A 72,089-nucleotide genomic window follows, 5' to 3' on the forward strand; every position below is an offset into this window, starting at 1 on the left:
ACTATGGTTCTGGTTAGAAGAATTCCACTCCATCTGCCTAATTCAGATAAATGAGGATATCTGTCAACAATCTGCCTCATCCCACTTTGAAGAGTATCTTCTCTAATTTGCAAAGGCAGCTCACACTACCACATTGCAGTGTCCATTTAGGCAGTTTATAAGGTCACTAAAGCATATGTCGCTGAAGCCTTCTCTAGGGAGATCTGCCCGTCTAGCGAGCCCAGGATATTTCTGGTCAAAGCTGCTTTCTTAGTATCAAGGCTTATGTTTTATGTAGAAGAATTCTTTAGCTATATCAACATATGTTTCAGAAAGAAGACTGCCATTATGAGTGGTAATTGAATTCAAGATATTTCAGCAAGTATACCGTGGTTGGACATAGTTTTACTTTGCTTTTATTAGTATGTTTTGTAAATTGTTTATCATTTTTATAATTGACCAGTATATAAATATTGCAACATAAACAAATATTTTTATTTGTGATTATGTAGACAATCCTGAAATTAGAGAGTTGCTTCTAAAAGGTAAATTATAATTTTTTGTAAGCAAGTCTTTTGATTGGAATTGTGGTGCATTGAATGAAACTCTGGTGATTCACATTCTTGACAGGTGCTGCATCATTAATTAGATTAAATCATCAGAAGAAAAACAGTTAGCTGTCAGTAATTGCAGAGCATCATATTATTCTCAAATTCATTGCTATACCCAACTCCCAAACAACAGATTCAAGTATACCACAACTGAGCTGGCATTAAATTAAGCCATATCTCCAACAGTATTTAATCATGGGTTTGGATCTCCTTTCCAATTGGAATATAATCATTGTGTGGAATGATTACAAGTAGTCCTCAACTGAGCCCAAAATTTCTGTTGCTAAATGAGACATAGGTTGGGTGGATTTTTCCCCATTTTATGACTTTTCTTGCCATCGTTGTTAAGCGAATCATTGCAATTGTTAAGTTAGTAACACAGTTGTTAAGTGAATCTGGCTTTCCCACTGACTGCTTGTCAGAAGATCACAAAAAATGATCACACAACTCCGGGATACTGCGACTATTATAAATATGAGTCAGTTGCCAAGCACTCACATTTTGATCACAGGACCATGGGGATGCTCTGAAGGTTGTAAGTGTGAAAAATGGTCATAAGTCACTTTTTCCAATGCCATTGTAACTTTGAATGGTCACTAAATGAACTGTTGTAACTTGATAACGAACCCCTCTGAACTAAAAGGTACTTACTTAAAATGTGAAAATTGGATTATTTCGCTTTCTGACAAGATAAATTTGCCAAAACCAAGCTACACCTTAGAAATGGCAAATGTTACAATGAGGTGCAGCATGGTTCTTTGCTGTCTGAAGGACAAAGCAATATGTTTAAATCCATTGATACTGAAACTCCATCAAGAGCCGCAGAGTTTCAAGGGGATTCAGGGAACGCAGGGTAGGGATCTTTAGACCAGATAAGAAAGCTCAAAGCCACATGCAATTTTTATGATCTCCACATCACCTTCCTGCTTCAATTTAAGGCTGCAATTGTCTGAAGATAGTAATGTAATCTCTTTCCATTTTGAGAAACACCCTCAACCAAAAGGCTTAATGAACAGGCTTGAGTATCTTACAGTTTAACAATTGGATAGTTGGAATGGACAGTTTTGACATCATAAATATGTGTGACATGACTTTGCCTCACTTTGTGGATCATTACTTTCTAAAAAGTAAGTAAGACACCAATAGTAGCCTATTATTTACCTGTGGGAAATGTTTATTGGTAATAAAAAAGCTCAGATATGGGCTTCTGGTCCAGTCTCAATGCTGTGTCATATTCTTCATCTCCATCTCTCTTCACCAATCATCAACCTGTTATGAAAACAACTTCAGGGATCTCTCTCTCTCTCTCTCTCTCTCTCTCTCTCTCTCTCTCTCTCTCTCTCTCTCTCTCTCTCTCTCTCTCTCTCTCTCTCTCTCCCTCTGCTCTTCTTCGAAAGTTTGTTTTTCCATGTTATTGCCTTGAGTTTTTCTTATGCATTTGAAACAGTGTGCTTCATTTTGCTGCAAGCTAACCTCTATTAAGGCAAACTTCAGAAATCCCTATTAGAGCAGGACACATGTGTAATTGTAACCTCCTCTCCGTCTAAGTAAGGAAACCCTGAACAGGTAAATCCAACTCAATTCCACTCTTTGATATTAAATGACTGGAGAGAAGCTTGCCAGGGCCTTTTGTCTTGAAGTCTTTCCAGGGAAAGATAAAAATGGCTTCTTCCATGTTACGTTCAAATGAGAAATTGCCAGAACTGAGGAAAGAACCACTTACTTTACTGTAAATAATCACATAGACTGTGTTATGTACTGGGCTTTTGGAATATCACCACGTGCGTTGCTGGAGAACTAATGGTTCTCCTGCAACCCAGACAGGACGTCTCCGGTCCTGCAATTGGTCAACTTTGGGCGGCAGACATGGGTACAATCTGATTGGTTGCTTCCAGAAGGCCTGGCTATATATTGTGGCAGGGTGACTCCAAATCATCAGTACAGTTTCTGCTTAAATAAAGTATGAGTTTGTCTGTACTCATCTGCGTGTTCTCATTCCTGCTCGTAAGAGCCCACGACATAATAGACTGTACTCAGATTTTTTTTATCTGGATATGCTCAAAACCTTGCCCACATTCTTTTCACAAATATTTTTCTATGAAGCTCAGTCTCCCTTGTGATGAGCTTACTTGTTTATATATACTCTTTGAATTCATTAATATTTTCCCTAATTCCAATAAAATGCTTCAGAGTTTCTCTTTTCTCTTGCTTGTTTACTAATAAATTTAAGGCACCAGGCTAGAAACCGGGAGACAGTAAGTTCTAATCCCACTTAAGCCATGAAAACCAGCTAGGTGAGTTTGGATCAGTCAGTCTCTCAGTCCAACCCACCTCACAGGGTTGTTGTGGGGAAAACAGGAGGAGGAAGGTTTGTTAAATATGTTCACCACCTTGAGTTATTTGTAAAAATAATAAAGGTGGGAAATAAATAAATGTGAAAAATGTTACACACATATCCGACAATCTTTAAAAAAAGGTGGGGGGATAAAAAGCTTTAATGTATAAATGTTATAAGCAAGCCCAAATGAATATTATAAATAGATCAGAATTTGAAACAATCTTCTGATAAAGATTACAAATAACAAAAGCTTTAGTCTAATACAGAAAAAGAGGAAAGTTGTTCAGACCATTGTATAATTTACGGTGTGTATCCTTCCATCCTTGTAACACCAACCTTGTGCAATATTGATGTTACAGTACATGGAGGATAATTTGATATACTGTATATTCCCTGTTGTTCATATTTATTGTTGCAAAATGGATTTAATACATTTAAAGCATTATTGATGTTTCCTATCTATACTCACATGACACTTGCACCCAGGAAAATTTTGGGGGCATAAAGAAGTGAGAAGCTGTAGCAATCAGCAATCTCAAGGTGATGTTTCCTTGTTGTTCATCAGATCCCAAATATTCCTCATTTCTCTCTCCTTTGTATATGCTTTAATACTGGGAAAGAAGGCTTGGTCTTTTCTATTAGCTGCATGTCTAGGATGCTATCATGCTTTCTCCTCATGAGTTAGTGTGGACACTGACCCAGAACATGCATGTTCCAGGCAAAGATATTCTGCTGGCAACTAAGCAGGAGAAAGTGAAAGGAGAAGACTGGAAAAGAGAGGTAGGTGAGCTTGTTGGGTATGCTTTGCTTATTTCTGAAAACAGTGGAAGTACAAGGGGAAGCATAACACTGGGAAAATGAGGGAGATGTGGGCAATCCAGTTAGGCATGAATTTGCCAGGAAAAGAATGAGATAGTTGGAAAGAACAGCATGTAGGTAGGTTGGATAGGTCAGTGTTGATTGTGGACAATGGGAGGAAAAGAAAGGCAGACATTCTGGTGAACAGATCCTGCATCAGCCTCACTCTGGATATCAATTATACCCCTCTCCATTATTCTCAGGTTAAACCAGGAATAACCAAAACGCTCTGGATTTTAGTTCAGAACTTGCTCAGAATGATCTGCACAAACATCTAAGCTACATCCATGAAATTAAACCCAATTCATGCACACCACAATTTGCCACTTTTTGTTTCACTGCTGTCTTTTTAAAACAAATCCTTTGTTTAACTTTCCCTGCCTGTGTTGGAATCATGCCAATCTTAAACAATAGATGAGTGTCTATTGACAAGGACATTTTGCAGCATCTCTGCAGATCTTCTTGACTTAATTGCTTTCGTGCTGAATCCAATTGGCTCCTTTTTCCTGTTCACAATTTTGTTCAAGAACAGGGTGTTTAGCGCAAGCTTTACGTGTGTTCCAGCCTCAGACATTTCTGTCCATATCTCAGGTATATGTATTACAATATCTTCTAATTCAATTCCTTTCTCAACTATTTTTTCAACTAAAGACTGGGATTTTTTTTCCACTGCCTTTGCTATTAAAAATTATTGTGGTTAAAATGTTTGCAGTTTATTAATGACACAATTGGAACATAGTTCAGATGTAGAATTTTATATAAGAATTCTAACACTTCTAACCAATCCTGAACAAGTCATTACAGACTCCAGTCACAGCATAAACATTAAAAGTGTATGATTTTGAATTTGTATTTGCAGTATTAGTCTTTTGAAGAGCAATTTGTCTTTCTTAGGCTTTGTAGAGGCAAATTTCATTCACAGATAGACTTGAGGTGGCTACCACATAGATCCAAAGTTACACTGGTAGCTAAAGCAGTTTATGTCAAAACTAGCTTGTTTATTCTGGCAAATGTTTTGGAATTTGAAACATGTTGACCCATGCTAGCAAGTTAGATGCTGTCTTTTACATCTTATAATCAGGAACATGCTGCTTTAAGGGTTTCATTTTGAAAAATAATTGTGAAATATTACTTAGCAGCAGTAGTTCAAAAGGTGTTGCTTTTTTTTTAAAAAAAGGCCAATGTAGCAATACATGTCATCCCCAAAGCCTCAAAAGCACCTTGCCATCAAATGAAATTAAGATGGCTAAAAAAAAATTGCAGAATTTTTTTCAATACCATTTATTTTTTCAGGACAAAAAGTTCACATTTTGCAATAGCAGCATTGTTCTCTAAACTTAATTGTGTGGATTTAATTCATAGGCAGAGATTTGTCCCACTTTCTGTACAGCTTAGTATTAGGTATAACCATTAATAGCAGTCTCACTGATCCAGAAATAATATCAAATAAAACTCATCATTGTATGTATTTATAGATTATTTCCAAGACCCTGTATTTATTGGACTCAATTATATCACTGTCAACCTTGATAAAAAAATACTTGATTAAACATTAGTCTTTTAATTTTCTGATTAAATAGCAGATTATATTTAAATTAATTTCCACTGAGCACATCTCCAGAAAGGTTTTTTTTAAAACTGTGAAGAATGATATTGAGTTTAATAAACAAAACTATCCATTGTTAAAAATAGTAATTTCAAAAATTGGCATAATTGATTATTCAACTAAAGCATTCATCCTCCACATGGCAGTTTCATGCATCTATTCTCTGTTATGCACAATCAGAAAGTTCTGCCTCTGTCCTGGTTTACATGTAACATTATACACACTTTTCTTGTTAATCTGATTTTTATTCTGATTCCACAATATTATGGCCATCATTGAAAATTGATCCTGTGTTATCTGGAGCTCTGAATTGTTTATACCAGGGGTCTTCAACCTTGGTCCTTTTATGACTTGTGGATTTCAACTCCCAGAATTCTTCAGCCAGGCATGCTGGCTGGGGCTGGGAGTTGAAGTCCACAAGTCATAAAGCCAAATTTGAAGACCCCTGGTCTATACAATATATAGTGTTTTTTGTAGTGTGTGTGAGTCCTGAGCAAGTAGTTAAATTAACTAGCTGCTTCACAGAGCAAGCATCATGTGAAAGTAGTGGATTTTTTTTTACTCCATTTGGAGTAAAAAAAATGGAATTATATATCGCAAATTTTCTTTTTTTCAGTAATTGACTCAGCCGCACACGGATGAAATTGCATTCGCTATTGGGAACATCCCAATACTTAATCCCATTTTTGTAGAGGCATGACACAACAGACAAAAAATCAATTCAAAACAAAAAATAAATCTGAGAATTGTTTGAAACAAGCTTTTCTCTGATTCTGCCACCATACCAGGCCTGCCAGGGGGAATGATTGCATTTCTGGCACAGTCCTCCCATGCTTTGCATCTTCATTGGAAGCTGACTATTACCATGTCCTTTACCTCCTAGCTCCATCAGTCAACTAGCAGATCTAGTGAACTAAAAATTGTTTGGTGTAAAAGGGACTGGTATATGGTGCCTTACAAACATCCTGCAACTCACGCAGGGGATAGTATTGTACAGCAGATTGTCACTACATTTAGATATGAGTTTACTTTCAAAAGACTTGAAGACAGGCACTTGTATGGTAATGATGAAAACATGATTAAACAAATGTAGTGATATGATGATGCATACCCCAGCCCTTGTGTCCCAGTGTCAGACACAAGGACCAAAGTCATGGGGTTTACACCCTAATATTTTAGCACACGTTTAGTTACTTCTTCCTTTGTATTCACAGCAGAGCTACAACTTACCACAGCAAGCACTGCTACTTTGTAAAGGTTACTTAAAGGAAAATCTCTTTTGCACTGAGCGTATTCAAAAGTAATCCTCATATTTTAAATGTAGAACTCTTCATTATTCAAGGATAACAGATGACTCTTGTGGCAGTGGCGTAGCGTGGGGGGTGCAGGGGGGCCCGGCCGCAACGGGCGCAACATCTGGGGGGGCGCACTCGCAGCTCTCTGCCCGTGCCTGGCTCACTCACTCTCACTGCAGTGCTGGCTGTGTGAATCCGAGCCGAGCCGCCGGGTCGCCGCCCACTGTGGGGGGGGGTGCCAGGCGTGCGGTGCGGTGCGGAGAGAGAGCGAGGGACTATCTGGGAGAGGGACAGTGCAGCGGCCGGGTGCTTGCCCCGGGTGCTGACAACCCACGCTACGTCACTGTCTTGTGGAATTGAAGAACTTCAGTTTAATGGGCAGTCAGTGAGATAACTGCATAAAGTAGCTCACTCTACAGAAGAGGAGCAATGCATGCAGCAAGTACCATGACTAGAATGAACATCTAACATTTTCAAAATCTTTCCCTTACAGATTCAGAATGCTGCTACTTTTTTGTATGTATTTCAACTCCTACTCTGAAATCTTGTTTGGCTTCTAAACTTTGTTTCTTTAACAAGAAAAAGCATCTCTCCTCTGGGATCAGAGCCTTAATCTTCTCTTTTAAGCCACCCTATGAAACCTTATACCAAGTCTTTCCAAAGTACTGCAGGTGTGAATTGAAGAGCTGGAAAAGTATTAATAAATCGTGCACAGTTTATAACAAAAGTGGATATGTATCCTATTTAGCTTAATAATGTTAGACAGAGATGAGGCAGCCTGAAACTTCCATTTTGACTATGGGTAATTCCAGAAGGTGGTTTGAAGTCAAAACATATTATAGAGCTCTTCTCTTTCTCTTAACAGACTAGTGTGGTATGAGAAAAAGTGTAAAAATGAATGGGGAAAAGCATTCCTTTCTATAACATTTGGTGAGTGAGGCAGAATGATAATATACCTAATTTACTTTGGAAGAAATACTTTTAGCTAATACTACATCAACATTTCCTTCACAAAATATTTTTCTCCAAAATTGATTTCAAAATATTGAGCAGCATTGAGCTATAGGTTTTATGATCGTGGTCTACCAACAGATTTCCACACATTTTGCTACCAAAAGTGACTGGCCCCTTCAGAGGCAAGGGGCTTTACTACACAGACCACGTTCAACTGAGCAGTGACTTGCTGGGCTCCTGTCTTTGTAGCCAGGTGATCTGACTTCCAAGTGGTCCTTAGCTGAGCTGGTTTCTGATTGGTGCAGATTGGCCAGGGCTGGTTTCTGATTGGTGCTATATTCTGCAACCTACTACCTTTCAGTTACATTTGATTACAATTCCCATCATTCTCAGCCAACAGGACTAAAAAAATAGCTCAAAAATATACAAAATGCAATTTGCTTTATTAAAAGGAAAAAAAAAACATTGAGAAGATTGCATTCAGATACAGAGTTTTCCCCCAGAAAAATATCCAAGTGACACTATATCCAGGTTATCACTAACGAAATGCCAGAGTCCATAATGGAGGGCCATGTGGGAATCAGGCTATTGTGGCATTACAACACAAGTCCCATCCCTTTCCCACAGGTATCAGGATGTCAAATGCACATTGCAAAGAGGCAGTGTTTGTGGTGCAATAGTGTAACACTGCATTTTTCAGCCTGAAGTTACCACACCACCCTTGTAGAAACCACTACAATGAAGTTAAGAATGCAATAGTATCCACCCCTTTATTTAAATAAGTGAGAAACAATGACTTCCTTAGTACTTCAGGTTACTACTAATCTCTGTCAACCCAACCTACCTTGCAGGTAAAAGCAAAAAAGGAGGAAATTCTATGTATGCTGTTTTGAGTCCCTAAAGGAAAAAATAATAATAATTTTATTATAATTATAATAGTTTGTAATATTATAATATTTACAAATAATACATGATTTAGGAAGGAAATATTCATTGACTAACATACTTCTGCCTTCCAAATGCAGTACTGCTTGAAATTTAAATAGCTGTTGTGGTATAACTCATGGTCATTGTAGTCATCCAAGATTAAATTCTTTATCAGTCTAGTTTCCTTGGAAGGAAGATACAGATGTGAGGAAAAAAATAACTGAAACACTTAGTAAAAACTGGGTCTTTTAAGAATAATGAGGGCAAAATTTAAGTAACACCAGCTGCCTGCAATTAGTGCAGGTTCGCATCCCACCAGGCTCAAGGTTGACTCAGCCTTCCATCCTTCCGAGGTAGGTAAAATGAGGACCCAGATTGTTGGGGGCAATTAAGCTGACTTTGTAATAATGCCGCTTGGGGTGTGTGTGAAAGCCCTAATAAGCAGGCATATACATAGAATGAAGGCTACTGCTAAGCTTGTAAGCCGCCCTGAGTCTTCGGAGAAGGGCGGGATATAAATGGAATTAATTTTTTTTTAAAAAAAATAATAAATTCCAGTCAGAATGACTTTTTACAAATATTTATGAAAACAATGTATCAGAATTTTAAAAACCGATGATGAGTGATAAAAAGGCAGATTCTCAATTCTCACTTTCTTTTTCTGATGTTACATGCATCCCCAATGAATTGCTATGTTCCTTCATTACCCATATTATGCTTTTGTTTCTTCTTTGAGCCTCTCCATGAATCTATGAAAGCATGCATTTCCTCTCCTTCAAATATAAAGAGAAAGGGATCCTGTATCATAAGCTTTAGGGATGAACCTGTGGAATAGATATAGCCATTCTGCCTGGTGATTAAACAAAGAATTCTCTAAAGGTGTGTTTCTCAATATCAGCAACTTTATGATGGCTGGAACATCTATTCCCAGAATTTCCAAGCTAGCATGGGAATTCTGGGAGCTGAAGTTCTATGCGTCTTCAAGTTGCTAGGGTTAAAAAGCGTTGCTATGGACACTTCTGATCAAGTCTCTTTTTAGATGTACTTTTTGTTTTTCAGGACAACACTCTACCTTATTAGGCTGTGTAATGACAACCAAATATGACCAGCAGAATTACTCTTCTGACACACCTGCAAAACTATTCAGGAAATGACGTTGTTGGTTGTCCATATGCTTTATGAAAATGGAATATGAAATGGTGTGCCTACATAAGGAAATCAAGAATATATCTTCTTGCATTGTCCCAAGAATTACATTTGATCCAAGGGGTGGTGGTGGAAATTGTTTCTAAAATAATTCTTAGCCATGTGCATTACAGTCATTACAAAGCCTCATGCATGACAATTATGACATTTTTAAGGAAATATTTAAAGTAAACACTGACCCCCAAGATTCAGCTCAGATTATAATTTTGTGATTAATTCAGAGACCATCTAATTTGATTTGTGGCTAAATCCACAATAAAAGTTAGATATCAAAAGTTTCAAAACTCCTTTTGTCAACACAACAGTTGTTGAAGTTTAAACAGACTTTGACATTTTTCAGAACAGAAGAGTTTTCTAAGGAAGCATATCTTGCCAACTTTCTGAGGAATTTTGATCTTATTCTTTTCTGTACACTGAAAAGGATGTTTGTATGGAGGAAATGAATCTTCAAAAATGCATTTGGAGTAGAAAGCAGCTACTGAAAGCAATCAGCTACCTCTGAGTCTATTCCTTCTAGCAAATAACTTTTGTTTGTAACAAGATCTCCCTTCTTTTAGGACACAATTGCCTCTTTCCCTTGTTACCTTCTGTACATTAAAATAATAATAATAATAGAGCAGCAAAATGAGAAGCAAAACATCCCAATTCCTTTAGTTTATTTTTCTGCTGACATACTTGATGGCCACAGAGAGAAAATCTGGCTCTGTCAATGCTAGAATTGTTCTGTGGATGTGGTACTTTACTAAAGGCTCTTTTATTTATCCATGTAAGCAAAGAAAGCACAGCAGCTTAGCAAGAATTCATAGAGATCTACTTTCAGTTTAGAATAGGGCAACTTTGTAGAAACAAGTAATTAAAGTGTACAATGTCTGTAATCAATTCCACACAGGTTATCTTTGATTGCTCTTGCAGAGGACAAATTTCAGGCATGCCTTGTGAGTCAAGAGGGAACAACAAGAGAAGTTCCATTATTTTCCTTTGGAAACAACTTTGCTGTGAAAACAAGGCCATTCTTACTGAAAATATCTCCAGTATTATTAAAAGGATTCAGACTTCAGATTCTATGATATGTTATCAAATGTGGCCTTGAAAATGCAAAGAATGAGTTACTTGAAAGGATAACGTATCTTTCAATAGAAATTCCACACCTTTCATCCTGGCTGCGTGCTTGCTTATGTGCTGGTATACCTTTTGTCTTGAAAACTGACCAGCCTTTATCTGAATGACTGAAATCCCATGGCTTCTAAGAGAGTAAAGTAGCAACGTGCATTAGAATACTGTTTGTGTGATGAAACAGTACTTCATGATTTAGCCACAGCTTTTTAAACTGATTGCCAACATGGCCAATTAATATAATTTTATTTTATTCATTCAATTTAGGCACTGCCCAACTCCAAATGACTGGATGGTTCACAATATGATAGTAATAAAGACAAAATACAACAAGAGTTCAAAACAAAACCAACAATACAAATGAGTGAAAACCAGATGAAGAAGAAGATTGTGGATCTGGCCAACAACAAAACTCACAGGATATTCTGATCTCCTCAGCCCAACCATGGGAGAAGAAACAGGTCTTCAAGACTGGTTTTTCAATGATTGATGAAAATTTGGTAAAGCAAATTAGAGATCAAGGTCAAGCACATATAAAAAGGATATATCTTGCATTGATAGAAATTGATTCAGAGATGGAACTTGTTAAAGATTGTATGATGAAGTGAGCTCAGAATTTTCAAGAAGTTATTACAATGGATACTTGGGAAAAGATCTGGGTGAGAAATGTAAAATTTACACAGGCCCAAAATTTAAGAGAGAACTTTTATAAAATGTTTTATAGGTGGCACTTAGATCCTAAAAAATTAGCAAGTATGTATCCGAACTGCCAGCCCAAATGTTGGAGGTGTGGTTGTGAGGATGCAACGTATTTTCATATATGGTGGACTTGTAAAAGGGTTAAAGTTTTTTGGATTAAAATTTGGTGGAATATGCAAAAAATATTCAAGAAAAGGATAAAGTTTTGTCCGCAACTGTTTTTATTGGGTATTATCACAGATACTACTGTTGTGGACACTAAGTTGATGTTGAATTTAATTACGGCAGCGAGACTTTTAGTAGTGCAATATTGGAAGAAGGAAGAACTGCCGACTATAGAAGAATGGACTTTAAAAGTTTCCAATTTGGCGGAAATGGCAAAGATTTCAGCATATTTGAAAGACCAATCGCAACAGAGATATATTGTGGAGTGGAGAAGATGGATTGATTATATCCAGAATAAATATGGGACTAAAAAGTTTCACTTAGCATTTGAATAAGTAGTGGATTTATATGATGTATAACTAGCTTGTAGTTATTTTATTAAGAGTTAAAGTGCGATAGAATTTAATATTTTATTGTTGTTTGCATATTTTTAGATTATGTTTGTTTGTATTTTTATACCCTGTATTTAGCTCTGGGAAGTCAGGGAGGGGGGAGGGGAGGGGAGAGTTGGGGAGGTTTGGGGAGAGGGGAGGGGGATGGGAGGGGTTTTGTATTTAAAAATGTACTGTAAAACTTTTCAATTAAAAAAAAAGAAACAGGTCTTCAAGGTCCTCTGGAATGCTGTCATGACGGGGGTTCTCAGATCGGGGATTGCATTCCAGAGGGCAGGTGCAGCATCAGAGAAAGCAGTACGTCCTGGATCCCAAGATAAGGCATTATATAATCAAAGGGTTCCAACCTGGTTCATATCAGCCAGGCAGACAACATAGGAGACAAACTATGAAAGTAATAACATGAAAATAATGCAATAAAATGAATTCCTACATTTGGGGCAGTGATCTCTGAACAGCCACTTAGTTTATTTCTGCTTGGTAGGACTGATCCTACCGAAATCCATATTTTCTTTCAGATTTAGTGATTAATATCAGCACAAATCTTTACAAAGAATAGACACCTTTTCTTTCAAGATCCTCAGGTGTTTTTACTTCAAAGTTAATCTTATTGTGCACAAATTTGCTGCTTAATAAAAAATAACAAGGTAAGTTGAGAATCAATATAATATGGTCTATTGCTCACAATTGCTATTCAATAGGCAGATGGGAAAATTAAGGTATAATTTATTTAAATTTAAATTGATTTATATGGCCACCTATCTCACTAATGCATAATTGGGTAGCTGATAAAAAAATGAACATGCAATGTAAATACAATAGATTTCAAAATCAACTGAAGCACAAAGTAACTGTGGAATACCTGGTATACGTAAAGTGCCAGTAAAATTCCAATTCCCATGCTGGGGCCAACAGCCAAGATTTCAAGGATTTTTGAAAGGTGAGAGAGTCCATGGCATGCCAGAAATTGGGTCACACAAAAAAAAATGAAGCTCAATCCACGGGACAAAGGCAGCACACAAAATCATGCCCCCTCTGGTCTGCAGAAAAACCCTCATTTCACAGAGCTGGTCACTGGTGCCCAAAAGGTTGGGGGCCCCTACAGTGGAGTATGAGATGGAGTAGAGGTGCGGCATTATCACACCTGCAAAATTCTGTTATCACAAACTCAATAAAATATGGTTCTGATTTTCTTGTGGGGTTGATTTTCTAGTTTGGTCTATCTAGTGGGGTTTGACAACATTCTTGTGGCTGTACTACCTGCAATATCAACCAAAATCTGAGGTGCATAAAGCATATGGCTTTATACCTACAAAACAAATTGATCTGTTACTTCATTGAAGTAGTTCCTTCCCCCTCCCCCCCGAACCTCAACTACAATGAAGCTCTGGCCATCAACAGATTGAATGGCAGCAGAATTTAATTTGAAATTGGAGGAGCGGTAAGTTTAATGCTGAAAGTCATATGACACAACAATGCTCATTTTCTTGTATTCTGCATAAATTCTAAATGTCTTTAGATAATGCAGTTAAATAAGGAAGAAAAGTAGAGCCTATTATTAACTGACTGACCTCCACTTAATATCTAACATCTGAAAAAACACATTTTTTTGAATTCCCAGATATGCATTAGTAGTCAGTACTAGAAAAAAGGACATTAGTTTTTTTGTGTTTTTTTTAAAGTACAGGTGGTAGACTAAGATCTCAGGTTGAGCTTGGAGTTGACGCTTGAGTGGCTGAATAGTGAACAGTTGGGGTGGTAAGAAATTTGTTTGCCTTGCATTTGGATAAGAACAGAATAGAATAGAATAGAATAGAATAGAATAGAATAGAATAGAATAGAATAGAACAGAACAGTACAGAACAGAACAGAATAGAACCTTAGAGGTCTTCTTGTCCAGCCCCCTGCTCAAGCAGGAGAACCTATACCATTTCAGATTTCAAGGAGTTTTGAAAGGTGAGAGTGTCAGCGGCAGCCTAACTTCAGACAGTATGGTGTCCCAGAGGACAGGCACAGCCACAGAAAAGGCACACTTCCTGTATCCTGCTAGATAGCAATCCCTAATCAGTGGTACTCAGAGCATATTTCTACTGCTGACCTAATAGGATGGGTAGAAACAATGGGAGTTGGTTCTCAAATACTCCGACTCCATACCAGTAGAGTTTTATAGATAATAACCAGCAACCCAATTTGTACCTGGAAGCAAATTGCAAGCAGTGCAGCTTCTAGAGCAAAAGCATAAAATGAAATACCCATAATTACTCACACAGCTGCATTCTGGATCAATTGAAGCTACCAGATATTCTTTTAAGGGCAGTTCTATTAGAGCTCATTGTGATAATCTATCTGGGAGATAACCAAAGATGGGGAGAAAATTGAAGGACCTTGGGCAGACCTCTTCAAGTCATAATATGTTTCCTTTCACCTTTAACCAATGTATCACTTAGCTATATAACATACCAAAGAATGATAAATTAAATTAGTTATCAAAGACATGAAAAAAATAAAACCACGTAGTCCCCTTTTCACTTCAGCAACTATCTAAACAGACATTTAACTGAGAAAAGGAAATAGTGATAAAAGAATGAGGAATTCCACCTCTCACTTTATATCTTTTAGAATTTATGGGTTCTATCATCCCCACACCACCCAAGACATAATAATTTCTAGTTTTGAATGGGTAACTAGACTTCCACCCTTTTTTTTAAAAAAAAGATGAATTTGGCATACTTGAGTCTTATGATACACACCAATATCTCCCCAACTATTCATTATTTTTAGACCACTATATCATCATCCAAAGCTTTTCTAGATTATTGCATAATTTAGGAATCAATGGAATAGTGCCTGTGAATATGTGTTCCTATCCTGCAGTGGCATGCAGGGAACCCCCCAATTTTTTTTTAAATGTAAACAGTTGAATATGCTTAAATGACCAAAATCTATCTGTAAGATAAATCTATTGTAGATACTGTTTTGTTCCCTTTCCAGTGGTATTCTGATCTACCTGCCATTTGTTAATATGATTATATTAGGAATGCATTTAGGGTTATCCTGTTGTATAGTAGAGCTTGAGTTTTTGAGGACAGACTACTTCAGTCATGTGTATTGATGAGCTACACTTTGTTCTCCAGAAAGCATTGGTGGAAGTGAGAAGTGCCAATTTATATTTTTAAAAAGAAAGATGATTGAAGGGCAACAAAATGTTGGTTTTCCAAAGATGACAACATCTCATGAGAATTCAAGTGTGCACATAAAGGTGTTGTGTGGTATTCTGTTATTTTTGGTCATTTAAATTTATTTATTTGTTTTTCTAATTTATATTATTTACCTGAATGTTTCTCAAGGTCTTGTAATTTTGTAAACTGAAGCTCCCAAATACCTTCATCCTAACTTCCGTTAAATGTCTATATTAGAGTTTAGGATAGCTTATTAATTTTGTTTTTTCATATGGAAAATAGAAAGTGTCAACACTCTTTCAAAACCAATTCCCCAGTATAACGTTTTCCCATATGTCAAGCCTTCTGACTAAATTTCTGAAGTAACTTGAAGGGGCTTGTTTGGATGAAACATGGTCTGGTGTTTTGTTTGAATGGATAGAAAACATATTTTCTGACATTTCTCTAATCTGTACCAAAAAATAATAATAATCTACAGCCCCACAGCCACTAGCTGGTGATGCACCTCAGTGAAATGTCAGACCTGTCAATCAAAATGATTTATTACATTCTCAATTCCCAAGTCATTTGCTGGAACAGAAGCTGAGGTATCTAGAAGCCATTAAGAGTCTTTTAGCCTAAAATAGAATATATACAAAGAAGCTAAGCAAGATAAATTATATATTCTGAGCAGCAATAATAACATGGTGTGGGCCCTATTGTGATATTGTGAGCTTTGCAAATCTTTTGAGATCAGGCTATAAATAAACATTATTGTTGAGTTCAACTAATGAATATTTTAATGCCAGCACCTAGGATGGTTATCTATATTGCATTCACATCTATACAATCACATGTTAGATAATATTTAAGCATACAGGGCTTCTAAAATACATTTTGGCAGTAAAAATGCAAATCAGTAGAAGTACTTGAGCCCAAATCATGTTTTTGCTAACTGAATTGGTATAACATAGTGGGAGTTTACATCACCTACAAGAAGAATTAAACCCCTGTTTAACTAACTTCAAATGCATTGAATGAACCATAACAGGATTTAATATTGGCACAGCATATTATTAGGATTTACCAGAAGAAAAGTTTAGAGGGAACAATGTGCAAATAAAATAATCAGCCTAAAAGGAAAAGAAGTTAGAAGAAGGAAGGAATGGGAGGGAGACAATACAGTTGCTGCAATATGTTCTGCTAGCACAGGTTAAGTAATTTTGCCATGCTGCTTTTTAGTTCAATATGGGTGAAGAACCAGGTCATGAAACTCAACTTTAAGAATATTATTGCAGCATTTCTCTAACTTCAAAATGTCCTAAGCCTGTCCTCCTGAATTCTGTACTCACTAATCACTCAGGTCAGTGAAAACCTGGGCATCTCTTCACAGAACTATCACAAGTCTGGTTATCCATATAAATCTATTTTATTTGAATGTTTAAGAAGATCTTTACAACAAAATTCATGTCATATTTTCAACTGATAATTTCTGGCTGGTAGCTCCCCAGATATATACTTAAGTAACCTTCATATTTGTAGAGAGCAGCACATTACATTAAAGAGCGTTCTTAATCAAGATTCTCCTAAAACTTTGAAGAAATAATTTCTGATTTTATTCATGAAATATGTTTTATAAAATTCTTACAAAAACTCAACATTCTTTTCTTCTTTCATCCTGATTTTATGAATCTGTACCTTGGGGTCATTTTATACTATTATTCCTTTTTTCATGTGACAGTGATCCTTTTCTCTCTCTCATGAAAATGGCTTTTGTTGTGCATAAGCATTTATCTTACTTTTTAATTTATTCATACTTTTCTGTATATGCTTCATTGACAAATGTGTGAATTGTATTTGGACAGCAGAGAAGTACAATACGAGACAAAAATATTTTCATGTAGCTGTACAGATAATATATTAATGATCCTTATTTTTCAAGGCATAAATACCTTCCAAAAGAAAAGTTATTTATTCTCAGATTGCATCCTTTCTTTTGTTCAGGAGTTCAAGACATAATATTCTCATCTTCCATGTTTTTCCGCAACAACAACCTGTGTGATAGGTTGGGTTGAGAGAAATGACTAGCTCAAAATCACCTCATGAGCTTCTGGTGTTTGGGGGAAGGTAGTTATACAGTGAAGAAAAAAATCAACTAACACCTGCATACATAAAACCTTAAATATAAAGAAAGAGGCACACATAATAAGTATAAATATCTGTTGAATTAATTTACTAGTTTATCTTTAAATCTAAGCTAGAGAGCAATGTACTGGGCCTTTTGTTCATTTTTATAATCTCAAAAAATAGACAAAAAACTCATATTTTGAGTCCATATTTAAAATCAGGAGGGGGATTTTCTGTCCTTGTCCCGTTTGGTCTAGCCCAGACTCAACAGAGCAGTTATACATAAGATGATAAAGTAATAGCATAATATATGTTTTAGGGATATAATTCAGTATCAGATTGTGATCCTTAAATATAATATTTCTTATATACATATAACTTTACATATGTTGCATATTGCTGTCAAATCAAAACAAAGTTATAGCAAAACTGGAATAAATCATGTCCATTTTTTTTAAAAACACATTTCTTACATTGTTGAAATAAAAAATCTAATGTCAATTTCTTTTTTAGGCATTAACATGGACATAAAAATGAATTCTAATGAATTGATTTCACGTTTAAATCACAGGAAGTGTATTTTATGCTTTTTTAATATTCATTTTCCAAACTAAATATTCTACTTCATCCTTCCACAGATCAAAGGTATTCAATTCAAGCTCAGCATCTTTTAAAGAGGTTCAAATTGGAGATGCCATGGAACTGCTAAATCATTTGGGCCATTGTGTTTCATTAGTACATATTTTAGTTGTTATATATTGCCCAGTATATATTAAAGGTAAGTCAAACCTAAGTGTTTCTCAGCTTCAGCAACTTGAAGATGTGTGAATTTCAACTCCCAGAATTCCCTAGCCCTATTTCCCAGATTTTAAAGGATTCAATATTAGTCCCTTATTTAGCCCAAACATTCCAACAGAACTTCTTTCCTGCTGCATTTCAACTGGAGTTATTCCAAAGCATCAACTTCTCAAATGATTTGGGATCAAAATATAATCAAAATATAACTGCTTAACCACTAATAACCAAACATCTTTTTCTGCTTTCAATACAGAAAATGAAGATCTGGTTTAGTACATCCAGGCCTAAAACTTGGCCAGATTTCAAAAGTGTTATACATTTGTTCTCCAAATGGACCCAAATATAAATAAATAAATTGCAATAAGCCTCATTCCAAAATGTGTACATGTTAAAAAATGATATGATGTAGTTGAAAATCTGATTTGTTAAAGAAACTACAGATTACCTTCTTCATAAAGTAATCACAATCTGGCCAAAAATATCCAAGGCTCTTTAACCTAAAATGATTTTTATCCTGACAAATCATTTACTTATCTATCTGTGTGAAATATTTCATAGGAATTAATAGCAATAGCGATAGCACTTAGATTTATATACCACTTTACAGTGCTTTACAGCCTTTTCTAAGCCCTTTCTATAAATACATAGTTTCCTCATTATTATTTTTTCCTGAAGAATATTAGATCTAAGCATACTTGCCTTTTCATGTATAGAAGTGCTCTTAAGATGATTGGGTATTCAACTGCTTATCACAATATTTTTGTGCAGAGATTTATTCATTGTACAAAATGACTTTATTGTGCAAAATGTATTTATTATTCACTGTGGTGACTAGTAACACTTTGCATAAGAAGAATCTTATTATATAGCTTCCAATGTCCTTTTTAAAATGTTTTATTCAATAGGATGTATTGCAGCAACACTGAGGAGGGAAAAAGAGAAAAAAGATTCAAGGAAAAAAATGCAGCAGCAAAATGATACAGTTGTAGAATTAATTTTAGAAATTTTATTCAAGTTAAAAGGAATAGAAAAGCAAAAAGATTCTATCAAAGAAATAGTTTGTCTGAATAGTTAATTCATAGTCAGAACAGACAAATTCCCATTATTTTCATTCTATAGGCTTTGGAAAGATTACTGAAATATTGTATGGAAGTCATGAAAAATTTGGTCCTGGAGAACCAGAGTTAGCTTTATTCAGCCAAGAATCTCTGGAGTTTCAAAACAGTAATGGAAGAACATCTGGAAATAATTGCAGTGAAATAATGAAAGATAGATGACTAGGGAATGGATATATAAATGATATGTGAAACTATTTTAAATGGAGAGTTAACAAAAGAATAAAGATGAATAGTTCAAAGGAATAACAGAGTTGAGATTCAGTGAAAATTTAGTAGGAAACTTTGATCTGTTCAAAAGCTTGAACTCTACTATCCAGTACAGCCCCATACTAACATTTCTTCTGAATCTGAATTCACTAACACATTTGAAAAAGTGTTAAACAATGAAGATAACTATAATAATGCAAACATATTGGTGGTGTTCACAGAATGCAGTTGAAAAATAATAAATGCAATCACTGCATTGGCATAGCATACCAAACTTAGCTTTAACATTGATTAGAGGTGTATGTCTATGTGATGGGCTTAATCTGTTATTTAGATCAATATTCAGTGTATTGAGCAAATCCAGTTATGAGGATATGGGGAAGAGTTTGATTTCAATAGCACTGGATAACAATGTCCAGAAACTAGAAGGAAAGGGAAGCCAATAGAGTAGAGGTCCCCAACCTTTTGGGAACCAGGGACCGGTTATGTAGAGAGATTTTGTTTTTGTGGACCAGAGGGGATGTGGTTTTGTGTGCTGCCTGCATCCCGTGGATGGGACTTTGCTTGTTTGTGCAGCCCGGTTGCTGGCATGTTGTGGCCTGGTACCAGCCCATGGACTGGGGGTTGGGGACCTCTGCAGTAGAGGTCAAGCTGATCCCAATTTCTAGTGATCACCTTTCTATGACCAATAGAGTGGTCAGTGAAATGTGTTAGATTGTATTCATGGCAAAACCTTGTGGGATAAGAAGTAAATATTACTTTAACATTCATACAGCTAAGCTAAGGAAAACCTTTAAGTTGGGGACAGAGGAACATGATGTCTTGAGGACCCAGTAAGATATAGAAATGTGAGAAAAGGTCTGTACATGGCATAATCTTACATAACATCTATTTCTGTTTGGATGACCTCTAAAGATTTCAGCAGTGGTCAACACATCAGCACAACATCAACCCAACAAAAAGTTGACCAATCTACAGATTGCCCTCAACCTATGACTGTAATTGAGCCTGGTGTTAATTGTAAATTGTGATAGTTGAAAAGGAGATCATCATGTGACTGGAACAGATTTTATGATCTTTTTTTCAAACACAGTAATCATAAAGCAAATGCTGAAGTAACACTTGTTTCCAGAAAAAAATGTCATAATTCAGGGACAGATGACCACAAGGTACATCAAATGACCATAAATGCAGGTCAATTGCTGAACATCCAAAATCCATTCATTTGACTTCAGGGACGGACAGCATCTTAACTTCAGAACCAGCTCATAGTATTTTTGGGGTGCTGTCACAACTCCAGTCACTATGCAATTATTTATAAATTGGGGACTACTTGTATGAGATATATTCATGCTGCTTTATAAGCTAGTATATATTTTAGAGGGGTGTGTGCAAGATGCACAGGTCCCATAAAATATTTTATGTAAGATGTAATGCTGTTAAACCAAATCATTCAGCTGAAACTGACAGAGGAGTGTAGGTCTGCAGCTTGAAAGGTTTATTCATACTTTAATTTGAGAACAGAGTACTGGTAACTACTTCAGAAATAATATGAAAACAATGCTTTATTGCCCTCTAAAATAAATGCTACCTTATAATGTAGTATGAATGATTGCAAAGAGATCATAATCAACTGAAGCAGATTTAGACTGCAGTAGCTGTTCAAACATCACCATCTTTTGGTCTCATCCATTCACAGATATGAATATTGTGCCAGGCTAGACATATCTATTTAGTAGGAGATTATATTTTCCCCTTAATTGTACATTATCATTTGAATGCAGTGGTACCACCTTTTGAAGCTTCCAAAACGTCAGCTAAGTGCCTGAGAACATTTAGAAATGATAAACTGATCCTAATTGGTGCCTTTTGCTTCACAGAGAATGTTTTGGTTAAAATGTTCTGAAAGCTGCTTACAGTTTTTTTAAAATTGTCACAGGATTACAACTCATGTACAGAGAGAGTGGTTAGCAAATGTCAGTTGCCAGAAGAATCAAGGCGCTATAAAATGCACAAGTAAGGCATGAAGAAGTCCACGCATTAAGAACTAAGAACTGTATTCAGTGTAGAACACTAGCTACAGCCCTGTGATGATTGTCATATTTCTATCTTGGGTAGAAAGGTGGAGATATATGCTGGATTTCTCCTTTTTTTTAAAAAAAAAAAAAGTATTTATAAATCTCTCTGTCTCTGTGTCTCTCATCTCTCCTATATGTCTATATCTATCTATTCTCTTTCTCTTTCTCTCTATTCAGTCCTTGCCACTTAACAGAACAAGGACTAAAACTGAGCCAGTGAGGCCTTTAGATCAAAAGGATAAAGGTTGCAGGGCTGACTCGTGAGTCCTACTCTGCACAGTTCAAATGGTCTAGTAGAGCATACTTCAACTTCGTTTTGTTATGTTGATTTATTTAGGCTCCTCCACTTTTTTTCCTGGTTTTTTCCCCCATTTTGTCTTTTGTTGCTAATTTTGTTTTGTTGTTTTTTAGAAGCATCTCAATGATTGCAAAAGGCAATTATATATATACAAAAGGCCAGGATAGGAGCCCTGAAGCATGAGACTGAAAGTACATGCTTTGAATTTTGGGGAAAAAAGGGAGCATAACCAATGGTTCTAAAATACAGCAAATAACTGAAATATTGGCTCCTAGTGTGAAGTGTAGGATACTAAGTTCCCCTTTATTTAAAGATACGGTTGCTAAAAGCTAATAGAAATAGCAAACAGTATAGTTACCATGTGACAACATGTGACTTGAATGATAACCAAGATGCTTGTTTTAGCATGTGTGGATGAAAGAAATGCATTTATTTGAATTACCACTGTGGCTTGAAGGGCTACGTCACACAAAGACAATGTCCTATTTTCTTTCTCCGTTGAGAGTTTGGGGAACAGAAGAGACTTGATATGTCATAAACAGCATTTTTTTTAAAAAAAGAAAAGAACACAGTAAAGAACACGAGGCATAAATTTCCTGTTATATTTCCCTGTGACTACTTTTGCCATTACATTAAAGGGTAGCTGATGAAGGTTCATATTTAGTATTCTGATCTATGAATAACAAAGGTTATTTACATAGTCATAGTTAAACTTTTTATTTAACAAGTAAAAACAATCTTCAAATAAAATGTGAAATGCTTCTTTTACATGGGCTGGTTCTCAGTTCCTTCTTTATTTCTAATCCATTAAGCAATATAAGAAATGTTTGCTTAACTAAAGTCACTTAAGATAATAATATCTTAATGTATTTGTTGGTGGTATCATGCCATTTTTCTAGTCAACAAATATCCCAGAGCAGCTCCTGAATCCATTAAAGGGTATCAAATGAAAGTGAATAGAGGACATTTAAGTCAAAACACATACTATAGCCAAGATTTGTTCAAGTCAAACACAACCTCTGAAGACTTCAACACTCAGTGGGTTAGGACACTGAGCTTGTCGATCAGAAGGTTGGCAGTTTGGCGGGTCAAATCCCGAGTGCTGCGTAACTGAGTGAGTGCCTGTTACTCATCCCAGCTTCTGCCAACCTAGCAGTTTGAAAGCACGTAAAAATGCAAGTAGAAAAATAGGGACCACTACGGTGGGAAGGTAACAGCATTTCGTGCACCTTTGGTGTCTAGTCATGCCGGCCACATGACCACGGAGACATCCTCGGACAAGCGCTGGCTCTTCGGCTTTGAAACAGAGATGAGCACCGGCCCCTAGAGTCGGAAACGACTAGCACGCATGTGCGGGGGAACCTTTACCTTTTTAACCACTACAGGATGAAGGCCTCTACTGCATGTTTCCAACTAATACAGTACTAAGCTTTCTTTTCCCAACTGGGCCTGCAATATTTGCTGATGTTGTCAATCCATTTTGTTTTAGGTCTCTTCTGTGGATGTTTTTTTATCAAGTGGGTTCCATTATATTACTGCCTTGGTCCACCTACCTTCAGTTCTTCTTGCTATGTGACCAACATGTTTCTATTTCAATTCTTTTACTCTCTTGATGATGTTGTATACATTTGTTTGTTCTCTAATCCATGTGCAGGTCTTTCTATCTTGCCTTGTAATGCCAAGCCTGTATCTTTCCATGGCTCTTTGCACCTCTCTTAGTTTTTGTATAGATTGTGAGGTTAATGTCCATGTTTCACTGGCATATGTTAGAGTAGAAGCACACATTTTGTCTTGAGGCATAAGGGGAGATTGTTCTTGAAAATTATGATTAATTTGTCGAATGCCTGCCAACTACATTTAACATGCCATTCAATTTCCTTTATTGTATCATCTTCCACTAAGATCTGTTGTCCAAAGTATATATAGTGGTCTACAGCATCTATTTCTTCTCAGATACAAACAAATTTCTTTCTTTGGTGAATTTATGAAACATAACCTGGCTCTTTTTCAGGCTTATTTTTAAGCTGAATGATTTTTCTGCTTTGTGCAGGTCTAGAATGTGTCTTTGTAGCACTTCTGGGTTTTCTGAGAAGAGATATGCAAATCAAGTGATTTAAACAAGCACCATTGATTTTGTATTCCATCTTTTGTCCAATCTAGTTTGTGAAATACTTCTTCAAGGCAGGCTAAGAAAAGGATAGGTGATATTGCATTGCCTTGACTTACACAGAGCCATCTCTGCTGTTTTCTTAGCTACAATGTAGAACAATGGCATTTGGGTTCCTAGTCTAGTTTACTGACCTAGATTTCCCAGATAATCCTCTGAGAAAATATTAACCAGGGTTGATCTTTCTTGTTAGATTTTTCATAGAAGAAAAATCCAACACAACCAATTTTCCCATAGAAGTAAAAAGTCAACAAAGCTAACAAGCCAACTGAAGCCAGTAAGGAAAATGGTAAGTTAAAATCATCCAAGATGGCATGCTTGAAAGCTTGATTAAATAAAATTATCCTTACCATATAGCACAAAGAAGCATCTCATTCAAAGCATATTCATCCCCACCCTACTCCTACCCTATGTTACCAGTGCCAAACATGGACACTTACAATCAAAATAGAAACAAAAGTTAGTCACCATGGAAATAAGATGTTTGAGAAAAGCTGCTGGACTGACCAAAAGAGATAAAATCAGAAATGAGACCATAAGAAAAGAATTGGCATAGAACCAATCCTAAACTACATACAAAAACAGGAAATAAAGTGATTTGTTCACCTGGAGAGGATGTCTTGGGATTCCATACTGTACAAGGCATATACAAAAAGAGAATATGGAAATACAACATCAAAGATACATCACAACAGCAACAACATCAATTAACATCAATTAACAATAGTTGAGGTTACCAGAAGAGCAAGAACCAGAATTTTGTTAAACACCAGAAGTGGTAAAAGAGGAAGTAAAGAAGAAAATCCTTGCCAGAAAAATATAAGGTCAGATATATCTTCCTAGGAACAACATCTGCAGACTGGTGATCTAAGTGGCAAAGTCCGGTTTCATGAAGGCATACCAAAAAACTTTGTTCAATTTGTACCTTTAAGTGACTGTATATAATACGCGCTTCTGGACTAATACATGGATTGAAATGCAATCATTCCTTGCTTTCTGGATTTCTCTTAATTTGTGATAGAATTTGCAGGAAAAATAACATAACTGAAATGCTATAAAATGAGGTAATTTGCATCAAACTATTAAAAACAAGTTTTTGGTAAAAGATGTCAGAAGTGAAAAATTTAAAGGAAATTGTACACAAAGTACACTTTTCAGAGTAAAATGTGTACAACATTAATAAAAAATAATCTCTTTGAAGGTATACTTTTTGAAGTCTGCCTTTGAAATATATTCAGAAACTTTTGCTGTTCCAGAATGCCATGGCCATACTATGTAGTATATTACTATTTCTAGAGAACTAGGACTTGCAGAATTCCTTTTCTTCATATCCTCTTTTCAATTATTGTAGCCAACATCTTAAGGCAACCCTTTCCAAAGTTTGTGCTTGATTGCTATTTACAGGATTACACATCTGTCACGAACTATGATATCATGATCCAATACCATCATAACAAAGTTATGTTTGACGGCATCCCAAACCAGGGAAAGGGAACTCATACAGAAAGTCATCATAATTAGCAGAGTTGTGCTTCTTGTGCAGGACACTCTTCTTTGTTCGTTGTGTTTGAGTAGTATATACAAGAAGTACATAACAGATCAGATTAGTTTCCTGGAGGAATGTTTAAGCCATCTGGATTCATTTTCTGATCCAAAGAGGAACAGGATCAATCAATGCTTGGAGTTTAGTTTTCTTATGTCCTGCAGCTGCTGAGAAGGAAGGAAGGCGTGCGCGTGCACACACACACACACACGAACACACACACACACACACACACACACACACAGGTGTTCATAGGGAGCCAAATACAACTTCCTTCCACTCCCTGCAGGCTCTCTCTTTTATGATTACAGCAGTTTAGCTGACCATTTCGACTTAAAGATGTGAAATCTGTACATAAATAACAATTGGAAGAATGATAAACAAGAGATTCTGATTATGGCTCTGTTTTTAATCACAAGGATGATCATTTGGAAGATGTTCTTCAATGACCTAATTTAAATCTGAACTGCACATGAGTCTTTAGGAGATGGGAATAAGTGTTGCCAGATCTCATAGCATTTTGGAATGTTTGACAACAAAATATTCCCTAACAGACCAATATAAGGGAGTTCCACTTTGGGACAGCTCTAACAGTGAAAAAAACCTGTTGGTTGTATCAGAATTATAGAGTTGGAAGAATCCATCTAGGCCATCAAATCCAATTACTTGTTGAAGAATCAAGAATCTAAATTAACGTATAATGGCTCTTTATTGCTGCTCAAAAGTATTCTGTGAAAGGGAGTTTATTTGCAATCAAGAACTACCTTCTTGTAACTTAGATTCATAATTTGGTATCCTGTACTCTGGAACAAGAGAGCTATAAAGAGTGTTGCCTCACACCATGATATGACCAACATATAAATTTGACAAGTTTGGGGGAGGGGGGTTAGATTTTTATCCTGCTCTTTTTTTGAAGTGGCAAAGATACCTATATTCTTTTCTTCTCCTATTTTATATTTCCTATTTCTCCCACAAATACAACCTTATGTGTTCAATTGGACTGAGAGAGATTGACTAACCCAAAGTCATCCAGCTAGTTTTTCATGCCTAAGACAGGACTAAAACTCAGTCTCCTGGTTTCTAGGCAAACAGCTTAACAACTACACCAAACTATTTGTAAGGCTAAAGAGTCCCAATTCCTTCAAGATTTTTTGATGAATTTTTTTTTCTAATCTCCTGACTATGGCAACTCTTCTTTCCTTGTTACTAGCTAGCATTTTGCTGTCTTCCTGAAGCAGCTAATTTCTTTTGTCTTAATTGTATTAAGAACATGTCTGAAGAAAGCCTTTTCATTTTTCCTGGTATTCTTCATTTAGCTCATCATTGGCTTTCTACAGTTCAGAGCTACCTGTAAACCTCTGCCTTGGTGACAAATCCATCAACCCATCCACCTCCTTGTATGTCCTTTCTTATTTCCAGATCCTCGTTAAGTTTCTCATGAATTGGCTTCTTCTGCATTCTTCTATTTTATCCCTTATTGGAATTCTTGATCAATATGTTTCAGGCATTTCTTTTTTTTTATAAACTCCCACTTATCTGAATTACTTTTTTCTCTTTTCCCCATTTGCTCTTCCGGCCATAAAATCCTGCTTATTACTGCCCTGACTTTATCAACACCAGTTTTTTGAAGTTTAAAATATCCATTTGACTGCATTCAGTTTTGGTCCCCTTAAAATCAAGGATCAGAGGTTCTTCACTTTCTAATGAAACTTTCGATTTTGCAGGAAAAAAAAGGTATCCAAAGATTTGGATCAGGCTCTTGTACAGAAGGGTTGACAAAACTTGACCTTACTTAGGTAAATTATTGAAGAATTTATGTGAATATTCAGATGAGATGTTGAGCTTAGCTGACCTCGGTTTGGTTGGTTGGTTATGGGACATAAATGCTCCGGAGAGTTGTCTTTGCATGTTCTTGACCTTTTCTGCTCCAGACTAGTGAGTACAAAGGTATGTTCTACATTTATAACAGATATGGAGGAATTTTGTACAAGGAACTCAAATGTTTTGTTGTTTCAAGACTTTTAAATTTAATCTGTTTGTTTTTTTAATCAAGAATTGTGTGTCACTATAATGTTACAATTTGATTGGGTGTGCTCAGTGGTTTGTTCAGTTCCTTCAGTACTTTACAATCTTAGCAATCTCAGTGTTAATATTGTTGGCTAACCTTCAGGAGTGCATTTCTTTTCAACAAAGGATCTTGGATTCATTGGCATTTTTCCCTTGCATGTCCTTTGGTACCAGACTGCAAATCTTTTATGCCTGTATTTAAAAATATTTGCCCCCTTTTCCCTTGAATATCCTGCTCCTTGCCACAATTTTGGACACAGACAAATATATCAGATTTGCTATAATGGTGGCTCAAGGGTGATGTTCTACTAGATGTCTAGACTAGATGTCTCTGAAGGAACAGACATGGTGCTGCAACAGTGAAGAGTGGACAGGGGTGGTTTCTGGTCTTTCTAGATAAAGGAGAGTCAGAGAGATTGCCCACTTGCATTCTGAACAGCTGTTCCTCATGAGGAGACTGTGAGAGGGAAGTCTTGTGGTCTTCTCATGAATATAGCAGCTGTACAATAAGGGGAAAATAGTGTACTTGCACCCATAGCAGATTAGGACTTGAATTATTAAATTTTCACCAGCCTTAAAGTGTAACTATAACTGCAGATATTCCATACATAATAATAAAATAATAACATCTGCTTATCCCAGATACCAAGTAACTCCTGGTGGTGCTGGTGCTGTTAAGTATCCAGATTTCCATGCAGCTTTGGTCTGGTCATACAATCATGTAATTATGAACGTTTGACACTTTGACACTTTTTGCAGTAACTACAGGAGGGTCTTCAAATCTGAGGTGTGATCATTTAATGAACAGAAATGATTTGTGGAAATATCCTTGAGAGAGTAGCCTTGAGATGAAAAGAAAAGCTGACCTTCTTTTCACATAACCAAAGAAATGGAGTTCTGGAAAATATTTTAGATGAGATCTTCCCTAGTTGCCTAGAAAGTAAAGGCAAGGGGGACTTCCAATATTCTGTATTAGGTAAAGGTAAAGGTTCCCCTGCATATGCATGCTAGTCATTTCCGACTCTAGGGGCCGGTGCTCATCTCCGTTTCAAAGCCGAAGAGCCAGCGCTTGTCCGAGGACATCTCTGTGGTCATGTGGCCGGTATGACCAGATGCCAATGGCGCACGGAACGCTGTTACCTTCCCACCATAGTGGTCCCTATTTTTCTACTTGCATTTTTACGTGCTTTCGAACTGCTAGGTTGGCAGAAGCTGGGATGAGTAACTCTGTTACGCGGCACTCAGGATTCGACCCGCCAAACTGCCAACCTTCTGATCGACAAGCTCAGCGTCCTAACCCACTGAGCCACCACGTCCCTTCTTATTCTGTATTGCAACCTTACAATTAAGGTAGTGTTGGTATTCATGGTATTGGCTTCTTGTCTAGACTACTTCAAAGGTTTGACAACTAACTAATCAAAATATGTACAGATCATTCTCTTAACAACAATATATAATAGACTTAATATACATTCTCCCAGGTTAGATTCTGACACTCCTAAGTGGCTTGGCTTCTCTCTATCTATGGAGGTCAACTTGTCCTTATAATATGGATTAGCCACAGCTTCATTTCTTCTTTTTTGTCCTTCTCAGTAAAGATAACTCCACCAGTGTTTTACATTTAAATTATTAAATATAATAAATTATATTTATTGTAATTAAATGAATTATATTACTATAAAGATAATGAGCCTTCCTAGTACATCAAGGTAGGGAAAGCAATAATATTAGATCTATTCATTGAATAGATCAAGGAAGGAGGGAGAAAATAAAATTTAAACAGAACTATTTAGCTACAATATTCCCATCAGAAAGACCCAGGAAATGTAATTGATCCTTCCATGAGTACCTAAAAGATTTAATAGTGGAATCTCATGAATTTAAAGGGGGAGGGAGAAGGCTTTAAAGTGCTGGTGCCCCTATAGAGAGATCTTACATTTGGCTAATCTCAATATGGCACTAAGCTAATTTTTACAAATACAGCAGGACCTCCTCTGATATCTTAATGATTTCATAGACATGGATACAATTCCTTGAGGTAAACGGGACCTACAATATATAGAACCAAGGTATAATTTAATAAATCTTTTCCACCTGTTCTTTGCTTTAGTGAAATTCAGAAAATAGGACTTGCCAACAATGCTCCATAGTACAAATTTAGCATCTCTTGCTTTCAGGTCTGTTGGAAATTCTTTTATTATATTTAACACTTTATCCCCAGAGAACTCTAGGATTGGTACTTCTTTGACAGGATCTGGAGACTCAAAGCCTAGAATTAAGTCCTCATGAATCACTGATTCAACTGTTAAAACCTGTATAACAACTGAAGGGTAGTTATGTTGAAGTACACCTTAAGTGACAATAATCATTCATATCTGGAATTTGTCTTGAAATATGGTACAAAGCATCTTTTGGCATCAAAATTTAATTAAATGCTGTCTGTTCACTTTTAACTTCATTGCAATTATTTGAACTTCAGCTGCCTTTACGGATAATAATATGGACATTTATTACTCAAGCTAGCACATCTGTTGCGGCTTAAACAACTCTACTGCCAAGAATTTTATGAAGCATCACTTTGCAATTATCTAAGAATACATTATGGATTGAGAATACATCTATCTTACACAACTTATTTTACCATAATACATGATTTCTAAAAACTGCATCAGTTTCCACATAAACTATTATAAAGTTTTATTATAATGGATTTTTGATAGCCAGTTTGGTGTAGTGGTTAAAGCATCAGGCTAGAAACTGGGAGTCTAGTTCTAGTCCCACCTTGGGCAAACTCTTTACATGGGGCTGCCCTTGAGAACCACTCGGAAGCTTCAGCTGGTACAGAGTGCAGCTGCACAAACACTTTTGGGGGCTTCCCGATACTCCCATATTACATCTCTCCTCCGTGAGCTGCACTGGCTTCCAGTTGCCTTCCGAGTGAAATTCAAGGTGCTAGTGATGACATACAAAGCCCTACATGGCTTGGGTCCGGATTACCTACGGGAGCACCTACTGCCAGCGTCAACACCCCTCCGTCCTGTGCGCTCCCACAGAGAGGGCCTCCTCAGGGTGCCACCGGTCAGAGAATGCCGGCTGGTGGCCCCCAGGGGGAGAGCATTCTCGGTGGGTGCGCCAACCCTTTGGAACTGCTTGCCAGCCGAAATCCGGATGGCCCCCGACCTTCGCACCTTCCGGCGTGACTTAAAAACCTACCTATTCCAGCAAGCCGGCCTGGCCTGATAGATTTTGGGGTTTCATTTGTTTTACTATTGCTTTACTATATACTTACCTTGCTCTGTACACCGCCCCGAGTCCTTCGGGAGAAGGGCGGTATATAAAATAAATAAATAAATAAAATAAATAAATAAATAAATAGATAGATAAATAAATAAATAAATAAATAAATAAATAAATAAATAAATAAATAAATAAATAAATAAATAAATAAATAAATAAATAAATAAACAAACTCACCTGGCCCAGTCACTTTTTTCAGTTCTAGGAAGGAGGCAATTGCAAACCACTTCTGGAAAAAAAATATATCCTTGCCAAGTAAACTGCAGGGACCTATCTAGGCAGTCTCTGAAAATTGGACACAACTGAATGAAAAAAAAGTTTTTCCAACCTGTTATCCCCATAATTTGTTGGCTGGAATATTTTTTCTCTGTAAGATGAAGGGGGGAAAAACAAATAGATGCTGAGAATAATTGTCATATATTATAGAAACTAAATAAAAGAGAATAAATAAATAACTAAATAAGTCTAGAATTAGAATAACAGTTGGAAGGGACCTTGGAGTTCTTCCAGTCCAATCCCCTGGTTAGGCAGGAAACCCTGTACCATTTCAGACAAATGGTTGTCCAATCTCTTCTTAAAAACTTCCAGTGTTGGAGCATTCACAACTTCTGGAGGCAAGCTGTTTCAATGATTATTTGTTCTGTCAGGAAAATTATTCTTAGTTCTAGGTTGCTTCTGTCTTTGATTAGTTTCCATCCATTGCTTCTTGTCCTGCCTTCAGGTGCTTTGGAGAATAGCTTGACTCCCTCGTCTTTGTGACAGCCCCTGAGATATTGGAACACTGCTATCAGGTCCCCCCTCGTCCTTCTCTTCATTAAACTAGACATACCCAATTCCAGGAACCGTTCCTTATATGTTTTAGTCCCTAGTCCCCTTATAAACTAACTAATAAACTAATTAGTTTAATAAACTAACTAAATAAAGCTTCCTGAGAACTTGAAAATAGTCTTGTTTAAATCATATTTCCTAAAACATACAGATTTCCCAAGCTAAATGCTGCCTTATTTTGAATGTTTAATAGTGGAGGGAGGGAGTCTGGTAAATAATAATAATAATAATAATAATAATAATAATAATAATAATAACAACAACAACAACAACAACAAAACAACAACAACAACAACAACAACAACAACAACAACAATAATAATAATAATAATAATAATAATAATAATAATAATAATAATAATAATAATTTGGAAGGGACCTTGGAGGTCATCTAGTCCAACCCCCTGCTCAGGCAGGAAACCTTATACCATTTCAGGCAAATGGCTGTCCAGTTTCTTCTTAAAAACTTCCAGTGTTGGAGCATTCACCACCTCTGGAGGCAGGTTGTTCCACTGGTTAATTGTTCTAACTGTCAGGAGTTTCTCCTTAGTTCTAGGTTGCTTCTCTCCTTGACTAGTTTCCATCCGTTGCTTCTTGTCCTGCTTTCAGGTGCTTTGGAGAATAGCTTGACTCCCTCTTCCTTGTGGCAGCCCGTGAGATATTGGAACACTGCTATCATGTCACCCCTCACTCTTCACTTCGTTAAACTACACATACCCAATTCCAGCAACCGTTCCCTATATGTTTTAGCCTCCAGTCCCCAAACATCTTTGTTGCTCTTCTCTGTACCCTTTCTAGAGTCTTGACATCTTTTTTACATTGTGGTGACCAAAACTGGATGCAGTATTCCACGTGTGGCCTTACCAAAGCATTGTAAAGTGGTATTAGTACTTCACTTGATCTTGATTCTATCCCTCTGTTAATGCAGCCTAGCACTGTGTTGGCTTTTTTGGCAGCTGCAGCACACTGCTGGCTCATATTGAAGTGATTGTCTACTAGGACTCCGAGATCCCTCTCACAGTTACTACTATTGAGCAAGGTACCACCTATATTATACCTGTGCATTTGATTTTTCCTACCTAAATGTAGAACCTTACTTTTTTCACCATTGAATTTCATTTTGTTAGATAGTGCCCAGTGTTCGAGTCTGCCCAGATTCTTCTGTATCTTAAGCCTATCTTCTGATACATAAAGGGTTTCTGGGATCATGGAATTAGATTTGCATTTCCAATAACTACACCAAAATTTTCCATTCAGATGTCTTTTCTAAAAGTTGGACTTTTGAGAAGAAATCACTTATTAGGGGAAATAAAGGTAGAAGTAAAACTCCAAATCTCTTTGATTGACTGGTCACTCTATCACTAAGTGGCATGGTCATTAAGTGAGACATCATGTGACCATGGCTTGTAATTTTACTTCTCCATCAACATTGCTTGTTGAGAAGTGATAATGAAACAATGCAAATAGTGATCACCTCACTGTGACAGTCGTAAGTGTGAGGACTGCTTGGACAAATCCCTGTAGTTTTCTTGCCACCAAATACTTTTTAATATAAAATTAGTATAATTCTATAACAATTTCACCTCAGGTATAGATGACCTTGGGTTCAAAGTATTTCTTCTAGGTTGCCTCATTAATCTTTTTTTTTCATGATCAAGAGGTATTTTAATGTAGTAATGTAGTTTTGCTGTCCAGTTCTCAAAACAGACTGTTACTAAATCAATAACAATATGGAATATGTAGCTTTTGAAAAAAATCTTCCAACAATTGTAAATATGTGACTACATTATTAATACACATATTTGGCTGAAATAAATGGAATATTTCCCATGCTGGAAACAGACTTTGGCTAAGGAATGGAGCTTGAGTGATGGAAATCATGAATTACCAGTTACTTCTTCTTTGTTATTTGGAACATATAATATCAAAGTACAGTTTTCTATTTAGATAGTAGTAGCATGTTAGACTGTTTCCCAAATACTGTATTTTTAAAAAAGAATCATCCATATAATCTTATGCTAAAACGTGTGAAGGAAATGGTTGCCATAGTGATGGATTCTTTAAAAAGCATATTCTAGTAGAAGCTGATAGAAGAATAACATTTGGAGCAGAATATCAATGTACAAAGTTTCAGTCTTTGTTTTATTTTATTTTAAACAATGAGGCGTTTTCCTTGCATGCAGAGATGATTCCTTTCTGCCTCAATATAAAGCTGGGATGAATAAGATATTTTCAGATCCTTGAGAATATCCAATTGGAAATTCATAAGCATCTATTTCTGATATAGAAGAGTAGACTAATGAATTACAAAATGTTATTTCAGTGACTTGTTACTGGACCTTCCATTGCTCATCCACATCAAAACTGTTTCCCCCCCCCTCTTAAAACTAGAATTATTGATTGCAATCCGACATACCCCAGTCTGGGTTTCTTCCATTTGATTTTTTTTATTTCAGGCAACCCAGCCATTCCTAAGAAGGTTGGAGGATAACTACATTGGTGAAAGCTGATCTTGTATCTTGTGTAAAAAAAAATATTCCAAATTGATACAGATACAAATTCCACCATTAATGTTTATGTAGATATAGAAAGACTCACAATATAGGCTGTGGTGTTATGTAAGGGCTTCAAAAAATAAACTATACTTTAATGAAAGTAACACCATTTTTCATTCTTAATTGTTGCTCCATTTATCCCGAGTATTTCTTAGATTTAAATTATGCCAAAGTGCTAACTTAATTTTATGTTGCATGGTTCACAAGCAATGTATTTATCCTTTGGGACTTAATCACATGTTGAATTAAAAATTAACAGCACATCTTCTGTCCTTACAATATGTTTAGAAAATTCATCTGCAGCTAGAGTATAAAATAAAAAATGCATTAAAATTGTCAACCTGTAAGTAGAAAAACAGAAGGAAGATATACTGGATGTCATTCCTAAGTTTAAGTGCCTTTTTGGCATTTCTCAAAGTGCTGTGTGTTAGCATAATACAGCCAAGCAAACACTAGTCTGAGCTATAGTAGATCTAATTACAAACAAACAGCCTCCAAAGCAAAGAATTATTCTTTAAGCTCTTACATGCACCTAATTTAAGTGAGCAAAAGAAAGCTACCCATAATTGATTTCTTATTGAAATAAAAAAGTAATTGATCCATAAGATGCAGGATCCAAACTAACTAAACTAAGCATTACTTTTGGGTATCTGCCTATTTGTAAAATTATAAATTTAAACTTTCTTTCTAGTCTGATAAGGGATAAATATTACTGTAGATATAAATAATAAAGAAAAAGATTTCAAAGGGGGGGTGAATAAAATCTGTAAAATCTATAGGATTATACTATAACCACACTATCTGATTTTTTTTAAAATGACAAATTCTAAAATGCGAACAGTATTGATTGACAATTTTATTATTATTTTTTTACAAATTTTATTGATTTTCTAATATTACATTCACATATTTGAAAAGCAACGTAGTGGCTGGGTAGTAGTAATTCAATTACATACAGATATCATTAAATGAGATGAGCACCGGCCCCTAGAATCAGAAACGACTAGCACGCATGTGCGGGGGAACCTTTACCTTTTACCTATCATTAGTACAGATTTCAAATTGCTACCATAAACATTTCCTCTCTTTTCCCCTTCATATATACTGTCTTTGTAGATTTAAAGATGTTTTATCCTATCAATCACATAGAAAATAACTTTCTTACATATATCCATAATTTTTAGTTTACACATATTCTAATTGTTTTAACATACAATCATTTAGACCAAGGGTCTTCAAACTTGGCCCTTTTGTGACTTGTGGACTTCAACTCCCAGAATTCCTCAGCCAGCGTGCCTGGTTGAGGAATTCTGGGAGTTGAAGTTCACAAGTCATAAAAGAGCCAAGTTTGAAGACCCCTGATTTAGACAATCAATGACCTAATAGATTTTTCAATTTTAATTTCCACTAACATTTAGATTTAATGTTTGATATTTATCATTCCCAAGGTTTTTAGTATACTCCCAATTCATCTATCACCATTCCTCACAAAATCTAATATTCAAAAAACACATCATCTTCCATGTCCTTGTTTTTGGGTCATCGAACCAATCTCCTTGTAATATCATGTATATTAATTGATATTGGCAAAACCATCTGATCACCATTTTTTGAGAGGACTTGTAGGTCTAGTGCAGGGGTAGGCAACCTCGGCTCTTTTATGACTCATGGACTTCAACTCCCAGAATTCCTGAGCCAGCTATGCTGACTCAGGAATTCTGGGAGTTGAAGTCCATGAGTCATAAAAGAGCCGAGGTTGCCTATCCCTGTTTTAGACCATACCCAAGTTGCGGAGGCTCCTAATGATTGAAGCTTACAGAAGATTAACTTACGATGTAGTCATGGTTTAAATTAAATTAATTGGTGGTAACCCTAAGCCAGGGGTAGGCAACCTCGGCTCTTTTATGACTCATGGACTTCAACTCCCAGAATTCCTGAGCCAGCTATGCTGACTCAGGAATTCTGGGAGTTGAAGTCCATGAGTCATAAAAGAGCCGAGGTTGCCTATCCCTGGTCTAGTGGGTCATCTCTTTATTCTTCCATATCGATGTAATTGTTATGAATTGTTTGTCTTCTCATCCAACTGTTCATTTTCTAGATCCTCTAGTTCCTTCTGAGTTGTATAAGAAACCTTTCCCTTTTTCCAAGTTGTCATTTCTTTTCTGGATTTTCAAATATCAATATTTGTTTAATAGTAGATTCTTCTGTTATTGTACTTGAATGTTTCATTTTTTCTATTGTATTTTGTATAGATGATTCTTTAGTTGTGGTCAAAGTTTGGGCTTTCATATCTGGGCTGTCGTCTTGTTCCTTTCCATAGCCTCATAGTATTTCATTGGTTGTGGTAAGAATTTGGATTAGTGTTTTCAACATATCAAGAGTTTGTTGAACTATCCATAAATAAATTTTGTCCTGGTCTTCTTCCATATTGGTATTTCAAGCTAAAGGCTTTACACTTAAACAATCCAAAAGAGAGAATTTTTTTTCCTAGGTAGGGAACACAAAGCCTTTCAGAGCTGTTGTTTCAAAGTTCTCAAGGTTATGTATCTTATCTATTTCCCTGCGCAGTCAGCCAGGCCCCTTTTAAAGTTTCCCTTTGAGTCCCAAAGTTGTCTTAATCTTTTCAGTTTTTCTTTTCTTTTTTTTTCATAAGAAAAAATCCAGATTTCCAACAGAAGTAGAGAGTGAAAAGTAGGAAATAAAAAATCTTTCAATCCACATGCTTTGAGAAATAAAGTTCCATTTGGGATTCAGTTACTTTTTCAACATTTAAAATGCCCCTGGGTATTTAGTCGCCGCTCTTTCTGGAGGGAGGGCAAAAGTCCCCCTTCCCTTACCGTAGGGGGGAAAATGCTTAGCAGATTAAGGAGATACAGAGAGTAATTAGGGTGCAAAAGAGGTAGATCTCACCCAGTCTCTTCCACGCTGCTTTAAGAGTTGCCTGGTGGAAGATGTGACTTCGGCTGTTCACAGCCTAGGGATGTACCATAATGGCCGGTCCTTTCGTCTGCCAGTTTGGAGGGATCTCCAGGTCTAACGGGAGAGTTGCAGATCTCCTGTGATCCAGGGGGCACCCCTCCTTGCTGGTCACCTCTTTGGGGTGACTTTTGGCCCTTTTCAGGGCCCCCCAGAGGTGTGAAACTGGATGGGGGAGAGAGCGAGAGCAAGTCTCCCAGCCATCCATAGCGGCTGCGTGACAAACTGGAAGCCATTGATTGACAATTTTAACTGTGTCTAGCTCACTTTCTGATTAGCAAATGATATTTGACTCCTGGAAATCTTTATAGCAACGTTCACTAAGAATAAAAGCTTTGGATCCAACCCAATGCAAGTAGCTCACTCTAAGAAATCAGTTCATTAAACTTCATTTTTCTTGGCAAACAGAGCAATAATATGTGAGTGTTGTGACTCAGGGCCAGCCTGTGGGTCCGACAGCCGGGTCCGATGTATCGGAGGACTCAGATGAGGGGGAGGAGGGAGACGAACCAGCTGATGATGGTTTGGAGGCTTTGCAGAGTCCTCAGCCGGGGACCTCTTCTCAGCTGCGTGAGCCCGAGAGTGCGGAGGATGATGACCCACAGCTGGCCCTGTTCAAGGACGCCCGACGCAGGAGGCAGTCGAGCAGGAACAAACAAAGAAAGGCTATGGGACTCCTCGGGAGGAGGCACAGGGAGACCACGCCCTGAGCTCTCTATAAAAGGAGTGTTTGGGGAGGGGCTGGTTGCTGAAAGCAACTTTTCCGCTTGAGAAGACAAGCTCTAGTGTTTTTGTTAACTGCGTAATTAAATCTTGGCAGAAGCCTTTTAGCCTTGGACGCTCTCCAGTCTCTTCTTTTGAATAGGGGTTTGCTAGAAGAGGGCTGGTTCAGAACAGTGAGCTAGAAAAGGAGGTGTGGCAGAAGACGTATCACTTCCTAAACTCTACAGGATTTGTACCAGCCAGAACTGAAACTATATCCTCAGAAAGTGTGACATTTCATTGGCATTTTGCCCTTTTATTTATTTATTTTTGTTATCTTTCATTCTGATAGTATGGAACATAACACATATCCAGATGTATGATACTTCTAAAAATGACAGTAAGCAAGCAATTGCTTTTGGTCTTTGAGTCTTACTTGGGCTCTAGAGTTATGACATCATCAGAGTGGGCAGGGGCAAAAATGTTCTTCATTTAATTTAATTTAATTTTAATTTAATAACACTTATATACCGCCCTTCTCCCTGAGGACTCAGGGCGGTTCACAGGGCAGAATAAAATAGCGAATACAAACATTAAAACAGGATTAAACAATAGCCCTAGTTAAGAACAATATAAATACAACGCTAAAAACCCCCAGAAAAATTAAAAAGCGAGAGATAAAACAACCCCAACACTCCCCCTCAGGCTAGGCCGGCTTGTACAAACAGAAATGTCTTAAGATCGCGACGAAAGGAGCGAAGATCGGGCGCCGTCCGGAGCTCTACCGGTAGCTGATTCCACAGCTCCGGAGCGCCCACAGAGAAGGATCTCCCCCTGGGGGCCACCAATCGACATTCTCTGATCGGTGGCACCCTGAGGAGGCCCTCTCTGTGGGAACGCACAGGGCGCAGGGAGCTTGATGCCGGCAGCAGATGTTCCCTGAGGTACTCCGGCCCCATGCCATGGAGTGCTTTGAATACCGTTACCAGTACCTTGAATCTCACCCGGAAGGCAACTGGCAACCAATGCAGCTCACGGAGCAGAGGTGTAACGTGGGAGTATCGGGAGACTCCCAACACCACTCTCGCGGCTGCATTCTGTACCAGTTGGAGCTTCCGAGTGGTCCTCAAGGGCAACCCCATGTAGAGAGCGTTGCAGTAGTCCAGACGAGAGGACACGAGCGCATGAGTGACTGTGCATAGATCATCCCGGCTAAGATAGGGCCGCAACTGACGCACCAGGCGAACCTGTGCGAAGGCCCCCCTAGTCACGGCTCCTATATGATCTTCCAAGGTGAGCCGTGAATCTAGGAGGACCCCCAAGTTGCGAGCCCTATCTACGGGGGGTAATGATTCACCCCCCATAGCTAGAGATGGAATGTCCGAGTAAACCCGGGATGAAGGTATGCAAAGCCACTCAGTCTTGTCGGGGTTGAGCTGGAGTCTGTTCCTCCCCATCCAGACCCGAACCGCCTCCAGGCAACGGGACATCACGTTGAGGGCATCACTGGGGTGGTTTGGGGTCGAAAAGAAAAGTTGGGTATCATCAGCATACTGATGATACCCAACTCCAAAGCCACGAATGATCTCACCCAGCGGCTTCATGTAGATGTTGAACAGGAGAGGCGAGAGGACCGACCCCTGAGGAACTCCACAAATGAGAGACCTCGCGGTCGACCTCTGCCCCCCTGCCAACACCGACTGCGAACGTCCCAAGAGATAGGAGGAGAACCTATTTCTTTTTTGTGTGTATATGTGTCTATGAAGTGGGAGATTAAGGGACAAAATTTGGAAGTGGGATGTTAAGGGGAAAAGCTTATGCTTAAAGAACCCATTCCAGCTCTTAATCTCCCTTCAAAATTCCCTAAATGCAACACAAAGATAAAAATAAATAAATAAATAAATAAATTGTTTGAGGTCCTCTTCATGCCTTAAATGCAATAAAATATCCCATACCAGGGCCTGTAATAGAAATGTTTTATTTTTGTATTCCTAGATTTCAAGAGATTCCCTAAAATTATTAACATTATTATGTTAACCTAGGTACACTAGAGGGACGTGGTGGCTCAGTGGGTTAGAACGCTGAGCCTGTTGATCAGAAGGTCAGCAGTTTGGCGGGTCGAATCCCGAGTGCCACATAACAGAGTGAGCGCCTGTTACTCGTCCCAGCTTCTGCCAACCTAGCAGTTCGAAAGCATGTAAAAACACAAGTAGAAAAATAGGGACTACTCCGGTGGGAAGGTAACAGCGTTCCATGCGCCTTTGGTGTCTAGTCATGCCGGCCACATGACCACGGAGACGTCCTCGGACAAGTGCTGGCTCTTTGGCTTTGAAATGGAGATGAGCACTGCCCCCTAGAGTCGGAAGTGACTAGCACGCATGTGCGGGGGAACCTTTACCTTTACCTAGGTACACAAGGACCATCTAGCTTCCAAGGGATAATCCAGAGGAAGTAAAGAAGAGAAAAAGCCATCTTCCGTCATTGTTTTCTAGCTACTAGTATTCAAGTCTTTGATCCTCAGAATAACATATTGACAACCAAATCTGCCCCAGAACAGAGATTCAATAGAAGGGATAAAAATGTTAATAACTTTTATGACATTCTCTGCACATTTCCCAATTCTGTTTTGTTTATTTATCCTAGAGCACAACTCTGAAAAACTCATAACAATAAGATTGCAAAACATAAATGCCATACAAACCAGAAACCTCAGTCATTATCCTGGGCAGAATGGGACAACTCGCCACAGCCAACTTTCCATGGAACAACTTGCTGCAGGATAATTCAACAATTAAATTAAATTATTTTAAATAATTAAAAAATATTATAATATCTATCCTTCCCAGTTTATTTTGTCCATCCTTTGGCATCCTTTCTTTAATGATTCTATTGCACTATTTTTTCCAATATAAGGGTAACTCTTGTCCTGCAGCAAATTGTCCCGTGGCGAGTTGGCCATGGCAAGTTGGCCATTTGGAGTTGACTGTGGTGACTTGGCTGTGGCAAATTGTCATAGACCCCATCCTGGGATGCCTCCACAACCATCACTCCATCCCCATCACTCTATCTCAACACTTGGGGGAAGAGCCAGTTGTATATTCACCATGTAATTGTGATAAGACTGTCAGTATTTTCTTTAAATTTTCACCAAAGAATCCAATTGCTCTAAGACACACTAGCTTTCCCTGAGCTGGGTCAATGGAACCTTTTGCCTGGATGGTCTCTCATCTGCAAAGAGCAGCCTCATGGGCCTAAAAAAAGATGCAGCTGCTTTAAGATTCTCCTTGGGATAGGGACAGATAGATATTGGGAATTATGCACCAAGTTTGTTCTTTGTTCTTTGAATCTAAATCTCTGCACAACTCTGTCATAACTCCCAACAGCCTGTTACAATTATGGGATTGTGGACCAAAGTCTCAAGAAGGACCCACATTTTGAAAAATAGCCATATACCTGGATATCAGCAAATATATTGTTTCAGCTGCAAGTATGGGAAAAAGATCTTAGAGGGAAAAAACTCCACTGAAGCAGTGAGACTTCCTTTTATATAAAGTTATTGTCAACACTGTGATAATGGATGTCGTCACTCTGACACTTGAGAATCAGCAGCCATGTTTACTTTTGCTTCTAACATGCCTTTTCTATTCTTTTAGAGTTCAGATGTAGAAGTGGAATGGGATGAATGTTTGAGGGTTTAGCTAGCCACAACAATGTAGAAGTGTGGGAAATCAAGGACATAGTCTGATAAGATTTGGCGGGCTGAGAGGCCGGTGAGAAAAGCCCCCATCTTGCATTAATTGGGGAATGTGATTTATGACAGCATTTGTGGGATGGGAATTTCAACTTGTTACTTTGTAGCTGGGGGGAGGGAATCTCAGTTTTGGGTTCAACTATATGAGTGCTGATATTTTGTTTCCAAACAAAATGTTCTTTAAGGAAGAATTCTTGCCTTGAAGTTCTTTTACTGGTTTCATCTATTGGAAGCATGACAGTTATATAAAATGTATTGCAATGCTTTCTTCTACTTGAAGGTAAATGTAAACAATATTCTGGCATATTGGTGCTGGCAATACACATATAAACTCTATATATTATTCCATATTGGTTTCTAGGTGTCAACTTTTCATATCCACAGTCTGATGCCTCCTTTATAAGAAAAGTAATAGTCCTATACCCAGTGCTTTTTTTGTAAAAGAAAAAGGTGCCGGAACTCAAACATGTCATACAACCCGCCTTGCCTACCCTACAAGGTTCCATCCAAAAAAGGTGCCGGAACTCCGTTCTGAGCATTCTATGACAAAAAAAGCCCTGCCTATACCTTTCATTATGGCAATCATCAGTTTAAGATGTGCAACTCATCTTGAAACATAATATACAGTAATCAGACACAGGACATTTTATTCAGGTCAATAGGAACAACAAAGTGGGTTGAACCTGCACTGTGGTCTAAGTGTATGTAGTGTTTTCTATCACTTGAAATCTGAATAGGCATAATTAAGTTTATTTGGTAATGTCAAAAAGACGGAATGCTTTTGTATGAACTATAAGTCAGATCTCCAACTGCAAAGATGGTAAAGTAGGATAAAGTTCTATTCAGTAAGGAATGGTCATAACTCTATCTGAAGCTTCAACTCAACTTAGAGTAAGCTGTTCTTCAACTGGGCAAACTCTAAACAAATCTTTCTTTCCTGGATCATCTTTCCTTCCATTGTTTTAAACTGTATTTGGTTACTGAACATCTTTGTAGAAATATGGAACACTTAAAGTGCTGGTCCCTCAAAAGATCCTAAATCTTTGCAAGTACACAGCTATAAAAACAGAAGGATAGCTCTGCTGAATCAGGACAAAATTTATATGTTGTTTCTTGCAAAAGCCATTCCTGAATCCATAGCAATATAATAGGATTTCTTTCCCTGGACAAAATCTTGTATTTTTCTTATGAGCCTCAAATTTTTATATAAGAAAAAGAAAGCTCAGGAAGATTATAAACAGTGATATATAGAACTTTGTATAAAATTGCATTTTTCCTACAGCCCATACAAATATAATAAAAACACCCTAAATATCTTCATAGGCCTTCTGTTTGGGCCTTTCTTTCTTTCTTTCTTTCTTTCTTTCTTTCTTTCTTTCTTTCTTTCTTCTTTCTTTCTTTCTTTCTTTCTATCTATCTTTCTTTCTTTCCTGACTTGGCCTTATGAGTGTGACAGTAAGTATCTGACTTAGCTTGAAATATTTTTGGTGGAATGCTAAACAGAGAGTCAATTCCCAGGGTACAAATCAGGGATGCATTCCATCCAACAAGAAAACTGTAGCAGATGGAAAACAGATCTAAAGCAATTTCAAAGCTTGATCCATATTTTCCATAAGAAGTTAACCAAGAGAAAAAGGATGCTGTGACTTATCTGGAAGTAGGAGATAACCCAGGCATGAAACTTGTACCAAATTATAAAAAGCATATTTTATTTAGTTAGTTAATTGTTTGATTTATATACCCTCTCAAATTATTTGATTTATATACCCTCTCAAAATAACTATCAGGGAAATAGGCAAAATAAAAAATGAGCTATTATAAAATATAAAATATTAAAAACTACAATAATTCTATCAGGCAATCCAATGGACAATCATCAGATAATTATTAGTGTCTGAAGGAAAGTCAGGCCTTTAAACATATTGAACAATATTGCTTCCCTAGAAGCAAGTTATCTGTGATATGTTAGATGTTCCTCGGCTATAAACTCATTTGAGTTTAGAAGTGTAGCCAATGGTGAGATATACTGTATTAAAAATTGAAGTTTAGCAGCATATGATAAATCTGAGGCTTCCTACTTCTGCTTTATATAGGATGGATAAGAATATAGCTACAACTCTATCTGTAATGATCTTGGGCTATATAGGGCATGCTCCCTAACGACTGATTGTGGTGAAGCTATATGATTGTAGTTATGGTGGTTTTTTGTTGTTGTTCTTTTTGTGTTTGAACAAAAAAAGATGCTCAATGTGGTGCAATTGATAGAATGGTTTTATCTTCCTGTACTTTGGTGGGTTCATAATCGGACACAGTTGTTAAAGTCTGAGGTTCAATAATCCACAATACAGTATTATAGTCAAGTTTGTTTTGTTTTGTTTTTTTTGTCATGAGAGATAACGTAGTTCTAGGGAACAATATTTTGGGGGATCAAACATAGGTTCCTTGCATAGAAGAATGAAAAAGAAAAAGTTCAATTTTTACCAATATGACCCATTGGGAAACAGGAAATCCATTTGTGACATATGTGAGAGAATGCTCCTCTTCTCTGATCACTCCCAGCCTCTTAAACCGTAGTTATGAATATTTCATAATCAGAATCCTAGAGCTACTGTTGTTTCCTTTCAGTTCAATACTGGCCTGCAAAAATCATAGAAAGGAGATAGAGAAACTCCTTATTTCTACCTTGGGATTATTTTAGTTTTTGAGATCAGGTTACGTAGTTCTAACAAGCAGGATATTAAGATATTTGTGACTAAAAAAGTAAAAAGGTAAAAAGTTGTGTCCAATCTAGGGGACAGTGCTCATCTCAGTTTCCTAGACGAGGGAGCCAGTGCTGTCCGAAGATCTACTGTGGTCATGCGGCCAGCATGACTATATATCAAAATGCACAGAATTCAGTTACCTTCCCACCAAAGTAGTAACTATTTACCTGTATTTGCATGCTTTCTAAATGTTAGGCTGGCAGGAGCTGGGGCAGGAATGGGAGCTCACACCGTCACATGGTTCTTTGGTCTCAAACTGCCAATCTTCTGGTTGGCAAACCAATGACTTAACTGCTAGGCCACCATGCCCCTTATTTGTGACTAGCAGAAAACATAAAAGGTGGTGGTTTTAGGATGCGAGAAGTGCTCTCCCTCTTCTCTGTCCTCTAATCTGTCTCTCCCCATCCCTGTATACTTACTTGGACAGATTGCCATTTACACAATGGAATCCTAAACTAGCCTATTCAGACATTTTTGCAAATGAGTTCAGCTTGTTGTTGTTAGTTGCGAAGTTGTGTCCAACCCATCACGACCCTATGGATAACATTCCTCCAGGCCTTCCTGTCCTCTACCATCTTTTGGAGTCCATTTAAGCTCATGCCTACTGCTTCAGTGACTCCATCCAGCCACCTCATTCTCTGTTGTCCCCTTCTTCTATTGGCCTCAACCTTTTCCAGCATTAGGCTCTTCTCCAGTGAGTCCTTCCTTCTCATTAGGTGGCCAAAGAATTTGAGTTTTAGCTTCAGGATCTGGCCTTCTAAAGAGCAGTCAGGGTTGATCTCCTCTAGGACTGACCGGTTTGATTGCCTTGCAGTCCAAGAGACTCACAGGAGTCTTCTCCAGCACCAGAGTTCAAAGGCCTCAATTCTTTGGTGCTCAGCCTTTTTTATGGTCTAACTTTCACTGCCATACATTGCAACTGGGAAGACCATAGCCTTGACTATACTTATCAGCTAGACTTATCCATATCTAAGGCTATTAGGAATGCAGCTTTCATAAGCAGAATTCAATAATAGAAGCTAAATTTCATCTGAAACACTGGCATCCCTTCTTTTAAAAAGGCAGAATTCTTTACCATCATCTCTTTCCCCTCCTCCATTTCTAACCATTGTATAAACAATATCACCAGGAGGATTAATGTGTGTCTCACATTTCAGGCTTCAGAATTTTAACAAAGCTTGCTAGGCTTGTTTACAAGCCTCTGATGTGCTTGTAGTCATGGCTGAAGTGCACAGTACAGTAAACTCCTCAAGACTTAGATACAAAACGAATAGCTAAACCTACATGGAAGATCAGGTGTAATTGACTAATTTACTGTCATTATCATTATTAGCTTGCTTTTCCCTTAATTGGTTTCAAAGAAAAAAAAATTAGGCTTCCAGCAACAGAAGCAAAATTAATCTTTATGTCATAATATGGGTGTTAATTGATTATGTCCCAAGGAGCCTGCCCGGAAGAGGAAATAGAAACAAAAATGGGAACCAGGAGGTGTTCAAAGTAAGTTCATTAATGATTTCAGCAATTTTTAGTCCGAGAATTTTCCAAGGCAGGATCTTCCTGTGGGGATGAAAAATGTGTCCTAACTAGTAGGTGGATTCACCCAGCAAAGTACTACACACTGGGAAGTGAAGATCAGAGAAAACTCAAGCCTTCTGCTGGAACAATTTATATTTTCCAGAATGGTTTCCACAACAGACTTAAGCCTTTATGTTGTATCTAGTATAATTGGTTGTGATGTTTGGACTACTGTCTTCTTTGATCAAATCAATCTATCTCCAGAGTACGTGAATCAGCATTTGTAACTATTAATGCTTTCATCTGGTGAGTCATCTTTAAGATACTTCCAAAATGTTGTATTAGTGTTGGTGACAGCTGGCAAACAAGGTGAGGGGGTTTCACAGTTAACAAAATACTCAACTCTGAATTTGGGCTTCTGGTAGCTATGTTGAATGTTGCTACAGCTGAGACCTTCTTCACTAAATACATCTGGATGGTTGTCAGGAGTGTTCCCTAGTTGATCATTTGAAAGCTGATCAACTCTGCTTTCTCATTTCAACTAGTCGTGTCTGGCATTAATACATGTATTTCATTATAGGCATGGGCTCTGTTCTCCTTCAGTTACACATATCAGTATCCCAAGACTATTACAAGCTAGGATTATAAACCAGTTGTCATGGTTCCAACAGACAGAGACAAATAAAGCAGAACTCCAAGGCTTGCAAATTCCTCAAAGAACATGTTCATTAGCTACAAAGTATCAGCATGTCACAACTGAAAGCAAATAATAACAACAACAACAACAACAACAACAACAACAACAACAATAATAATAATAATAATAATAATAATAATAATAATAATAATAATAATAATAATAATAATGTTAGAAGGGACCTTGGAGGTCATCTAGTCCAATCCCCTGCTCAGGCAGGAAACCCTATACCATTTCGGACAAATAGCTGTCCAGTCTCTTCTTAAAAACTTCTAGTGTTGGAGCATTCACAGCTTCTGGAGGCAGGTTGTTCTGCTGGTTAATTGTTCTAACTGTCAGGAAGTTTCTCCTTAGTTCTAGGTTGCTTCTCTCCTTGTTTAGTTTCCATCCATTGTTTCTTGTCCTGTCTTTGGGCGCTTGAGTCCCTCCTCTTTGTGGCAGCCCCTGAGATATTGGAACACTGCTATCATGTCCCCTCTCATCCTTCTCTTCATTAAACTAGACATAACCAATTCCAGCAGCCGTTCCTTATATGTTTTAGTCTCCAGTCCCCTAATGATCTTTGTTGCTCTTCTCTGTACTCTTTCTAGAGTCTCAACATGTTTTTAACATTGTGACCAAAACTGGATGCAGTATTCCAAGTGTGGCCTTACCAAGGCATTGTAAAGTGGTATTAATACTTCACATGATCTTGATTCTATTCCTCTGTTAATGAAGACACATGTGACAATTTCCCAATACAAAGTTAAGAAATCCCACCCCTAAGGCTATGCAAGCAACTACATTCCCCAATACATCATTTGGCAGGCTTTTTATGCAATGCCCAGCCTGTAGTCTTGGGAGCAGCCAATGACCTTGGTTCCCATGGGATAAAAGTTTATTAGACTAGTGTAGCACCTGGCAATCCCCCCTCCCTCCTTCATATGTGTCAACTGAAAATGAATAGGGAAGATGGCTACAGCCATGCTCATTTTTAAAGTTGACACCAGTAGAAGCTCCGGTAGTCCTTAACAGGACAACTTATTGGGACTGGAACTTCCAACACTACATAAAATAATTGTTAAATGAGTCTCACTTGATTATACAAATTTTGCTGTGATCCTTAAGTGAATCACTGTGGTCATTAAATAAATCAAGGGGTTGGTAAAAAAAAAATCCAGCTTCCCCCACTGATTTTGCTTGTTGGGAGCCAGCAGAGAAGGTATTCAAATGGTGATCACATAAACCCAGGATGCTGAAACATCGTAAATACATGCTGGTTGCCAAGTGACCAAATTTTGATCACATGACTGTCGGGATGCTGTGACAGTCATAAGTATGAGGACCAGTTTCTCAGCATGTGGTCCTCAATGGAACCTCATCTACATGGAGGGAAGTATGTAGTGGGGTGCCCCAGGGCCCTGTTCTAGGCCCAGTGCTCTTCAACATCTTCATCAACGATTTGGACGAAGGGATAAATGAGGAACTCATCAAATTTGCAGATGACACCAAGCTGGCAGGAATAGCCAACATTCCGGAAGACAGGCTTAAGATACAGGACAATCTGGACAGACTTGAACACTGGGCGCTGTCTAACAAAATGAAATTCAATGGTGAAAGAAGTAAGGTTCTACATTTAGGCAACAAAAACCAAATGTACAGGTATAGTATAGGGGGTACCTTGCTCAATAGTAGTAACTGTGAGAGAGATCTTGGAGTCCTAGTGGACAATCACTTAAATATGAGCAAGCAGTGTGCTGCAGCTGCCTGCAATTAGTGCAGGTTCGAGTCCCACCAGGCTCAAGGCTGACACAGCCTTCCATCCTTCCGAGGTAGGTAAAATGAGGACCCAGATTGTTGGGGGCAATTAAGCTGACTTTGTAATAATGCCGCTTGGGGGGGGAAAGCCCTAATAAGCAGGCATATACAAAGAATGAAGGCTATTGCTAAGCACATTGATTTGTACTTAGATTGTAAGCTGCCCTGAGTCTTCGGAGAAGGGCGGGATATAAATGGGATTTTAAAAAAAAAGCCAACACACTGCTAGGCTGCATTAAAAGAGGAATAGAATCAAGATCATGTGAAGTATCAATACCACTTTACAATGCCTTGGTAAGGCCACACTTGGAATACTGCATCCAGTTTTGGTCACCACAATGTAAAAAAGATGTTGAAACTCTAGAAAGAGTACAGAGAAGAGCAACAAAGATGATTAGGGGACTGGAGACTAAATCATACAAGGAATGGCTGCTGGAATTGGGTATGTGTACTTTAACGAAGAGAAGAGTGAGGGGTGACATGATAGCAGTGTTCCAATATCTCAGGGGCTGCCACAAAGAGGAGGGAATCAAGCTATTGTCCAAAGCACCTGAAAGCAGGACAAGAAGCAATGGATGGAAACTAGTCAAGGAGAGAAGCAACCTAGAACTAAGGAGAAACTTCCTGACAGTTAGAACAATTAACCAGCAGAACAACCTGCTTCCAGAAGCTGTGAATGCTCCAACACTGGAAGTTTTTAAGAAGAGACTGGACAGCTATTTGTCTGAAATGGTATAGGGTTTCCTGCCTGAGCAGGGGATTGGACTAGATGACCTCTAAGGTCCCTTTCAACTTATTATTATTATTATTATTATTATTATTATTATTATTATTATTATTATTATTATATTTCAACATCATTGTAACCTTGAACTATCGCTAAACAATTGGTTGTTAATTGAGGAGCAAGAATTTCTTGATTTTGAAGGACATTTTGACAGAGGAAGTACTCTTCAGTAAAGTTGAGGTACTAATATTACTCATTTATGCTGTTTTCCTCCTGAAAAACAACCTGTAAAGTTTATCCTCAAAATGTCACATATTCAAGATGACAGAATGTAAAATAATTTTTCAGAACATTCACAATCCTTCTACCCAAAAAATATTTTTTCTCTTTGCTCTTCTTTTGAAAAAACATAATAAACTTCCACAAGCCACTCACTTTTTGAAATATAAATCTGGTTGAAATAATTATGCATAAGGAAGAAGGGATAACTTCAAAAAAGAGTACTTTTCAGATCCCCATCTCAAATATATGGAATAGAAATGGCAAAGATCCAAATGTGTTTTGTGATCCAAATCTGTTTTGAATTTGGGTATAAAAATGTTTCAATTACATTATAAAATGCCATTATTGTTCATGGCTGGGAATAACACAGTTAATTCTTGTAATTTGCAGATTCCATATTTGCAAATTTACCTACTCCAATGCATTTGTAACTGAAGAATCAATATTTGCAGTGCTTTTGTGGCCACTTTTCATGAAGAGTGGCAAAAAAGATGAGTTGCCCAACTAGCACAATCCCAGTTAAGATTTCACTATTCAATAAGTCAGTGGTTTTGGCAACTTTATTTTTTATCCCATTTATATCCCGCCCTTCTCCAAAGACTCAGGGCGGCTTACAATCTAAGAAGCACAAATCAATGTGCTTAGCAATAGCCTTCATTCTATGTATATGCCTGCTTATTAGGGCTTTCGCCCCACCCCCCAGCGGCATTTTTACGAAGTCAGCTTATTGTCCCCAACAATCTGGGTCCTCATTTTACCTACCTCGGAAGGATGGAAGGCTGTGTCAACCTTGAGCCTGGCGGGACTCGAACCTGCACTAATTGCAGGCAGCTGGTGTTACTTAAGGAGAAAGGACCATACTTAAGATGAAAAGAGAGCATCATGCTACTGTAAAAGAACCAAAATACAACTTCATTTTGTACAAAAAGCTAGAGAAAACACAAATACAATAAGCAAGTATAAGAAAAATAACATATACTGAATGTATTTATGTATCTATGTGCCAAAATGTTTGTTACAATGGTTCTTCTCTGAGCATCTTAGCTATTGTGGTTTGATTATTCAGATGAATATTTTTCACAAGTTTTTAGCAGCTTTATTTTGTCATAAATGTCTGTCTCATATGGAGATGATTCTTTCTCTGTATATCGCACTCTTTTGTGATCTGACCTGTATGATATCCTACCTGCCCCAACCTGTAGATAATATGTTGAAAGATATAGCTCAGGGGTAGGCAACCTTGGCTCTTTTATGACATGTGGACTTCAACTCCCAGAATTCCTGAGCCAGCCATGCTGAGGGGAAAGGGAGAGTTTCCAAGCTGAGCTATGCTGGCTCAGGAATTCTGGGAGTTGAAGTCCAAGAGTCATGAAAGAGCCAAGGTTGCCTAATCCTGATATAGCTAGTTTCCTTCTGTTCTCACTCCACAAGTCTTTATTGCCATTGAATGTTTCAAATGCTGGATATTTTTTAAAGTAAACTTCTATTTGAGAATAGAGAATATTAATGTTGAAAAATGTAACACTCAGGTGTTTATCTACTTCAGTGGCACATTCTACATCAAGTCATTAAGCTCATTAATCAATTGTTGCTATTCTCCAAAGAACACTTATTGGTAAGGGGGATCATCCATCATTTAACCTGTGCTCCTTCATCTACACGGCTGGCAGCTTTATTTCTGAAGTATTCTTAAATTGCTTTTTTTTCCTCCTCAAGAAACAACTAAGAAAAAAACTACTCTCCCTATTGTGGAGTATTCATAGCAAGCACTAGAGATGACTTGATATTGTCATATGAAACTGATGCTTTGCTATGCTGCTGAAGTCTCTATGCTATTGGTTTTGATTGACAAACTGTCCTGATTAATACAGACTAAAAGTGATAAAGAACAGCAGCTCCCTGGCAAAAAGAAAAATAAAGATAATGGAGTAAAATAATTTGGAAGACACTCAGTTCAAAGTGTTTTTCTGAGGTTATACACATGTCAATAATATTGATCTAGATCAGCTTTTCTAAACCTTGCTGGCTTTAAGATGTTGAAGTGTACATATATTGAAGTTGCTGAAATTGAGAAACCTTGTTCTAGAATGGTCAGTTGACACCCCACCCTCTTAGTAAAATCTGGCTATTCTGACATAGTGGAACATAGTAACTCCCAAGGCAAAGCCAATATTGATAAAGAAAGATTCTTGTATGGACAATTTAAAACATTTGTTTAGTAGATTTAGAGTATGGCGAGGTTTCCACCCTCCTGCTCCTGTTAAATAATCACTTCCATTTTTATAACTCAGAATAGTAAACTCTAAAACAATAAGTATTTTCCACATTACATGCATCATGGTTTTGACTTTGCAGACACATTTTTACAATTTCAAACAAGCTGAAAAGCAAAATGTTGATTTATGGTTACCTGTTTCAACAAGTGACCCTTGGTGGGAATGTTTCTGCTTTTTCAGCTGGCCCAGTTGTTGAAGATAAATGGTTCTTCTATGCCTGCTTTGGACATCTGGCTGATGGAGAACTGCTCCAGCCTTCACTTTCCTCCTAAATGCTTACAGATGACTTCCACATTCTGCAGCATCTGCTGGTTATCTCATTTGGGAGGCTGTTTTTCTCTTTTACCATGTGTTTCATAGGATTGTATTATTGTCAGAATTTTTCTTTATTGTTTGAAAGTCCCCCCCCCCTTTCTCTCCTCCCCCCAGGATAGAATTCCAGTCATGTATCAAAGGTTGCAGGAATCAAGAAAGAATGTGTAAATACCTATGGGATTCATCTTAACCAGACAGGTGCCTTTCAAAAGCAAAAGGTGGAGGAAAAAAACTGGACTCAGAAAAAACTGTAAATCTGGTTGGAAAATTAAAACCATCAACAAAGGGTAGTAATTCCTGTTGATTACCAGGAATTTCTGTCTTGCACTTTATTAGAATATGCAATTCTCTGTCCTCAGCTTATGACTGGTCACTTAACAGCTGTTTGAAGTTACAGTGGACTCCCCAAAAGCTACTTACAACCTGGTCCCAAAGTTACAGCCACTGCAGCACCTCCATGTTTATTTGCTGCATTCTCCACTTGTCTTACCCCCACTCCCCACCCCATCTGGTCTTTACAAGCATTGCCCTCTCCCAACAGCGTCCCACTGGCCTTAGGCTTGATTCCCACCCCACCAGGCTATACACATGCCTCATTGAAGAGCTCCAAAGCTTTTCATAGCACTGGAATGGGCCACACAACTAGAAAATTGTATGTGTGTGTATGTTTCTGTAATAATGACTGTCATTTATTTGTTGCTGTTTATTTTATGTATTTAACAAAACCCACTTTTCAGTATTATGAAGAAAAACAATCCCATATGGGGAACGATTAAGAACTCATAATAAATCAGAAAGAGTTAAAACCTGAATAACTCAGAAATAAACCCACTAAACATAACACAGCCTAAAAACTAAAATATCTAACAATATCGTAATAGATGAGTAATCACAGCTGTACAATTTTAGCTGAATTAAATAATTAATTTAAAAGATGCTTGGTCATGTATTAGTAGAAAATACAAACTCCAGATTTTCTTGAATAGGGGATTCTATTATTCCATTCTCATGAACCAATGTATTTCAAAATGGTAACCTATAACTTTTATATAACATTTTGAATAATTTATGTACCATAATATTACATGCTCTTTCTATATATTTCTATTATTCTTATCCATATACTCTATGTCATACACTAAATAAAAAAATTCTTTATAATGGTTTCTATTATTTTAATTTTGGTTTGGCCTTCTTACTGATTTCTCTTTCTGCATGTATCATTTTTATTATAAATCACTCAGAGCCAGTCAAATTGGATGCCTTTATAAATGTGATTAATGAATTAATTAATAAAATCTCATTCATGCATTGCATTGACCTTATCTCATGGAAATCCATACTGTAAGGGAGCACTGTCTGCAACAAATGTTCATTTATATTATATAGGTAGTCTATGTCGAATATAAACAATATAAAGTAAACTTTCCTTTAGATCAAGATTAATTCCTTGTAATGTCTTAGATTCTTTTATTAGAATTGATCAGAAACATAGAAGAAAGCCCTTATTACAAAGATCCCTAACTCTTTAGTGTCAAAGTTTGAGACTTTTGAGAACATAGTGTGGAAAACCCCACAAAACAGCAATCATTGAAGGTGTTTATGAATGCTTCATTTTTCAGAAGTCAAACATTTTAATGATGTAAGAGGTAGTTTCCTATCATACTTAAGCCCCACCTAAATGCTTCTTGTCACTTTTTGTCTTTTTTTTCTGGGTGTATTTATAAAGTAAGCATTGGGTTTTAGCCATCTATCACTTTATTTATTAAAAATACCTTCAAGGTTTTATTCTTAGAAATAAAGGTAATTCTTGAGGCTGGTACTTTTAATTGTAGTATGCTACCTTCCCAAAAAGCTAAAAAATACAATCCAGCAGAGTGGGGAGGCTGGTGGATATCAAGGAAAATGTCATTCGAATAATTTGCACCTTATTGGTATATGAGATGAGCAAACTTCCTCAAAATTAGCTTTGCCAGAACATCTTCTTCTATGTAACTAAATTTTTAAAAAAATCTTACCAATGGAAGTCAAGAGGAATGGAAGAAAATATTCTGGTGAATGGGGAATACCACACAGTGATGTAATATATTTGGAAAGGAAATGAAAGGAAAAAATATAAATGAGATAGTTTAATTAAAATCAACAGAAAGTCATTCTTACTTTTTGATCCGTCAAAAATATGCCTGAGACAAGAACAGCATGGATCCTCAATGGCAGGGTATCTTCAAAGGCAGGTGACACAGCTAGTGACACCAGACCTCATCAGCATTTTGCTTGGCAAGTTCAAAAGTACAGCCTTACAAAACAGCTGCCAAACTAAAGGTTCAAAATGTTTTACAGGCAATATGCCTGCATTGCATGCTAATTTTCAAAAGGGGATCCACATATTCAGAGATGCAAGAACCAATACTTCATCTAGGAATGTCGAATTCCAGTTCTACCTAGTACTTGCCAGTCGGACTGCTTTGGGATCACAGAGTTCAAATGCTCAGGAAAACAAAAACAAAAACCAGACTGAAAACAAGGAGTGAGCAGTCTTTTTATAGCTTTTTATGGGTCCCAGTTAATATTTTTGAGAAGCCAATGGCTATATTGGATTGGCCAATAATTCAAATTGAGGCTATGTCATATGCCTGGACAGGTTCAAAATTTCACCTTCCTTCCTTCCTTCCTTCCTTCCTTCCTTCCTTCCTTCCTTCCTTCCTTCCTTCCTCCCTCCCTCCCTCCCTCCCTCCCTCCCTTTCTTCCTCTGTACTATATTTTTATATATTTTACATCTCAGAATGACAAAAGGATTTTGTCATTGTAGCAATTGTAGCTAGGGAAGTCTCCAAAAATCATAAAAGGAAGTCCTGCAAATTCAGATTGCCCATTCTTGAAATAACCTGAAACTCTTTATCATACAATACTCTTTAAAATATATTTAGGGTCGAGATAGAAGTGGAAAGGACACTGGATGGGCAGTGTAAGTTAAGTCAATTGGCAGATATTCCCCAGTCTAAATAAGGTTCTGGTGAAAATTAACTCCACATGATTATAAATTATAAATTCTATAGACTAGAACTTGCTGTTTCTCAATCCTAAGCAACTTTAAGAAATGTGGACTTCAACTTCCAGAATTCCGAGAAACACTGGCATAAAAAATATCTTCCCCTCCCCGAATATACATGAGAAAGACTAATACTGAAGTAAAGGGACAAAATGGAAGTAAACCTTCTTTTTTGCAATGCCCCATTTGACTCAACCTTGCAAATATCCAGAATTCAGCCACAAAGACATATCTGTTCCCAGTACCTACAATGCTGGTATCTTCAACTATGCTGGTTAATAGGTTCTTACAATGAAGAATTTAAACCATTTAAGTAATGCTTCATTTGAAACATTCAATTACTTATGATTTATTTGTTGCTTTAATATTCAGTATAATAATAAAAAATGCATTTTATATTCATGTGGCTTTCATGCATATCTTTTTAGGAGTTTCATTGGCACCCAGCATTCTTTACAATTAGTTAATAGACACTTTAAAATGAAGTTTTCCTCAAACACCCTGCAAAGTTACAATGACTCACCCCAAAATGCACATGAAATGCAGATCTATTAGCCATGCATGAGGGCTAAAGAGGCTTGCTGTAATAAGAATTTTTTTGTTGAGAAAATATTAAATGGAGCAATAATACCTATCATTTGGCTCTGAGAGGATGTGAAGAAGAAACCTACACATCTGAAATTTCCTCATTTTGTAAGATGGGTGAGAATGTTTGACATTAATCCATCAAATTATTGAAGACGATTCCATCATTAGCTCAGAAATTGTTTTGTATAAATTGAATTGCATTTATATGTCTACACCTTAGATATTATATCTTTCTCTCAAATAAGCTATGCACTTAATTAAAAATCATATGTTTATTCTTTAAAGAATTCAGTCTAAGATTTTGAAGGCTTCAAAATATTCTCTATGTCTAGAAAGTCTAGATGACTATGTAGAATTTGAATTGTCAATATTGATGGCTTTCCTGCAAACCCTAGCATTCTGTTCAAAATATGCTTCATCAAGGGAAATCCTAGGGGTCAAAGCTAAGGAAGATCAGGTTTACATTACAAACATGCTGGTTCAAGCTTGCACCCTAGAAAGAAGTTGTCACTTCAGAAAGAGCCAGTTTTCAACCTAGTAGCTTCAAAGGCAAAGTTGGCGACTACCCCTTTTCTCATTTGGTTTAAGACTTTATTTAAGAGCATCTCTTCTCATCGTAGCATTTATTTATTTGACTTCCAAAAGTGGTATTAGTGAGTTTGAAATGTGAAGATGGTTGGTTCTCCTCTCCTTAAATAGGCACCTCTTTGGAAAGCATTCTCAGGTAAACTATCAGAACTTTCCCTTCAGTTGTTTACAATTTTTCATCAGGGTAGAATTGGTAGCTTTCTCCGTTTCTCTTCTGACTTTCTTTAGTAAGTCTTGTCTTTTAGTAAATCCACCTGGCAGCCAATTCTAGAAGATTGCCATTTCCGGTAATCTGTGTTACCATCCTCTTGGCATTTATAAGGCCAAAGGAATTTGGTTGCTGCCATTTACTTATGGGCTGCCGCATGGTTTTGAATGTGAATCTCTCATGCATATTTGTGTGTACCATGAAGCTGATTTACTTGGTGTTCTAGGTAATCTAGTGACCAGATAAAAATATAATGTACAATGTACATTGTTATCAGTAGGAAAATCTCAAACTGTTTTTGAATTGATAGAATCAAATATTCAAGCATGTTCATTTTGTGGTTTATGGTTTTGTTTTGTTTTCTTATAGGTGCCATAGTTGTGTGTGTTGAATTCTTGTGAATTAGTGTAAGGCAAACAAAAACTAATTGCTAGTTGTAATAGTTGTTTTCTGCCCACTCAGTTAGGAAAATATAAAAAAATTGAAATGCTTGCAAGACTATAGTAGAAAATGGATTCATTACATTTGAACCACATTTTCATAATCTGTAGTTTTCCACCTTGTATGGTTATGTCTTACATATTTCCTAAGTGTCTTCTTCTAAAGGGACACTTGTGCACTATTTACACATCAAAAGCCTGCCTTCCTTCCTTCCTTCCTTCCTTCCTTCCTTCCTTCCTTCCTTCCTTCCTTCCTTCCTTCCTTCCTTCCTTCCATCTCTCTCCATAAAACTATATATAAATATATACAGCTCCTTGCTTAGTGTTTTAGTTTTGAGCTTGACAGCAAGTTGGAAGGATGGAATTTCCTTCCATCATAGTCAATGTGATGTAGTGATTAAATTGCTGATCTTGAAGTGGGGAAACTGATCTGTCCTTAGACACAAACCCAGCTGGGTGCCTGTCACACTCCCTAGGTGAGAAAAGTAAAAATAAAATCTATCTACCAGCCTGCACTAGACCAGTGTTATAGATAGCCTTGAATTAAGATGCTTTTTGCAGTAGATTGATTTGAAAGGAGGAGGAAGAAAATAGTTTATATTAGTATGATATTTTGTGAGATGTGGAGAAGCCCAGTGGTGGGATTCAGCCAGTTTGGTGAACTGGTAGCTAATTTCTTGTTGCCCAGGCCCAGAATGGACTTCTGGAAGTAGCATCCACACAGAGAACCAGTTGTTCACATATTTGAATCCACCACTGGGCAAGCCTATTGCATTATCAAAATGAATGTGTGTGGGATGTATAGGCAATAGTTATGTCACTCCTTCCATAATAGTATAAGAAATAAAATAGGCAATTCACTGACACATTTTGCTTCTTTCTTTTGTAATAAAATACAAGAAGCAGGAGATCATAGTGATGTAATTAGATCATATCTGCATACTTACAAAGCTGCTGGATTAAAATATTTTTTGCTATTGTTTGTTTTCAGGTTTATATATCAGCAAAGCGCTGTGACAGCTGTGTTGAACATATGTCCTTTAAGATGAAATTACCTGAAGGCAAGGCAATCAGCAGCAATTCTTTTGGTTAATAATAATCATATAATAAGGATTAAGGAAAGTGGTTAATAAAATTCACTAAATAATGAAAGGAAAATGCTACAAAAAACAATAATAGCAGGCACAAGCTGTTGATTGTTGAGAACTATACTGTACCATAAAGTAAATTTTGATCAGTTTTACAAGACAGATTTTGTGTGTCATATCTTGCAATTAAATTTGCTATAATTTTTTCGTAGCTACTTTGAGGAATTGTATTTATTAATGTATGTATTTTGAACAATTCCTTTCTTTCCAACTTCCAATATTTTCCCCACTTAAACATTCCAAGTTTTGAAAGCCGCACTTCAAATATGTCAGGAAATAACCTTGCCACAAAAAAAATCTATACTATACTATAAGTTATTATAGAGTGTTTTATATTACGTATTATATAATTTGTAGATTTAGTTTACCATGTTTTAGTCCATTTATTATTTCTACTCATTCCTTTAGATTTTTTTTAGATTGTTAATATATTTTTAAAAATATTTTTTAGCTTTTTATGTAATTTTATTTTTTATGTCCTTACATTTCTTGTGCCCCGCCCTCCTTACGCTGATCTTTGACTGTAATAAAGGTTGAGTTGATCTGAATGTTTAAAAGAAATTACGTAAAAGGAATCAAGACTCATTCGGTTTGCCTGTCTGCTTCTCTGTCTGTATATCTACAGGATAACCCCTGGAGATACAAAATGAAGGGACCAAATTTGGTGTGGAAAGTTTAGTTAGAAAAAGAAAGATCAAGTCTGAAAATAGACTGGATTAGGCTGGTGACTGTGGAGAAAGAAATTCTGGAAAACTCCTTCCCCAAAAGGCACAGTAGGGCAGTAGATCCGATTGCTCCATCTGAAGTCTCCCTCCTTGCCAGCCAATGACCTTCTTCCCATCGCACACATAGATATAGACATTGAGATGTTGTCAGCAAAATAGAATTCCAGAAGTGATTATCAGATCCTTTCTCTAACTTGGTTTCCTTTCTCCCAGTAGCAACTGTTATAATCCAATCCCAGGGAGATCAGGCGAGAAATGTATAAAAAGAAGGGACATCCCTTTCTAATCTTGAAGATTCTTACTGACCTAGGCAAAAGGTAAGAATAATTCCCACATTTGGATTTTCCTTTCTGAAGAGCACCAGCAGAGATGAAAACCAAACCAAACTAAAATATTTCTGTCTTATTAAAACTATTTTAGATTCAAGACTTCTATCTGAACTAAAAAGCCAGTGGAATTCTTACTTCCCTATGTACCTCCCTTTCTCCACCCAACTTCCTCCCCACAATAACCATACATCAAAATGTCACTTACATCCAGCTTAGCAGAGCTTTCTCCCAGTATCCTAGAACATTCCAACCAGTGTTTATCAACTTTAAGATTTGTGGATTTCTGGGAACTAAAGCACACAGGATGTTATTGTCTTCCTTTCACAGGCAGAACAAGTCTTTCATCATCTTATACGCCATTACAAACCCATTGATGAACTGAAAAATTACAGACTAATTTTGTCTCTTTTTTATTTCAGTTTCTCCAAATACTTGAAAAACACTTTTGTTATCTTCCCTCAGCAAATGAAATGCACATAGTCCTTTTGAATGAGAAATAACTTTTGTTAATTTTATGCAGAATTGACTTGGGAGGCCGGTGTGTGGTATAGTTGGTTCACATGGTGTAGTAAGATGGAGGGTTTGCTGTCATTGTGTGTTGGGGGGTGGGAGCACAAAGGGAGGCTCAGCTAATCTCAATGTACACATAGTTGTACTTTGACAATAAAGGTTCATTTCATTTCATTTCATTTCATTTCATTTCAAAATATTTTCTGAATATGCCTTTAACCAAGGTCTTCAGCTGCCTTTTTTTTCCTCATGAAACCTTTTAATTCTGTTTTCAACAGCTTCTATTTTTTTTCAATATGATCAAGGCAATTGAGTCTCCAATTAATAGATTTGCATGTTTTGTCTCTAATGAAGACAACTCAGCTTAATATTATGGAAGTAGAAGAGATTCATTTTTGGCATTTTCTAAATGTAATGCTAATTTGCATATGGCTGGTAGTAGCATCCTGGTAATTGGATAATTGAAATTTTTATTCTCTGTTGGAAAGTAAAACAGTGTTGTGTTTTTTAAAGATACAAAGAACTATTCCTTTCAAAGCTTTGCACAAATTCACAGAAGTAATGCTGCTGTTATGTTGCATTTCTAAATTAGCAGGGAAGTAAAGGTTAATAAAGACAGTGTTATTACTGGCTGAAGCACTGGCTCTGAGCCAACACCACCCAGTCTTTTCATAGCAGTAGTATAGTTACTGTTCGCACAATCTCTCTTTCCATATTCCATATATCAAAAGCAGTGGGCCTCTGTTCACATGTTGTAGAAAAGTTTCAGCAATATCCCTATTCATATGCTCAGCCTCAGGATGTGACTCTAAAAGTGTTGGATGCAGTTCCCAGAACCCCTGCCAATATTACTTCAATTTACTGCAACAAAAGAGAAAAGGCATTATGCACACTGGGAACAGTCCAATTGTTTGTATTTATTTAATTTAGCTTAATGTAAATTAAACAAGAGCACATGTACTTTTGTCCTCGATGACCTGTGCCCTTATTCTCAACCCTGTCTGTGTTTTGCAGTAACTCGAGTCTCATGGGCCATATTATGGGTAGATCCTAAGTAACAGAAAAACTAACACATTTAAAAACCCAACAGTTCTTTACCTGTACCTGCTGCATACTAGGTCATTCAGTACAGTTGCATGATTTGGAGTGATTCACAGTGATTCAGTGATTTAGGGAGAGATTGTATATCTCTCCCTAAATCCTTGCATAATTAACGTTTCACTGAAATGACTCCAGGAAGCCTTTTGATTTAATTGCTGTTAATATTTCAAGCATTACAAGACAAAGCAAATGGTTTGGCATGTTTAGAGCATTTATATTCTTGTTAAGAAGCACTAATTGGTAATCTAATTCATAGCACATCAGAACATTGTATCAGATCTAAGGTCTATTTGGGGGGGGGCAGAAAAACTCCCTTGGTGTGCACTATGTTTCTTCTATAGATAATGCAGCAATTTGGCATGAAACGATAAGTAAGCGGGGGGGGGGGAGGAATGCATTTCCAAAATAATAAACTCATAAGAATTGTGAGTCCAAGCTACCTTGCAAGTCAAGAAAAAAAACATGTGTTCAGAGATTTTCTCCCAGATTGAAAGAGATTTGGGAAATGCAATGCTTGATTGTTTGTGAAATAGAACTGATGAATACAGGAAGGTTGTCTTATCCTGAGCCACTTCATTGATCCAGCAATAATAGCTCCATACTTTCCAGAAATGGTATCCTGAATTTCATAGTGGGGTATTTTTCTAGCCACACTGAACATGCAGGGTTTCGATTTAGACTCTTCTATATATATGTATGTGCATGTGAGCTGCAGCATTAAGGCAGGTTAAGAGATTTCTCCTCCTAGTTTGAGGAGCACTTATCATTTTGTTTGTTGGAATGCTTCTGGTGGAGATAACAACTTGAACTGATTATTCCATTCAAAATAATCCTCTTTCAGTCAGATATAGTAACAAAGAGCAGTTAGAGTAAATTAGTAAAGCTCAGATCTGATCCTTTCCCCTGTAAAATAATATAGAGCTTTTAGGCTGACACTATAATTTTGCTTCTCTAGATTATTGTGACACGTCTGCCATCATTCTTCATATTTATTATTCTATTTAAAAGAATAGGCAATATGTTTTGATAAGGGCAGGATTACCATACAATAACTTCACTGGAAAAGAAAACAGAGAGATGAAGAAGCAGAACTGTCCAATGGGAGGCTGCAGCAAAATGAAAGAATTCTTCTCCAAAAAAAGTTGGAAACTCAAATTGGCAAAGGGAGAGAAAGTGAGCAGGAGCAGGAGTTAGCTTTCAAAGTGAGTGGAAGATTGATAGAGGACATTATCCATGTCTACTCTACAGAAATAATTGCCAATTAATTATAATGACAGGCTAAGAAGTCCAGAATTTGCTAAAAGCCTGGGCAAGATTTTCTTAAACAAGCTTACAGTTAAACTGGAATAAGTGGTAAGTTCAAATATGACCCAAACTGATCAGTTGCAGGAATTTTTCTCAATCTCAGCAACTTTAAGATGTGTGGACTTCAACTTCCATGTTGGCCAAAGAATTCTGGTACTTGAAGTCCACACAACTTCAAGTTGTTGAGATTGAGAAACACTAGTTTGCAGGCTTTGGTGATTATGCTGAGGTCTGCAAGAAACTTTAAAACTGCAGGTTGCTCACCTGATTTAGAACATGTTAAGCCTTCTGCATAAAAACAACTTAGAATAAATAATATATTACGGATAAAAGAATTTCCCTACTGTGAACTGAAAGTCAGATCTTTCATATTCTTTTCATAATGTTCAATAAATTTTTATTGCATCTTTCTTTATTGAAGCATATTATACATGCATATGCCGATTCCTCTATCTAAATCCTTGAAACTTAGTCAAATATGACATTTTCTTGGATGAAATCCTGTCAATTGATAGGTGATTACTTTTGCTCTTTCAATCTCAGTTCCCTTTTGTAAAATTACCGTATTTTCCGGCGTATAAGACGACTGGGCGTATAAGAGAACCCCCCAACTTTTGAGAAGATTTTCATGGGTTAAAAAGTCATCTTATACACCGGAAAATATGGTATGATTCTTTCTGTGGGAAATTTTGACAGTGAGACAGGAAGGCAACTTCTTGATCTCCACAAAAAGCTGGCAAGACAATCAAATGAGGTTCAAGTTTTAAGTTCCAGTGCTAATGTCATATACTAGCTTTTTTAGGTTAGCCAAGAAGCAGCTTCTGAAACTTGCTACTATTGCACCCTTTTAAAGAGCATTAACACATTTTTAAAAAGAATTTCCCTCAACCACAAGTTTGTGGTTTCCATAAATTATCCACTTATCTTACTCTACAGTAGTTTGCTTAAAGAAGCATTGCTTTAACTGTATAAATGCATTTTCATCTTTTCCTATTAACAAAAAATACTCACCCTTCTGGCACAACCTAAAAACGTATTTATTTGAGCAATCTGACCTGGTTTGATGGGTTAGGGTTGGGGTTTTAATACGTTTTAATTATTGTTTTAAACTTGGGCATTTATTTAATCGTTTTTAACTTTTGTATTCTGTTTTTATATTTATTGCCCTGTACACTGCCCTGAGTCCTTCGGGAGAAGGGCGGTATAAAAATATAATAAATAAATAAATAAAATATAATAAATATAACAATGTATTCTAACATAATACATATATCACAGCTTGCAGTTCCTCATAGGAGAGCATCTTGATAAGTTACACAATCATGCTGGGTTACGTTAGGGATTCTTAACTTTTTGTGCTGCTGTGCACACTTAAAGTTTTGAGAAAATGATCAATCTTATAATTGGAATATGTTTCAAAATAATTTATCACTATATTACCTACCACCCCACTTAGCCTCTCTTTTGTTAGCCAGTTACAAATCCATCTGGTGGTGATGCTGTCTATCCCACATTTTTCTATCTTACCAAGAAGTAGGTTATGATCTACCTTGTCAAATGCCTTACTGAAATCTAAGTATACTATGTCCACAGCATTTCACTGATATACTAATGTAGTCACTTTGTCAAAGAATGTTTTTTTTTTCTTCTGGATGATACTACTCTCCTACTGACATTCTTTTTAGCAGGTGGGCGCATTAACACTGGGCTACAATTGCCTATCATTTGTCATAAATTTGAGAAGGTTTATTAAGTTCATTTGGGGCAGGACTACCAGATCTGGGTTGCAGAAATCTTCATGAACAAATTATAGCAATAACTCTTAACTCTCTGCTGCCATCCATTTCTCCACTTTTTTTTAAAGTACAAAATAGCAACAGGTAGAATGTTGCCATTTAATGAGATATCTTCCTGAAGTAAAATATTAAAAATGAACGTTATATCCCTTTAGGAGTTCAAATGTATTTATATAATCCCCAAGTATGCTTTGAGAGGTAACTGTTTCTGATGTTTCTTCTTATTTGTTTTTTTTTAACTGTCAGCATTTTGTTGATCACTAAATGTTTAAATAAAATGATTTTTAAAGATTGCTTCTGTCTACATTTGTTATTACAGTTAAGGAAAAAATAAAAGTCTTGATATCGGTCCCAAAGGGTAATAAAGTTTAGAATGTGTATGAGGAGACAAGGGATGTCACATCCATCATGCCATATATAAGCAACTTGAAAATGATATGAATTATACAATTGAATTATAGAATCATATAATCTTATATAATTCATGACATTTGCATGTTACCCTGTCTCCTATGAGATCATTGTGACTTTCACCACATGCTTATGACTGGGATAGAGGGAATCAAGAGAGTGATATACAGATCCACTTTTTACTACCACTCTCATATATGGGAATTCTCATATCTATTCCCTTCTCTTACAGTTTAGTAAATACTATAGTGTATTTTAGTTTGATTCTAGCAGTTCAGTGCCTTATTCTGAGTTAGTTTCTTATTTGGGTACTTTGGCTTTCATTTATTCATTGCGATTGGCATGGACCACATGAGAACTAGAAGCTGTGCAATTCTCAGACCACAGTGGCTCTTTCTAGAAGTGTCTGTGGTATAGTTTTGTCTGCTTCCTTACTCTGTATGTCAAAGGTTACCTTTATTGCTTCCTGTATAGGTCCTCTCCTTCACCTCTTTCTTATTCCTTTCCTCTTCTTACTTTTATGGCCCTTTGCAGTGAAAAAAACAGTATGATGCTTCCCTTCCCCCCTCCCCAAGAGATTCTCCACCTCAAACTGCCATATGGGTTTAATGCATAATGCATGAGAAACTGTGCAAGTTTTATATGATTCAGAAAGAAGAGCAGCAGAGGATGAGCTCAAGAGGTAACTGTCATTAGAAAATCAAACAGCATTTCAGCATTGTCCTAGGCATCTCTTTGCAACTTAATAAGCTAGGCCCCAAATCTTTCATTCTCTCCTTCACTCACCCAAAATCATTGACATGTCTCCTGCCCACCCACCCCCACCCCCAACTACTGGTCAAGGATACTTTGTGGTCTCCTGCTCATCACAAGCCTGTTTCCTTTGTTTTCCTGTTGCTTGCACCTCCTATTGTTTGTAATAACAATACACCAAGGACATTCATGCACTGAAAAGGACATTCATGCACTGAAAACAGCTCAAATAGATTCATTTAAAATAAAATATATCACCTACCCAAGCCCTGAAGACTTCCTCTTTAAACAACTGAGTCCACTTAATTTACCAGGAATCAGCTACATTAGGTAAAGGGATACTATCTTTTTCTGTAACAAACGACATTGAACATTTCATTGAAAGTGGTCTAATTGTAGCTTGGTTCTCATAACAGAATGCAGTAAGCTGCTCTGAGTGCTTTTAAAATTGCTGGGATTTGACGAATGTACAAATTTAATAAATATACAGAAAAGCTGGACATGAAGATTTAAAAGAATTAATGGAACAAACCATAAAGCAAAATAGCATTTACTCAGTAGCTGCACCAGGCATTAGAGGAAAAAGCAAAAAAACCTCTGCTGAGGCATCCAGAAAATTGGCATTGTGCGGGATACATACACACACAAGAGAAAGAAAGGTGCCAAAGAGAAGGAGTTGATGACTATAAACGCCAGATATTTGAAAGGAAGTGCTGAGAGAAACCAGCAAGTGACTCTGGGGAGAGAGAAAGAAATCAACTATTAAGTGTAAGCAGTAAAGCATAAAAGAAGACAGACAGTATTAAGAAGAGATAGATAACAGAATAGAGTGAGGATAGGAGAAGCAATGTGACAAATTTAATGCTTGGGTAGAGAAGACACTGATAATTAAAGAGAAGGACATATCAGAAGTTAAAAACTGAAGCCTAATTTTAGAAAATAAGATATAATAGGATAGGAAAAGACATGCCTTAGCAACTATAGACAAATAAGGAACAGTATTTTTGAGTTTGTAAGGACCAAGTTTATTTTATATGCATTTTGTAAGAAAGCATATTTTCTTCTACAAGGTACATGTCTGCCACCCCCAAGAAATTACTAACAAATATAGTAATTATGCAAACTAACCAAACTCATTTTTCCAATTAAAATATTGTGCTTAATTTAATAGTTTTCTTATTTCATAAAGTTGCCAAGTTCTACAATCCTTTTATCTGATATACAGATGAATCTTTAATTATAGCATGTGACTTAATTTATTTATTTATTGTACAATCCTGACCCCAATGAAATATTTGTCTTATGAAGATGGGGGAAGGTCACAGAAATTCATGTATCATTTTAGATGTTCAGCAATTCACCAAATTTAAGAATCTGTGATTGAATCAAAACAGACCTGCTTTGTTTGCATTGCAGTCTAACCTTGTAACCTCCATGACCCAAGTAATTGTATTATGTAGAGAGAGCCACTGAAGAAATAGCAGGGCTAGGAGAGATCAGGATTAATTTAATATGAGGAACAAATTCCAAATCGTACACACACACACTGTACTGTAGCATAGAGCTGACCTCCTGCATGTTTATTTTCTAACAAGTCCCCAGGGTTCTGATCTGCACTTTGTATACAGAAAGGAAAACACAAACACTCTCAGGCTTTTTGTCAGTCTGAGAAGTAACTCCCATGTTTTGTAGGTGAAGCATGCATGTCCTGTTCCTCTGATTTAGCATGGAGAGAGCAGGAGACCAAGAACAATGGCTCACATCTGCAAGACATGGGAGAACAGCTTTTTTATGTTAGTGGGGAAAAATGGGTGGGGTGGGAGAAGGGAGGGTCTTAAAGAAAATGTTTGGCAGTCTGAATGCAGAATTGGTTTGGGATAATGCCTTGTGACATGAAACTTCAGAAGCTGCTGTTGTCTTCTTGGAGCATGGTATATGGCTGAGTTATAAAGAAATAGGAGACCATATAGTTGTAATTTTCATTAATATCACAAACTGCAACACTCTTTTCAGTGTTTTTGTTTTGATGAAAAGAGCAAACTCCTGCAGATGCTCATAAGTATCACTGCAAGGAACAGTCCTTTGGCCACCAAAATACTAATTAAAAAAATCATGCCCACTGGTCATTGAAACATTTTTGTCTCTGTCCTTGGGCCAAGAAAGATATATCTTTAAGAATGTGGCATGTTTTAAAATGAGTGCAATGAAAGCCTCCATTACATCTCATTTTTCGGGGTCACAAATGCACTCTAGCCAAAATGGGTAAAATTTGCAGGAACAAGCAATTATGAACCATGGAAGATAGCCAAGCTATAATTTCATTGTTCAGTGTAGAGAAGAACAGCTAACTAATATGATTAGGAAAGTCAAATGTGAACTCTTAATCAGTTTTAGTTTAGTCATCATCAGATAATTCAAAGAGATATGAAGCAGAAGAAAGGTAAAAAAACAGATTTAGAAATATACAGCAACTAATTAGAATTTCACTATTATAGTATCTGCAGTCACACAAAGAAGATTCATTTAATGCTAGAATTTATCACACCTCATACCATGAATATGAAAAGTATTCTCTTTCAGACTAGCTTGGCATGGCTGACTAAAGACAGTGCTTTTAGGCTATAGGTCTGTTTAATTCTAATCCTGAGATTTCAGTGTTACTACATGTAGTAAATGACTACAGAGCTAGTAGTAAGTATTTCTGGATTGTACAGAAGACTTATCATAGTAACAGCATTACAGCTCACAATAAGAGAGAGGATTTCCAAATACAAAACCACATATTCAAAAGATGATTCTGTATGGTTTATTTATGTTTTTATAATATTGGTAAACTATTCATCAAAAAATATATACCATTGTGATTTATAATACATACAGTACCATGTCAAAATGACAACAAAGCTCATGATAAATAAAATACAATATAATTGATACCATGAAAATGGATGGTTTCCCAATAAGCCACATTTAAAATCCTTAAACTTATTAAATAATACAAAACCATTTTAATTTGGAGATCAAAATGCTGTGGGATGCTTCAGAGGAAGCATTGTATTAAGGAGAGAAGAGTCATAATTTATGTCCACTCAGCATTGGTGAGACCAGACCAGGAGTATTATGTATAACTCTGGGCAGCCATTTTCTAGAAGATGATATAGGACATGAAGACATGCCCTATGAGGATAGGCTGAAGAAATTTGGGAGGTTCAGTCTGGGGTGAAAAAGACTGAGGAAGACATGATAGTCCCATTCCGATTCATTAAAGGAAACTACAAAGATGGCCAAGAATTATTTCCCATTGTCACAAAAGTTGGGACTGGAAATAATGGACATGAGTTGCAGCTACTTAAATTTCATTTAAATCTAAGGAATTTTTTTCTGATGATAAAAAATGTACAACAATGGAGTAGCCTAGCTATGGTGGTTGTGGGTTGTCCTGTACTAGTGGTTTTTAAGAAGGGTTTGAACAGCAATATCTTCTGATTTTTTAAAATTAATTTTCTGCCCAATACAGAGAGTTACCGGTAGATAAGAAGATCATTGTGATTCCTTTCAGTGCTATAATTTTATGATTTTTTTCTTTAAAATCTATTCATTTTGTGTGGATTGTGAGTAAGGACATTTTTTCCTAGTCTGGAACCCGTGGCAGTACAGTTATTTTCAAATTATAATTTTGTTCTCAACATTTCAAGGTTGCAGAAGTGAAAAGAATTGCTGATTATTTTAAGCTGCTTTTGACAAATCTGAGAATAGAAAGGGTGATTGTGTAGATATGTCTATTAATAGGATATGGATCACTAATGCCAGTATAGCTTGTTTGAAATAAACCATAACATATTGTATTGGTGAATGCTAATAAAATGCATTTTGGTATAATCACATTAAATTGTATATTAAGTTGTACATTTCTTTTACTACAGCATTCCATACTCATATATTTTGAGCTAGAATTAAGTGCCACAGGAGGACTAAGCAAACATAACTTTTAACTTTTCTGTCTTTCTACACACTAATCACAGTATTGATCATTCAGAGAATCAGATTCTCCAAATTAGAAAGTTCTACTCCAAACTTTAATTTGTTCCTTCCTTTCTTTTCCCTTTAGGACAATTCATTGCCATAAAGAATTGCATGTCTTCTTTTAAACCGTGCCATTTTAACAAAACAAAAAAAATGATCTGAAGTCTTCTCAGCCACATAGTCTACAGAGGTTTTAAAACCAAATGGAGCTACACCTAACAAGCACTTATTTCCCAAGCCACATACAACTATTAAGGTATATAACAACCTAGTGAATATGATCCCACATTTTCAAAATTCAAGTCAGAGGACTTGCCAAGATCTGAAAGGCCAAGTTGTTATGTTGTAGCACACGCTATTTTTAATGGCATTTTTCCAGGCTTTCTTTTCTCCCTCTTTAACAAATCATAAATCTGTACCAGCAGCCTCACACTTAAACTAAGAAACATTTTCTATTAAATTCTTCTTATATATGGCAGCCAAGATTATTAGTCCCATCAGTGTGACATTTGGACTAAATGATCTCCAGGATGAAAGTTGAACAATTTTCAGATAAGATTTTTTTTTTCAGGTGAAAAAGAGGTGAGTTACAGCTAGGGACAGAAGAAAAATTCATTTGGTTCACATTTTAATGGGAACTTGCATTCTTAATTCATGTTCTTTTCCATAATAGTAACCTTAGCGTAATAGTATTTGGTATTTTTAAAAAAATTTTGAAATGCAGTTCCCCAGTTTAAAAAAATGCTGGTAAAAATGTGAACAGAGGAAACTTCACAAAATTTGTGTATCGGCCAAAACAAGACACACATCGAAGCACTGTGATTTGCTATCTGCTAATTTTAGTAGTTCATGTGCTCAGCATTACTCACATGGTTAACAAGGATAGGAAGAAAGCTGAAAAATACTGCCGAAATCTCCTGTATTTAGGCCATAGTCACTTATTTACAGCAGGGTCTGTATTCCAAGACTCTATCCAATTAACCCAAGCTTGGTTTCTATATATCCTCAAATATACAATTGAGTTGCCTACAGTTGCCTACAGACACACATAGGTAGAGGGAGAAAACAACAGATCATATAATAGTCTAAATATTTTTTTCTACAGTAAAATATTGCTTTGAAGCTAAGCCAATGATACTGCAACAAGAAGTTAAAAAAAGAGAAACACTGAAAAGAGATTAGAAGGAAAGATTTGTGGTATATCCCATTTGAATTCTATGAATAATTACTGCAATTTTTAAAAAAAGAATGAAAATGCTTAAGCTGTGTTCTTTTACTAGCAAAAATAAATAAATAAAGCTAGCCTTTTCAGTCTCATTCAATGATCATATCCAGCCGATTGAAGGCTAATGACTTCTGTAAGGAAAAGTTGATGGATGGAGTACAGTGTCAAAAGAATGATTGAAATCACAGATTAATTAGACCCATGCATAAGATAGTTTAGAAGCTGAAGGCTTCATTTTGAAGCCCTTAAAAATTCATCTTGAAACAGGGAAGGCCAGGGTTAGAAAATTACTTTTCCAAATACTTAACATAAAAAATGACCTTCAGAAACAAAACTTAACCTAGGTATAACTTTTTCCAGTGATGGGCATCATTTGTTTATAATAAAAGTTAGTATGTTATGAGAAAATAAAGAGAACTCAACTGGAATTAAAAATTCTAACCAAATAGTTATTACATTTGGAAAGTTTAAACTAATGTGAAACATGGAAGCAATACATTTGAGCTACAAAGGCAAGGGCTATAATTCTTTAAGCATCAGACAAAGAGCAGCATATAAACTAGTTTTTATGTGTTACAGAGCATCTATTTCAATATATTTGAGATGATGATGATGATGATGATGATGATGATGATGATGATGATGGTGTCATCCAAGACCATCAAGCCTTGAGGACTTCTGTTGAAGGAGAACCCATCACTTCTTATGGCTGCGAGCTTAGAATGGATGGTACTCCTGATGACTAGCTTTAACTTCCTTGCAGTTTTACTTCATTGGTTCTGGTCCTTCCCTCTGGGAAAATAGATAATGAAATAATATCACCCTTCTGACAATCCTTCAGATATTTGAATACATTTATTTCCCATCCTTTCTGTAGGCTAAACATATCTAGATCCTTTAACTGATCTTATACTGCCTGGTTTTCATGCTCTTTAGTATTTTGGTAACCATCCTCTGAACTTGCTGCTTGATTGTTTCTCATTGTCTTTTTTGTTATGTTATTCTGATTCTTTTCCATGCATTGTTTCCAAGTTGGGTTTCCTCCATCCTACACCATTTTCCCCCCCTATCTAAATGCAGCATTTGCTATTTCTCCATGTTTTCCCTATTTTTTTTCCTTTTTATTGTAATATTGTAGATCATGATTCACTGTATTATTTCAATGCAGTGAAGTTTGAATATGAGTAAGGATAATTAACATTCTACTATTTTAAAAGCTTAAAATATTGAAATTAAAAAGAAAAAAAATCTGTCAGTATCAATTGCCAGGTAAAGTGTGAATGTTGCAAGAATAAGATTATTTAAGTTTTCATCTAAAGTTGAATATAGGATAAAGAAAGGAAGAACCACTGCAATTCATCTCAAAGTGCTCAAGCTAGATATTTTTGAATTTTATCTTTCTCTTTTAAAGTAGCCATCCCTTCCATCTTTTGACTGGTGGAAACTTGATAAATAGCCCTTCAGTTCCCTCAGGAATAAAAAAAAATCCCTGAAATGAACATGTGAGCTTTCCTTCAAGCTGAAGTGGAATAATTAATAAACACTTTTTTGTTGCCATCAACAACTAACAGAGAGTCAACAGTAATATCATCTCGCTTATCTCTTGTTACAATTTTATAAAGGAGAATTTCATGAGAGACTTTATCAAAGATTTTGCTGATGTCTAGATATACTATGTCTATGGCATTCCTACGATCTACTAGCCT

This window comes from Vipera ursinii (genome assembly GCF_947247035.1).
Source record: "Vipera ursinii genome assembly, chromosome: 2".
NCBI lineage: Eukaryota > Metazoa > Chordata > Lepidosauria > Squamata > Viperidae > Vipera > Vipera ursinii.